The sequence below is a fragment of the Nuphar pumila genome, chromosome 17 (genome assembly GCF_984573655.1).
Source record: "Nuphar pumila chromosome 17, dmNupPumi1.hap1.1, whole genome shotgun sequence".
Taxonomy (NCBI): Eukaryota; Viridiplantae; Streptophyta; class Magnoliopsida; order Nymphaeales; family Nymphaeaceae; genus Nuphar; species Nuphar pumila.
The window spans coordinates 30422193-30494281 of record NC_143265.1 but is presented as its reverse complement, the minus strand read 5'-3'; the positions used below and the strand labels follow the sequence as shown (position 1 = coordinate 30494281).

The window sequence follows — 72089 nt, the reverse complement described above, 5'->3', positions numbered from 1 at the left end:
GATTTTTGTATTCGTTATCTAAAACGTTATTTTATCATTGAAAGCGTTTTAAAAAATCACCAATCAAGTAAAAATAAAAACCGACTTTCCATGAATGTGACGAGTACGGGTCGAATCCTCAGGGAACGGGATACCTTCAAATTAAATCTAAAACTTCAATTCATTAATATCATAAATGTTTACAACTAAGTTAACAATACAATTCTAATTGAATTACAAGCAAAAAAAAAATGAATTGAAATAGATTGCTAAGTCTTCTATGGATCACCAGGGGTAATTTCGTCTTTTCGCCATATATGCATTCACTCTCACATTTTAAATACACCTGTTGATATGTTTGTAACTTATCAATCTAAACAAAAGAAAATCAAAAGTTAGTAATAATTCCAAAAGTAATTCAAAAAAAATAAACTAACAACAATTCTGAACTAATTACTAAACTAAATTACAACTAAACTAGAAATACAACAAAATGTTAAATCAACTAGAATAACTAATCATTAATTCTAACTAGTCTAACTACTGTTAGTATATTAACTACATGCTAAAAAACACTTAAAACTACGAAAAACCAATTAACTAGCAAAATGATTGATTTGCCCCTGAATAGAGCAAAATCGGATTCTGATAGGTTTTCGCAAACAGGGAGTTTGAAGGGGGCAGACAAAATCCAATTTTGCAGATTCTTTTTTCTTCTCTTTCTGACAGATTCAAGAGTCTGTCAGACTTTACGAAATAAAAAAACTCATCCGAAAACTCCGGATATCAGCGTTTCAAGTTCGTAGAAAAGTTGGAAATCGTTTGTCCCGAAATTTTAAATTACAAAAAACCTAATTTTGGAAAACGCTTAAAACACAAAACCAATCAACTCGAAACGAGCTAAATTTTTTGGTTTGTAAACATTTAACACACTAATGAATAGAATAAAACAGTAATTTTAGAAAAACTCAGAATATTACCACAGAATATAACTAGTGTAAGTCAGTGTAAAATTCTGGATTTGCATTCAATACACTATTCATTTGTCAAAATCCAATGTTGCATTAACTAATCAATACACTTGCAAAAACAGACTTGAACTATATCTAAGGTGAAGTCAATACTTACTAAATATTCTATCAAGACACCTAATGAACAATGTGTACTTACCAAAAGCGAAAATGGAGGAATCAAAAGGTAATTGATCTACTTAAGTCAAAACATTATATGGGCATTAAACTAATGTTGATGAAGACACACAAGACTTACCTAAAGGGACACAAGGCACGATTTGAACATCAACACCAATTTAATACTTACTAAAATACTTAATGAAAACATGCAAACATTATACTAAGCTAACTAATTCATTGAAAGAAAGTAAAGTTGATAAGTGACGAAATTGGAATCGAGGGAGACTCATAACCTACGTACCTTGAAGAGGTATGGATTACTCAAAGGCAAACTCGACAACCTAGAGGGGGTCCACTCTTTCCTCAATTACAACTCACGAATTTGGAATCCCCTCACTCACTCAAAATTGCCACTTAGCTTGAAATTCCAAAGAGACTCTTCTTTCAAAATCGGAAATTCTAACCTTATATTAACTTAAACTAATTACCTACACTATATAATATCTAATATAGCTAATATCTAACCTAGATGCATGAACTAAATAGGAATACAACAGAAAAATTGTTATGTGCTATTTTGACTAAAAGCACACATATCAAGTAATTACTAACTCTTAAAAGTCTACCAAAACTAAATGCATTTAATCTAGATCGCAAAATGAACGTTCCTAGCCCTAATAAAGACCTTCTAAAATACCTAGACCACTATTGAAGCACCAATGGTTGTCGTCTTCTATGAGGAAGATGACAACCTATGGGATCCAATCTTCTCATCAAAACTCAAATTCTAACTAAAATGGAATCCAATTTAGAAACATGATTTTATGACTACTAAACTATGAAATGAACTTGATTCTAAGAATGTCATTACAGATTTACCAATGCAAAAACCTGAACAAACAGAAAACTAAACTTAAAAATATATTAGCAAGCTACATTCTACAAACCGATTGGAATTGAAAGATAGAATCAGTTAAGTTAATCCAATCGGTTGGTTAATAAATTACGGAATTAATCTAACTCTTCTCAAATTAACTACAACCCCTTCTTTTTGTTTTGATAACATGTTATAATGAAGGCTGGGATTAAATTTAAACAGACTTTATCGACAAAAAAAAACATGAATAGCTAAAATCGGCTAGGAGAAAAACAAGGCACCTAAAGATTAAAATGCAATCAATATACAAATAGCAAAAGGCAAGATACCTAGACTCACTCTAGGTGTTGTTCAATACACCAGCACATCTATAATATGGTTGTAACAAAATTAAAAATGCAGACACAAATAAAACAGAAAAAAGAACACATGCATATTGGGTTTTACACTAGAAGAAAGGGGAAAAGAAAGACAAACCGCACCTTGGGGTTGTCCGACGAATGAGGAGGTATGGGGTGGGCGGAATTTGCCTTGGATGTGTGCCAAAATGGCCATCGGTAGTGTTGGGCTGGTCTTTTTTGTTGCTGAGTGTTGGAAGTCTTCGAATGGAGGTACCCTGAACATGGCGAGTTGGATGGTGGTGTAGAGGGATGGAGAGGAAGGGCCGACTGGCTGTGGAGGGACAAACAACACCCCTTCCATAACTGGTGTACTCCACGCTTAGCTTCAACCTGCAAAAACTCCATGAACCTTCAGTTGCAGCAACGGGAGAAGAAGGGAAGTTATGGAAGAGGGAAATGGAAGGAAGAGGGTGGCGACTCCAATGGAGGCTGTGGTTTTCAGCAAATCCGAAGGAGCTGGAAGAAGGTGCACGGAAGGTGGCTGGGAGAGAAGAGGGAGGAGCAAGAGCAGGAGTCGGGCTGCATGGGTGCAACTTCCAAGGCAAAGACCTGGAATAGGGTTTTGAAGCTAGTTTTTATAGCTAAAACACACTTTTCTGGAAATTCCAGAAAAGAGATTAAAATAAACTTTTTAGCTGGGCGCCTGGTTTTGAGGCATTTTTTGGCAAATATTTTTAAAAAGCGAGTTTGGGGTTTGAGTGGGTTGGATTGTAGCATTTTGGCTCAGATCCAAAAAGCCCAAATGGGCCTTTTGGATCCGATTTGACCCATTTCGCCTCGAGGTCTGACACATTTCACTAAAAAATCTCTCTCGTTTTAAGTCTGATTTGAACGAAATTTGTATCGTAGCTCAATGACATCTAAATGCATCTAAGTGAGGGCTTGAAAGCTATAAATGATGCGTTTATGTACTAAAAATATATTATCATTATGGGTAATTTACGCATCATCAAATACCCTCATGCTAGAATAATTGCTAGTCCCTAGCAATATACCCTACCCTTGCGATGAAGATATGAACTACCCGACTAAAATGCAACTTTTATTAAACAACTAACTCACTTTCGTAAAAATCATGATTGCATTTAGCACATGCAACAAGCGTTTTAAACCCCTGGGTTATCCCAGTGGACGAGTAAGGTCTCATGAGGGTTTGCAGAGATGCTACCCACAAACATCAAAAATCATGCAGAAATTCAAAATTTGGTTGAACTTTTGGAGTGGTAATTTTAAAACATCATGTTCAATAAAATCATTTGAAAGATCGTCAACCAAAAATAATAAAAACCGACTTTCCACGAATGTGGCGAGTACGAGTCGAATCCTAAGGGAACGACATACATTCACAATTAAATCTAAACCTTCAATTTATTAATATCACAAAAGTCTACAACTATGTTAACGTTACAATTCTAATTGAATTACAGTCTAAAAATGAAAATAAACTGAATTAGATTGCTAGGTCTTCTCCTGATCGTCAGGGGTAGTGTTGTCTATTTGCCACACGTGCAATTGCACTCGCATTTTAAATACACATGTTGATCTGTTTCTAACTTATCAACCTAAAACAACAAAAATAAAGAGTCAGTGTGTCATTATAACTTTGAATTAATTACTGATCTAATACTATGATTAAACTAAAAATAAAATAAATGCAAATCAAACTAGATTAACTAATCACATTAATTCTAACGAGTCTAACTACTATTAGTATATTAACTACATGCTAGAAAACACTAAAAACTATGGAAAATCAATTAACTAGCTAAATGACTGCTTTGCCCCTGAACAAAGCAAAATTGAATTCTGATAGGTTTTCACAAACAAGAAGTTTGAAGGGGGCAGACAAAATCCAATTTTGCAGATTCTTCTTTTGTTCTCTTTTTGACAGATTCAAGAGTCTGTCAGACTTTACAAAATAAAAAAACTCATCCGGAAACTCCGGATATCAGTGTTTCAAGTTCGTAGAAAAGTTGGAAATCGTTTGTCCCAAAATTTTAAATTGTAAAAAACCTAATTTTGAAAAATGCTTAAAAGACAAACCCAATCAACTCGAAATGAGCTAAATTTTGCTATGTAAACATTTAACACACTAACGAATAGAATAGAGCAATAATTTTGGAAAACCCCATAATATTACCATGAAATATAACTAGTGTAAGTCAGTGTAAAATTCTGGATTTGCATTCAATACACTATTCATTTGCCAAAATCCAATGTTGCATTAACTACTCAATACACTTGCAAAAACATACTTGAACTATATCTAAGGTGAAGTTAATACTTACTAAATTATTCTCTCAAGACACCTAATGAACAATGGGTACTTACCAAAAGCGAAAATGGAAGAATCAAAAGGTAATTGATCTACTTAAGTCAAAACATTATATGAACATTAAACTAATGCTGAAGAAGACACACAAGACTTACCTAAAGGGACACAAGGCACAATTTGAACATCAACACCAATTCAATACTTACTAAAATACTTAATGAAAACATGCAAACATTATACTAAGCTAACTAATTCATTGAAAGAAAGTAAAGTTGATAAGTGACAAAATTGGAATCAAGGGAGACTCATAACATATGTACCTTGAAGAGGTATGGATTACTCAAAGGCAAACTCGACAACTCAGAGGGGGTCCACTCTTTCCTCAATTACAACTCATGAATTTGGAATCCTCTCACTCACTCAAAATTGCCACTTAGCTTGAAATTCCAAAGAGACTCTTCTTTCAAAATCAGAAATACTAACCTTATATTAACTTAAACTATTTACCTACACTATATAATATCTAATACAACTAATATCTAACCTAGATGCATGAACTAAATAGGAATACAATAGAAATTTTGTTAGGTGCTATTTTGACTAAAAGCACACATATCAAGTAATTATTAACTCTTAAAAGTCTACCAAAACTAAATGCCTTTAATCTAGACCGCAAAATGAACGTTCCTAGCCCTAATAAAGACCTTCTAAAATACCTAGACCACTGCTGAAGCACCAATGGCTGTCGTCTTCTATGAGGAAGATGACAACCTATGGGATCCAATCTTCTCAACAAAACTCAAATTCTAATTAAAATGGAATCCAATTTAGAAACATGGTTTTATGACTGCTAAACTATGAAATGAACTTGATTCTAAGAATGTCACTACAGATTTACCAATGCAAAAACCTGAACAAACAGAAAACTAAACTTAAAAATATATTAGCAAGCTACATCCTACAAACCGATTGGAATTGAAAGATAGAATCAATTAAGTTAATCCAATCGGTTGGTTAGTAAATTAAGGAATTAATCTAACTCTTTTCAAATTAACTACAACCCCTTTTTTTTGTTCTGATAACATGTTATAATGAAGGCTGGGATTAAATCTAAACAGACTTTACCGACACAAAAAAAAAAACATGAATAGCTAAAATCGGCTAGGAGAAAAACAAGGCACCTAAAGATTAAAATGCAATCAATATACAAATAGCAAAAGGAAAGATACCTAAACTCACTCTAGGTGTTGTTCGATACACCAACACATCTATAATATGGTTGTAACAAAATAAAAAATGCAAACACAAAGAAAACAGAAAAAATAACACATGCATATTGGGTTTTACACTAGAAGAAAGGGGAAAAGAAAGACAAACCGCACCTTGGGGTTGTCCGACGAATGAGGAGGTAGGGGGTGGGCAGAATCTGCCTTGGATGTGTGCCAAAATGGCCATCGGTAGTGCTGGGCTGGTCTTCTTTGCTGCTGAGTGTTGGAAGTCGTCGAATGGAGGTACCCCGAACATGGCGAGTTGGATGGTGGTGTAGAGGGTCGGAGAGGAAAGGACGACTGACTGTGGAGGGGCAGATAACACCCCTTTCACAGCTAGTGTACTCCACGCTTAGCTTTAACCTGCAAAAACTCCATGAACCTTCAGTTGCAGCAACAGGAGAAGAAGGGAAGTTATGGAAGAGGGAAATGGAAGGAAGAGGGCGGCGACTCCAATCTAGGTTGCGGTTTCCAGCAAATTCGAAGGAGTTGGAAGAAGGTGCATGGAGGGCCGCTGGGAGAGAAGAGGGAGGAGCATAAGTCAGGATGCTTGGACGCAACTTCCAAGGCAAAGACCTAGAATAGGGTTTTGAAGCTAGTTTTTATAGCTAAAACACTCTTTTCTGGAAATTTCAGAAAAGCGATTAAAATAAACTTTTTAGCTGGGCACCTGGTTTTGAGGGGGTTTTGGCAAATATTTTTAAAAATTGAGTTTAGGGTTTGAGTGGGTTGAATTGTAGCATTTTGGCCCAGATTCAAGGCCCAAATGGGCCTTTTGGATCCGATTTGACCCATTTCACCCCGAGGTCTGACCCGTTTCACTAAAAATGTGATATCTCTCTCATTTTAAGTCTAATTCGAACGAAATTCAAACTGTAGCTCAATAACATCTAAATTCATCGAATGAGGGTTCTAAACATATAAATAATACATTTATGCACTAAAAATATATTATCATTACGGGTAATTTACGCATCATCAAGAAGCACCAAACTCTAAAAGCTATAATAGCGGAAGAAAGATGTGTGTAGATGAAGAATGATATCATAATATTGCAACGTTTGAATGAACAATTGGTTGAGCAAATGAGAGCACTCAGGATTCTAGTGCTTTCCAACCAAAACATAAACCTTAATACTTTTTAGAAATATTACATGCCATATTAGTAATTTTTAATAAGAGGACCTTGATTTGATAACAAATGAACTTTTCATTCTATTATATTTATTTCTTGTAGGTTTGAAGGAGTTGGGTGTTGTTGAGAACTGATAATATTTATAGATTTATTAGTTAGTCTGGTTGGAAGACTAGTTTTTTCTGTCTTATTTGGATTGACTTTTCATAAAGACTATATTTAATTTGTAGAAATGTCTTTTCCTATTCACATATTTTTTATGTGCACATATTTATATGTTTTTTTTTGTGTGATGATGGTAAATTTGTATAGTGATGGTGATGGTAATTATGTTATTGATGAAAGTCATGATGATGATAATATATGTGATTATGAATAATGGGTGGATGGTGGCGGTGGTATTAGTGTTTTCTAAAATATATCATGGATGTTGATGAAGATAGTGGCATAGTTGATATTAATGTACTTGTTATATTAGATCATTTTAATTTTTATATATGGTGGATGTTCTTTCCACCTGCTTTGATCTCACTGTATAAGCATTAAGTGGGTGTTATGCTTTTTATTTTATTTTATTTGTTGACATTGATTCATCATGTGCATAAGTACCACCTTCAGTATTAAATGGGTATCTTTTTTTTTAATTATAATGGAGTTCATAGTAATGGCAATGGTGTAGTGTGATTTATAATTATGGTGTCAGAATAAGAAATGGGTCATGAGTGGTGGTGTTTTCAAGTAATGAATGACGGATATGGTGGTAATGGTGGACATAGCAATGTTTGCTTTAGTAATGGTGTTAATTTTTATGGTAATTTATATGCAAATTACTAAAAATAAGTGTATGGTTATATCATGATGTAATATTGTTAAAACTATATTATTGTTATTTTGTTTTTTCATAATTATTTGTTACAAATTTCTACTATCAAAATGTTTGATGCATTTTATCAATAGAGCCCACGATAGGTTGTCCTGTAGATTTTTTTTATGACTAGGTATTAGTGACCGCTCAAGTTGTCACTATTGCTTATATGAACATGCTCACATAAGACATATAGTAATGGTTCTAACCATCACTATAAGTGGCTAACAAGGGATTAGAGACGTCGAATAGTGACGGCTCAAGTTGTCACCATTAAATCTTGGGTTACACTCGATTTTATTTTTATTTATTTATTGATATTTTTATTTTTTTTATACTCATATTTTTTAATAAAACATTTAATTAAATATTTAGAAGATTCATCAAGATTCATACCCTATGAAATGGATAATATTATTAAGAGTTTGTGTAAATATCACAATTTTCATTTAAGAGTATATGCTAAGATTTCACAAGTTCATATATTATCAATGAGAGGTCTTTCTACATCAACACATACAAAGAGAAGCTCTTATCAATGTCAAATTCAAAAAAACATTCGGACATAGTTATAGTTTAGTTATGTGTATTAAAAGTTTCTAAATATACTAAGTAAAAATCTTCTCAATTAGATATAGATCTACTATCCTTACTCAAAGGAGATTGTGCTACTAGTTTGATCCAAATATGAGCAATTTGTTCATCAAATGAAACAAGTGATTATCTCAATGGACCTAGTTAAGTTGCACATAGCTGTAAAAATATACTGACCAAAACACAAGTTTAAGTCTAAGATTGTATATTGTTATTCCATACAATTATGGATCTAAATTGGATCCAAAGATGACAATAACAGGTCATGATCAAAATGAGTTGTGATAAAGTCGAATCCACTTTTAAATAAGTATACTATGCACAAACATGCACATGACACTTTAAATATCTCAAGCACAATTGGATCTGATAGGCAAACTCAACCGACATAGGTTCAGATCCAAAAACATGAGTAAGTCAAAATGAAGTGTACCTAATGCAAGAAGTGATAGAGGCCACAAGATAATACAATGCACCGACTTAAGTACCTGACTATAAAATGAAATTAGATTAGCTTCAATGTCAAATGGATCCAAAATCCAAATTGAGAAGAAAAGGGGCATCAATATAATATAAGGTCAAAACAACAAAATTTGGATCCATAAAAAAGTCCAAATAAAAAACCATTTATTTAGTTATTTTCTACCCTTTAATCATGAAAATCACTCATATTATCCATATATATATAATACTGACTTTGAAATATGAGAAACCTTTTCATAGATGCTAATTGATTTTCCTAGATATATTAAGAGAGCATCTATCACCCAACTTAGGCTTCTTAGCCAAGCCTGCCAAACTTAAATAAAGGATTAAAATGTACCTCATTCAGTTTTCCATTGAATTTCCATAATATTCACCATTGCATGTACTTTTTCATTATCTCCTTTTGGTCATGTCTTTTAATTCATCAACCTTCAATGTAGTTGCTTTGATCATTTTAAAATTGTTGGAAATTTAGTGGGTATTGCAACTGAGCTTGTCCAAAGGTAGGCTTAGCACTACAAGAAAACCGTGTATTAGCGACGACCTCTATCCATCGCTAATCCGTTGCTAAACTGTTTAGCGACGGCTTAGCGATGGATAGAGGCCATCACGAATTTTTGCTCGCTAATTAGCGGAAAAAATTATTTGTCGTTAATTCCGTCGCTAATTTGCGACAGATTAGCGACGGACATTATCCGTCGCTAATCTGTCGCTAATCTGTCGCTAAATTTTAAAAAAAAAATAAAAAAAATTGATCATTGTCGGGCGGTATTCCGGCAGCACTAAGCCGGACTTATACCGCACCCGACAGGCATTGCATGCATAGAACGATCGCTCTGCCTCATCGCGAACCGGCGTCGCCGTCCTCCATGAACCGGTGCTCTCCGGCGTCGCCGTCCTCCATGAACTGGCACCGTCATCTTCCGTGAACCGGCGTCGCCGTCATCCTCCGTGGACCGGCGTCATCGTCCTCCGTGAACCGGCGCCGACGTCCTCCAGCGATCGCCGACCGTCCTTCGCCGTCACCGTCCTCCGTGAACCGACGTTGTTGTCCTCCGTGAACCGGCGCCAACATCATCCAGCGATTGCCGACCGTCCTCCGGCGTCGCTGTCCTCCGGCATCGCTGTCCTCCGGCGTCGCCGTCCTCCGTGAATCGGCGTTGTCGTCCTCCGTGAACCGGCGCCGACGTCCTCCAGCGATCGCCGACTGTCCTTCGGCGTCGCCGTCCTCCACTCTCATGTACATGCTCTCCAATAAGCTCTCCGACGTCGCTCGGTTTAAATCGAGCACGATCGATTCAAATTTCAAACGGGGAGAGAGGGAAAATTTCGTGCTCGGTTTAAATCGAAAATTAGCGACGGATTAGCGACGAAAAAATTCCCTTGCTAAAATGTTTTTCTTGTATTGAGAATTAGCGACGAAATAATTGTTGTCGTTAATTCGTCGCTCATTAGCGACGGATTAGCGATGAAACAATTTTCATCGCTAATCCGTCGCTACTTAGCGACGGATTCATTAAGAAAGTTTTCTCTAGCTAATCTGTCGCTAATTTGCGACGGAAAAAATTCGTCGCAAATTTTCGTCGCTAATTAACATTTTTCTTGTAGTGTAGAGGCATACATTGGACGATAATTGCTTCACTTGGGATTAGCTTCTTGGTGTAATAGGATACATTCAACCACACTTCTAAGATATAGTCGAGCTTTCGCCTACTTGCAAAGGTCAGCCCATGACATGGGCTTAGTGAGTCGAGATCACCTTCAATAGCTTTTTGGCTCAAATAGGTATTATTCAGGTTCAACTAAGCACACTAAATCTCAAGAGATCTATAAAGCACTAAGAGAGATGGAAAAAATAAACGAAGCTTAAGAACAATAAAAAATCAATGCCAACGGCTACAAATGGCTTAGATTGATACAATGTTTAACACTAAGTGTTTTAAAATGGGCTTAACAGCAAGTAAGAAAACAATTATAGGTATCAACAAACCAAAAAGGTATTCACGAGATAGATAGGAGCCTATCAGGTCCAAAACATATGGGGACACAATTAACCGTCAAAGTAGGTCAATAGCTAAGAATAAATAGGGGCGGCTAGAGGACAGTTTCGATGCATACTAATACTAAAACTAAAAACCAAAGCCAAATCCAAATCCAAATCCAAATCCAAATCCAAAGGTCTAAAGTTCAATTGTCATGCTAAGTGAGGTTCCCTTGAAATGCTAGCTTAGGTAGATGATAGATAATAGGTGAACAACTCAGGATTAAACCCAACTAAGGGTTCCATACTCATGAGGATAGCAAATATTTTCCCTTATTTGCTTGTATAACATGAAACAAAATAGAAAAGAAAATAAATATTAAAAGGTACTAAGTTTGATGCGGGATCTAAGCTAGATGCCCAGCACATACCGGGTTTGTAAGTTATGAAAATTGGTTCAGGGTTCATCTCGATCCAATTTAACATGTTTTCTCATATTCAACATAAGAATCTTGAAACTTGGATCCGATGCAAGCCTAGCCCATTTTTTTCTAGTCGGTAAGCCTATTTCATGTCCAGTCTGGTCCATCTTATATAACTAGAGACGTAAACGGTTAAGATTCATGAGGGATATCCAATAGAATCTTAATCCATTTAGTCAGATTTAGTAGCCAAAATAAGATCCATTTAATCGGATTAGTCAGATCTTGATTCTGTATCAAGTTTTGCATAAGAATAAAAAAAAAAAACCCCTGTATCTAACTAAAATCTGAATCTGAATACATGTAAATGTCAGATTTTAAGCTAATCAGATCCAGATTAGGTTTAGCTGATTTCTATTCGACTGTAAATCCAAATCTGGATCCCATTATGCCAGATCTGATTATGTCGAACCCAGTAATGCTTGCATCCAACCCAAATCCCATTTGTTTACATCCTTATACGCATGTTCCTAAAAAAAGAAGAAAAAAAATAACTAACAGGAATAGAAAGTGGGGATCTGACAGTAAAAACTATACTCTCTCTCATCCGGTCTGAATACGTCAGCACGGTTTTCTCGTTACACAAACACGATGCAAAATATTTTCAAAATAGGTCAGATCCACTTTTGTAGATCTGGACCTGGACCTGGACCTGGACCTGGACCTGGAGTTGTCCAAGAAACTCTCTCTCTATTGTGTTGTGTTTCTGTCTGTGTGCGTGAGTGCGTCTGTGTGCGTGTCTCCACATAACGGAGATCTCCTCGTTCCCATCTCTCTCTCGATTTTATTTCTGTCTGTGACTGTGTGCGTGTCTCCACATAACAGAGATCTCCTCGTTCCTCCTCTCTCGCCTTGCGTGTTGGTTGATCGATCGTCAAGGAGACGATGTACGGCTTCGAGGCGCTGACGTTCAACATCCACGATGGGTATCTGGAGGCGGTGGTAAGGGGGCACAGGTCCGGTCTGCTCACGGCCGCCGATTACAACAACCTCTGCCAATGCGAGACCCTCGACGACGTCAAGATGCACCTCTCCTCCACCGACTACGGTTCCTACCTCCAGAATGGTCCGCTCCCAATTCCCCCCCTTTTCTTTTTCTTTCCTCTTCGTTTTTTTTCCTTCGAACCTCCCACACTTCTCCCCCCTCTCTCACTCTCTTTCTCTCTTTGAGGAGAAATTTTTGCTTCGTTTTCACCATTTCGTGATGTTGGTGTTCGTTAGAATGGGAAATCTTATGCCATTTTGTTGTATTTTCGTATAACTGTTTCCTCGATAAAATAAATGCGGTTCCCGTTTTAACATTGCGTAGGTGATATGCTTTTCTGAGATATCTTTATCCGATCGAGTTTTCTATTTTTTTTACCTTGTATTATTTTCTTGTTGGGAATGCTTCGAAGGTTCTTGTATCTGATTTTGGTGGGTTTTATTGTGGATGTGTCCTAGAACATTAGTTGGTGCTCTTAATTTGATCAATTGATCGATTAATTGTTTCCATTCTTCGACATTACTGAGTTGGTGCAATTGCAAATTGGCAGTGATGATTGGTTTGGCATTAATATATGATATTTGAACTGGACGGGATGTAAAGGATATGGGGAGGGTTATTTTGGTCAAGTGATTGTGTTAAGCTGGATGGAGGTGGGTTTTGCTTGTTGTAGATTATTTGACAGAGAAGATTATGATATGACTTTATATGGGACACTAACTGTGGGATTTAGGCTAGAGTTAGTTTATCTATTCGTTTTAGCATATGGGTTAGAGTTTGAGGCAGGGTTGTATGGTTTGAATTTGGAGTTTCATTTGTTGCAAGCCTTTTTGGTTTTTGAATTTTTACATTCTGTCATGTTCTTATTTTTCTCTTTTTCTGAAAGAATCTTTTGTGTGTGTGTGTAGGACTATGTTGACAGAAATTTCATGGGAGAATTTCAAAAATTCTTAGAAAATATCACTTAAAAGCTTTAGAGGATTTTTGGGATTTTTTTCTAAAAGTAATTTTTTTAAAAATATAGAGGTAATGTCATGTTCATATCATGATATTATTTTGAAGAAGTAAAATGATTAAATAGATCAGGCCTATGTGGCTCAATGTCTCAAAATAATGTCTGGACCTAGACCAGATAAGGGGTCGGGTTAACATTTTGGACCTGAGCCAGCCCTACAAAGGCTTACTGAATCTGGTATTGGAGTCTAGTCAGTTTGCAAATATACTTTACACCTCTTGTGGAGACTTATTTTTAGCTTGATACCTTCTTTGACTAGAGTTTCATGTCTCTAGGAGGGACTATATACCACTGTTGTAAAAGCATATCTAGGGCTTATCAGTGTTAAATTGTAATTCATAAGACAATGTATTTTCTATCTATCTATCTATCTATCTATATATATATATAATATTTCTTTCTTGTATTAGCTATAGGGGTATTTTAGTCATTTCTACATTTTACGCATATTCATGTTTTTAAATATGATTGTAATTACTCCTTTTTAATTTTTCTTATTTTTGTAATTTTTCATTTCTTATTTTTTGTTCTTTTTATGTAATATTTCTGTACACAGTCAGCTACTGACTGTGTACAGTGTACAACAGTCGGCCACTGACTGTTGTACACAGTTTAAAAAGAGAGACGTTGGGAATCTAAGAACCGTTGGGAATAGCCCAATGACTCTTTAAGTTTGCCTTATAAATAAGGGCTATGTGAGCCCATTGAACATGTGTATTACAGTAAGGAGTTTTGTCTCCTTAAGCTTATAAACACTGTGCATTTATTGCACTTCTTTTGTGGTGTAAAGCTTATAAACACTGTGCATTTATTTTGTGTCTTGAGTATTTGAAGTATCAAGTTATTTGAAAACTTGATTGTTTGCAAGGATTCTTCACAATCAGAAGGGTTTAATAATAAGTGTCTTGTGTTGTATCATATTGTACCGAAAGATATGTGAAAAAAGGTTTTGAAATTGAATAAATTAAGAAAATTGAAATTTAAAACTTAATAAGTCAAAAATTTGTAGAAATTAAAAAGAAATTGGTCACAAAGAGAACCAAAACAGATCTGGGCAATCAAACTACAATATTTAGTAAACCCGATTATGTCTTATGTAGATCATGAATAAAATGTAACAAATAGCAGACAATACATGACACCACAATGAAAGAAAAACATAGTTGCAATGTTGTAAAAGTGTATCTATTACATGTAGCAAAAGGGCCTAAGATAAGGTATTTCAAAATAAATAAATAAAGCAATAAATTGCAGCATATAAATTTGTAGAATAAAGTATCAGCCATCAAATATTTACTTTGAGAGTATAACAAATTTTAGTACTTTTCCCAAAGAAACAAGACCTTGTAAGTACTAAGTATTAAGAAAAGAGATTTTTCAATGTCTTCTATTTATCACTTTACTAGTCACCATAAGCATAAAAACGAAATAGCAGCTCCTTTCCCTTGATAAATGTTTCCTTCTTTTAGTTTTCCTCTTTTTATAAGAAAATAATTCTTTTTTTTCTTTCTTAGCTTATCAATATGATGAAAAGGACCTTAATAGCCTTATTTAAAAGAAAGGTCTCGTTAAAAGTGAAAAAATTATCTGAAAAAAAAACCTAAAAGCTATGTCACATAGGTGCAGGTGCGGATACGACAATGCGACACTTTAAAAAAACTTGGGTGCGGGGGTGCGGAGAGGGTATATATATATAATGTTTTTAACAGTTTTAAGTTAACACTAATAAAATAAAAACAATTATCATATCATCAATTCATCATGCATAATTTCATGCAATAAATCAAATTAACAATCTACAATTATTATTCCTCATCAATAAAAAATAACTTTACAATTAAATCAACCATAAATATATTATGGCTATGCTAAGTAAATTAAGAAAACAAAAAACAATCAAACAAGTCAAGTAGAAAAGAAGTAAATTATACTAATAAAAGAAACAAACAATGTATAATTGCATACCAAAAGTATGTCATACACAATCTATTTGATGATGAGGTAATAATCCTAATAATTTTCTATTTCATCATCAAGTTCATCATAAGGAAGAGTAGGCTCAGTTAAGTCCATGTTTACAGTGTTGAAGTCATATCCCCCCTCCAAGTCGTACTCCTCTGGGTTTACATCCCAAAATTTGGATAGTCCTTATCTGCATTACAATTAAAATTTAAAAATGTTAAATACATGCATTTTTAAATGAAGGAATTAAGAAATAGTCAAATAACTAAGAGAGCAATTAAAAAATAGTACTTGGTGAGTTTGTTTCTCTTGATATTGTGGATTTAAGCATGTGTGCTCGAATTTCTTTCAGAACATGATGTAGCAGGCTGGGATAACAATCTCAATGCAATACTATGGAAAAGAGGTGTTTCTGATCCATACGTTGACCACCATGTGAAGGGATCTATATCCTCCTCCTCTCTCGCTAGTAATGTCTGTCCATATAATCTCCTAGAAGAAAAATTTTCAAACCTTGTGTGGCTTGCTTTATAATATGTTGTTCTCGATAAAGTCTTGTCATACACATGTTCTTATGCTTTGATAGCTCTGAGTCTAGATTTGAAGGGACACGACCAATGTCTTCTTCCTACCACTTCTTTGTGTAATATTTGGGATTGAGATAATGTGCCATGTAATGCAAAAGAGTGTTACTCTTATCCCTTTTTTTCACTAAAATTGAATTCATATATTTAAAAAATTTTGAATCATCAAGTGCAAGATTTTTTTCCTCATGCTTAAAAACTGCAAACTTGAATTTTTTCAATCATATTATCCTATATTTCATAAACTTTATGAAACATGGACTTATCTTTGTCAAGTTCTCTCATCATTTCTCAAATAGATTGCGTAAACTCGAGGAAATATATGACTCTATCCAAAAAATCATCATCAATAATGCATTTCTTGATTTCTTGGGCCTTAACAACATTATCAGCATGCTATAATGTTCAGTAAGAATTCTTGACTTCCTTGATTCTTTTCACCATCACAATGATGGACACAAAACGTGTTTCAACAACCTTTAATAATTTTAGATCTGAACGCCTATTAAATATAGCATTAGAATTATGGTGGTTGACAACAAAATTCCTAATGTTTTGACATTATTTTCTAATTCTTCAATTTATGAACATAGAGCGTATGAAGGCGAATCTTCTTCCTGTTTTAGGTTGCAAATGCTCTTGAGGGTTGTATTCAAGCTGTATGCTACACAGAGAGTCTAAAAAATGTCAGGATACTAACTCTCAAAACTCAATGTTGCACTTTTACAAATTAGAGTATTGTCTATGATGATCTGCACTACTTTTTTTATCACCCATTTCTTTTATGACTTCTATAAACAACCTTTTTAAATACTCAGTATTTTTCTATTGCCCATATGCATCAACTGCTTTCAAGAATATTAGTCCACTAAGCAAAAAAATAATCAATGGATGCCTTTGAATATCTATCCACTCATCTGAAAAAATGAAAACTCCATTTTGTTCCTGTGAAAATTTCTTAATCTTTAACCACCGTTCAACAATTGCCTTTTCTTCTGCAAGAATTGTCGTTTGTAGTTTTTCGGAACTTTGAGATATATAGCCATTCAAATTACAGCTTGCCAATGAAATAATTAAATCCTTTCAATAAAGATTTCTAGTTTCATTAAATGGAAATGAACTAGAATAAATATACCTCCCTACTTTTATATCTATCTCCCTTTCATATATATTGAATGATGTTTGTGTCGTTCTTCTACATCCTATATCCATTTTTTTTAGCATCTTCTTGGTGGCTTGAAAGAAGTACATTGATTGCACAAGAATCAATCATTATCTACCTCTTCTCATGTTCATCTTGTATTTCTTTGTATTGTCTTCGCGCTGCATCATCAATTTTTTATATCCTGAAATGCTATGTCTTGATATCTTTAACAAATGAGCCTTAACTCTTTTGTAAAACCCAAAAAAAATTCTTCACAAAGAGTTCATCGAAATCTCATATTTTCACCACCTCCTCCAGCTTTTTCAAACCTCTCTACATGTGCTCATAGTGGCTCTTCATCACATGATGTAGTCGAAGAACAAGAACCAATACTACTACTACCAGCAACACTAGCACTAACAGCAAAACTTACACGTGGAGATGAGGATGATGCAATTCCTTTTCCTTTGTTCGTGAGTCATTTCTCTTTATCTGCTATTTTCGTCCTTAGAACCTAAAAAATAAAATTCATAACAAAAAATGGTCGAACTCAGAACCTAACCCAAGCTTAGGTTTGGTTCCGGTGAACTAGGGCCTGAGTTCACTAGAGCTGAACCCAGTCGTCCTAGGTTTAGCCTTTGCGCAGGGAGGAGGAAGGAGGAGAAGGAATAAGAAGAAAGAGAGGAGGAGGAGGAAGAAGAAAGAGAAGAGGAAGTAGAGGGAGGTGGAGGAGGAGGAGAAAGAAGAAGAAGAAAGAGAGGAGGAGGAGAAGGAAGAAGAAGATAGGAGAAAGCAACGAACAAGGAGAGAGAGGCTCTGAGGGCTGCAGAGAAAACCCAATGCAGGTCTGCGTGTTTTGCTTCTCATTAAGTAGGCTTCTGTACAGTGATTAGGGTACGAAAATACCCATTACATGTTATACAAATATTATAACATGCCATTAATGAGCATGTGTTAATAAACAAGATAAGTTGGGTCTGGATCCTGAGATCCAGATCTAGTCGTGAATGGTGTCTTTTCACCCTCCCTCAAGGTGTACATGGTTTTGAACCATGAACAACTTGCCTTTTAACATCCAAAATCTATCCTTGATAAGTCCTTTTGTAAACAAGCCAACAACTTGATCAGCAGTCCGAACATATTCTGGTTCAATTTCCTTTTCTTCGACCTTCTGTCTTACAAAATGTTATCAATTTCAATATGTTTGGCACGACTGTGGTAGATGGGATTGAATGCCATGTTGATAGCACTTTGATTGTCACACAAGAGAATGCTTTTGAAAATCGATTCTCCTACTTCTGTCAACAGATGTCTAATCCATGTTACTTCAGTTGTAGCTGCTGCCATTGATCTATACTCTGCTTCTGTGCTCGACCTCGCTATGACTTTTTGCTTCTTACTGCTCCAGGAGACAAGATTTAGGCCAATAAAAATACAGTACCCTGAAACTGATCTACGCTCATCTGGATCTCCCGCCCAATCCGCATCTGTGTAAGTAAGAAGCTCATGCATGTGATGGCCATGCATACTCTTTCTGTATTGAAGACCATCTCCAATAGTTCCCTTCAAATATCGAAGAATGCGTTTAACAACTTCCATATGCCCAATATGTGGTTCATGCATAAACTGAGATACCTGATTGACAAAATAGACAATGTCAGGTCGAGTGAAGCTAAGATACTGAAGCATTCCTACTATCCTGCGATATCTTGTAGGGTCCTCATACAGATCTCCATCTTGGGAACTGAGTTTCTGATGAAGTACACTGGGTGTGCTTATAGGCTTGCAATCAGTCATACCGGCCTTGTTAAGAACATCAACGATATACTTATGTTGAGCGAGTGTCATGCCTTCAGCAGTCCTGTCAACTTCTACTCCAAGAAAGTATCGCAGTTTACCAAGATCCTTCATCTTGAATCTATGATTCAGAAGTTCTTTAACCTGTTCAATATGTTCATTAGAGTTACCTGTAATGATAATGTCATCAACATATATCAATAACAGGGTAATTACATCTTTGCATTTGAATATGAAAAGAGAATGGTCGAGAAGAGACCGAATAAAGCCATATTTTTCTACTTCAAGTGAAAAACTGTCAAACCAAGATCGAGATGCTTGCTTCAGACCATATATAGCTCTATTTAACTTGCACACGTATTCTTTAGAGTTTCCTTCTGCATACCTAGTGGGTTGCTCCATGTATACTTCCTCCTTTAGAGTTCTGTGTAGAAACACATTTTTCACATCCAGTTGATTGAGAGTCCATTGGTGTTCAACAACCAATGATAGTATGATGCGGATAGTGCCCATTTTCACCACCGGACTGAAAGTCTCATCATAATCTTGTCCTTGCTCCTATGTGAAGCCTTTAGCAACCAGCCTAGCCTTGTATCGTTTGATAGTCCCATCCAGCTTATACTTTATCTTATACACCCACTTCGATCCAACCACATTTCGATTGTGGGGTCTGGGAACAATATCCCAAGTCCCACATTCATGAAGGGCCTCCATTTCTTCGTTCATAGCTTCAATCTATCTCTTAGAATTTATTGCTTGATAAAATGTTGTGGGTTGATCCTCCTTGCCCAAAGAGGCTAAGAAGAGTTGGAAATCCAATGTAAAATTCTCATAACTAACCCACCTATCAATAGGATGTCGAGATCGGGTAGACCTTCTGTGAATAGGTGATTGAATGAAAACAGGATGATTCTGCTCCTGATTAGAGTTGAGGGGTATCTCCTTCTCACGTCGAGAGTAAACAATGCCTTTATATCTTTCTGGAGCCGATAGTGACTCAGAAATCACACTTTCCTGAGGTCTTTGCTCAGCAGTAGATACATTTTCCTCATCTCTTTGATGACATTCAGAGGAACAAACATCATCAATACTAGAAAAGAGATCTGAGTTTAACCAAGGATGGTAAACTTCAATTTCAGGAGGAGTGATAGCATTATGACCAAAATTTGATTCGTCAAACACAACATTTCTGGATATTTTGATGCGCTTGTTTACGGGATCATAACATCTGTAGCCTTTGTAATCATCAGCGTATCCAACGAATCTGCACTTTAAGGCCTTATCCTGAAACTTATGCCGCATTGAACTGTCAACATGAACATAACATACACACCCGAATACACGCAAATCATGATAATTTGGATGCACACCATGCAAAGAGAAATAGGGTGATTTGTTTTCCAAGATGTTCATGGGCAATCGATTTATGACATAGACTGCTGTATGAAAGGTTTCTGTCCAGAAGGTAACTGAAAGATTACTATCATGCATCATGCTCATTGTACTCTCGACAATATGGCGATGCTTTCGTTCAGCAATCCCATTCTGTTGAGGTGTATGAGGGCAAGACACCTTCCTACTTATCTCATTTGTCTGGAGGAAACTAATAAAGTCATTTGAAGAGAATTCACCCCCTCCATCACATTGAAAACAAATGATATTCTGAGAGAATTGATTCTGAACAAAGGAATGAAAGTTCCGAAATAACTTAAAGGTTTCAGATTTATTTTTTATAAAGAAAATCCATGTGTATCTAGAATAACTATCAACAAAGATGAGATAATATTTAGTGCCAGACATGGAAGAAACTGGAGCCGGGCCTCAAACATCTGAACATATAATCTCGAATGGTCTTGAAGCTCTTTTATTAATGGAATGAAAAGGAAGAACATGACTCTTACACTGAAGACAACTAGAACATTTTTTATTGTCGACACTTAAACTTAGACTTGACTTGGGAATAAGACTACTTGAAACAAGCTTATCAATAAAACGACTACTACAATGACCCAGACGACCATGCCAAATATTCGGCTCAATATATTCAGAAAGATTAAAAACACTGTCAGGAGCAACTGAGGATGATGGCGTGAGCTTCAAGGTGGAATCAACAGACTGAATACCGGATGAAGGATTCTCTTGGAACACATACATATTCCCTTGTCGTTTTTCTTCAGCGAACGTTTTCCTCGTGTGAAGGTCCTTAACACAAACAAAGAAAGGAGTAAACTCGACTGAAGCATTAATGTCATCTATAAGTTTAGAGACAGAAACAATATTTTTCTTGATGTTAGGAGCATGGATGACATTTGAAAGAGCAAGAGAAGAGTTGGACATAGGAATTACAGAGTTTCCAATGTGCGAAATATGGTAGTGAGACCCATCTCCAGTGACTATACTATTTCTACCAACATAAGGAACAAGATTTAGGAGCTTACCAGCATCACCACTGACATGAGTGGCTGCACCAGAATCAACATACCAAGTGCCTTGATCATTCTGTTTGATATTTAATTCAGCCAAAGCAGACAATAACAGTTCTTTGACTTCTCCACTATTTTTCAATGTATCTGTTCCCTTTCTTGTCTCCAATTGCTTTCCTCTATTTTGCGAGTTAAACCAGCAATTTGCCTTTATGGACACCCTTTTGTTGCAGAGAAAGCAGGTAGGTATGGTCCTTTGCCTTTGCAGATTAGGAAGCATACTGGGAGTAGGTAATATTCCACAAGTTCCTTGTCCATTCCTCTCTTGACTTCCTCTTTCTCTAGATTCATACCTGCCACGTCCACGACCATAGGCGACTCCTGTGACAAGAACGTCGTGGGCTCCAACGGGGTTGTGATTACCTTCAGAGAATCCTTTCAAAGTCATCTCATACTATAAGAGCTTAGCACGAAGATCTTCAAATGTAGGTAAGTCTGGCGAACACAGCAAGGAAGTAACCATCATATGATAATCGGGCCCCAGCCCGCTCAAAGTTTGTTGCACCATATCTTTGTCGTTAACCGCGCATCCCACTATAGCCAACTGATCTGTGATGGTTTTCATTTTGTTTAAGTACTCCATGACAGTCATGGAGTCCTTTCTCAGCATTTGAAATTCTTTCTTTAAAAATAAAACTCTTGCCTGAGAAACTTGAGAGCACGTCTGAACGAGACGATGCCATAACTGCATAGCTGTGCAGTCATCGGGGATTGCCACAAGCACCTCTTGTGACAGGGTGGAAGTGATGTAGGCAACCAAAGCCTGATCTCGCTTCATCCAGGATATATATTCTGGATTTCTGACAAAAGTAATTGAAGTGTCACCCTCCCCAGTCTTGCCATCTTGTGATATGAACTCTGGAGGAACAAAAACAGAGCCATCTAGATGCCCAGAAAGATCCTGACTTCTTATGAATGGGATGATTTGTTTTTTCCAGGTAAAAAAATTGGAGTTCAGTTTTTCTGACACAAGTTGACTAAGAAAGTTGAAAGAAAGTACAGATTGAGAAGAAAAAGAATCCATAGGTAATTGAAGGTGGAAGAAAAAGAATATTGGAGTAGAACAAAAATTAGTCAGAAACAAAGGTCAGAACAAATATGAAATTTCAGAAAGCTCAGACGCCTTTTTTTTTTATAGCAGACCCAAGTCAGAAAACAAATTTATGCAGTAAACTGATCTGAATGAAGATCAGTTAATAAGAAGCAGAACAGAAACACGTTATTTGGATATAACGTGGCCTTTTTTTTTTGAAAGATGCAAAGGGCTGAATTTGATTTTGGATGAAACGATATTCTAAAACGTAAAGAAAAAGAAATCTGAATCTGTCCAACGATATTCTAGATGAGGGACAAAAAATTAATGAAGTCACACAAGAATTTGCTCTTGCGTGACTATATGAAATCACGTCAAACAGCGTGAAAAGTAAATGCAAAAGACTCTGATGACGATTAAAGGAAAGAGGATTGATGAGATGCAAACCGTAGAGATAGGAGAAAGAAGAAACATAATACCTTAGAGATAGGAAGGCAACGAGGAAGGATTACCTTGGAGGAAGACGTTGAAGAGAGAACTTGGAACCAGTCGCTCTGATACCATGTGAGAAAGAAACGAACGAGGAGATAGAGGCTCTGAGGGCTGCAGAGAAAATGCAGGTCTGCGTGTTTTGCTTCTCATTAAGTAGGCTTCTGTACAGTGATTAGGGTACGAAAATACCCATTACATGTTATACAAATATTACAACATGCCATTAATGAGCATGTGTTAATAAACAAGATAAGTTGGGTCCAGTCGTGAATGGTGTCTTTTCAGAAGAAAGATAGGAGGAAAAGAAAGAAGAAAAAGAAAGAGAGGAGGAAGAAGAAGAGGAGAAACAAAGAGAGAGAGAGAGACTTACCGTCGCCGCAGTCGAAATACGAGGAGAGGTTGCCGCTACTGTCAGAATAGGAGGGGGAGAAGGAGAAGGAGGAGGGGTTCATGGGGGAGTCGTGCCCTAAACACCCCGCTGGCCCTGACATACAATTTTTTTTAAAGTGAACCAAAATAGACTCGGTCAAAGTTGACCGAGTCCATTTTGGACCTATGTCACATGGGTGCGGGTGCGGGTGCGACACGGGTGCGGCGCAATTTCAAAAATTTTGGACACGGGGACTCGGCTATATATATATTAAAAAAAAAATTTATATATATATATATATATATAAGACTCGGTCAAAGTTGTGCCCATTAGGGGACAGGTGATGAGTTGTGAAGGCATTCTGTACACTTTCTTCATATAGGAATAATTCACTTTTGGAGACTTTCTTCATACACTGTAATAATTCACTTTCTTCATACAGGAAAAAACCACAAAAACTTGAGTTGTGCCCATTCTGTACTTAAAACTTGAAAGTGTACAGGTTTTTTAGTTGTGATGGGTTTTTTTCCTTACAGCTGTAGCCCAGAAAATTTTAAAAAAAAAAATCAAAAAAAAAAAAATCCAAAAAATGGACCAAAATGACCCTGGGTGCGTTGACCACATCCAGGGTCGGGTTGACCGAGTCCGAGCCGCACCCGTGTCCGCACCCGTGTCGGTGCGTGTCGACGTGGGTGCGGCGACCTTGGAGCCAAGTCCGTGTGACATAGTTTTGGACAAAGATAACCCTAGGTATGGGTTGATTGCACCCAAGTTTTTTTTACCACAGCCGGTGCGGCAAAACATAAATTTTTCCACAACGGGTGCGGCACCCACACACGTGTTGCGTCGCATCGACACGGTTGTGGCGGCATCTTTGGCGAGTCCCTGTGACAGCCTAAAAGTAACCGTATCTTACAACGCTGCATATATAGTATGGTCTATGTCACAGGGACATGCCATCTTGGCTGCATGTCTCTGCTGACATGAGCATACATGCTGACACGGATAACATGTACCATATTATTTTAATATTTTAAATAATATTTTATTATATTTTGATTTTATTTAAAAAAACATTTTTAATGTGAAAATATTCAAAAAATAGTTCTTTATTGATTAAAAAATTAAAATATTTTGTGTCATCATGTCCCAGTTTTGAAAAAAAAATCGAACTTTCAAGTCTAATCTGAATCCTGCATCCTCAAGTCCACAAATCATTGTGACATAGAATATAGTATGGTACCATTTTCTCTTATATGATCCAATACAAGACGGCACACCCCTTTTCCAATTAGGAGGTGCCATACTGTGTGGATATGCATTACTACAATTTACATGCAATTTTTAAGACATTTTCATGTGCATTGTTACACTGATTGGGAGTCGTTCAATTTGCTTACAACCCAAATTACCTGGAGATGACACTTCTGGAGACTAATTTTTGAGATTATTTGGCAGTAGTTGTGATGTCACCCTGTTATGTTTTTGTTTATCCAATAAAATAAATTCATCAAAATGGTGAAGAATACCCTTTGTTTAAAACTAACCAAGACTTATTCTGAATATTGTGAACTCTATGACAGTCATTTTCAACTTTATTTTAAATTTTCTTTCCTTAGTTTCATGTTCAGTTTATGTTATTGATGTTTCAATGCATAAACTTTTTGAGATGCTAAAAGCTAAGGAAATCTTTTGAATGTTTTCCCAACAATTTAAGAGAAATGTGTGGAATTACTTGGTGCCAGATGAATCCTTTCTTCGAAGCCTTTGATCATTTCTAAAGTGCAGCTTAAGGCTGAAATTGATCCAGTGAACTGTTTCTTGCTGTGGAATCCACGGTTGACAAAGATTTTAGGCAACAAGTGAGTTGAAATGTAATCCGTGAACCTGCTGAAAATCAAAGCCAGAGAATGTGGAAGTGTGAAGTTGGAATTTATAGATGGCATTGTTGGCCAATTGTGATTAAGACTTATCATTAGCCACATGGACTATAGTCTATGTCATAGGGATACTCCAACTCACTCTCGTGTCTTGTCCTGTCATATGCTATTCTGAATAAAAAGTTACACAAAAATGACATATCCTGTGTCCTTTTTGTCGTGTCCATGTTGCATAGACCATAACTGTAAACTTTGTCTATGAAATTAGTAATATGATCTGCTTGCACATCTGACTATTCTGTAAGCAAACTGGCAGTCAATATAGCCGAACCCTTTATTCTATTGTTTGTTTATACTTCGTAGTGAGGTTCTACTTTGGGTTAGTACAACATCAGTTCTATTAAATCATGGCATTTGCTTTACTTAGAAATCTGTTCAAAACAGTTGGAGAATCAGAAGAAAAAGGATTTTATCAGGTATGTTTGCTGATACAATATCCACCTACCTATACATGAAGTTGCTTGTCTACATTACCATGGAAGTTCCACAACTTTTCATCATGTATGGTAAGCAAGATTAAAAGCCTGGGTCCATGTTAAGTACAAAAAAATGAATTTTGTTTTACAGGGCCCTTAATTTATTTCATTTCTAATAAAAGATTTTCTGGTGTCTACTCCTCACTTGTCAGTAATGCTGTATATATATATATATATATATATATATATATATATCATGGAAAGTTGCGTTTCCTATTGGTGTCGTTTCCTATTGGTATCTACATCGTGATGTCTGTATTTGTCACTGTTTTCTTTTCGTGGATTCTTGCAGAGCCATCTCCATTGCATACTGCCACTATTGTGGAGAAATGCACACTGAAGCTGGTGGATGAATACAAACACATGTTGTGCCAAGCCACAGAACCACTGTCAACCTTCCTTGAGTATATCACGTACGTTCTGCCAAACTAATAATATAGAGATCCAACTTGATGCATTGAGGTGTCAAGACAAGTTGAACTGGTGCAAGTTGGTATCAGCTGCTTCCCAGGTTTCCTGAAACTCAAGCCCACCAGGTTTCATCAAGTTGCTTGAGTTCGTGACCTTGGTTTTGTACTTGGACTAAGTTCATTTCTCATATTCTTCTAAAGTATGGCCATCTAGTCAGTTGCTTTATTGTCAGTCTGCTGCTCAACTGAAAAAAAAATGCAAAGAGAATTAAGACTTGTATCAAAAGATGTTCTTTTTTGGTAGGTTTGTAAATTTTTTTCTGATGTAAGGGTTTAAGAGGAAGCAAAATTGACAATCATTTCAGGTATGGTCACATGATTGATAACGTGGTCCTTATTGTTACCGGCACCTTGCATGAGAGAGATGTCCAGGAATTGCTGGAAAAATGCCACCCTCTTGGCATGTTTGACAGGTGCTATTCATATTCTACGGTAGTATCAAAATTTAAAGATCACCAGTATTTGTTCTCTTTTCTTTTTACCATTACTTTGTGTGTTCTAATTGCAGTGTGTATTTCTTTCAGTATTGCCAGCCTTGCAGTTGCTCAGAATATGCGTGACCTTTACAGATTGGTTCTTGTTGATACACCATTGGCTCCATATTTTTCTGAATGCATTACATCAGAGGTACTGAATTGAGTGTTTCCTGATGCTTAAAAAACTGTTTTTTTTTCAATGTGTTGTAAAAACAAGCACTCTGTTCTTACACATGCCAAACTACTAAAAGGAGAAATGTTTCTCATATTACAGATATATTCATTAATGTGTCAGACATTGCAAATTTGCTATCGTGCACATGCTTGGAAGGACCTACATAGTACATAGTATCTTATGGGATATTGATTCTGTAGTCCATAGGAGACAAATCTGGATGTTGAAGACATGTGATGTTGCAAAACACCTGTTTCAAACAGAACTAATTTATTTGTCGCCTTGATTTCTCTAAGATGGTTCATTGGCAAATGTGACGTGACTTCTTTTTCGATATTCCAGTAGTTGTATGTATATATCTTATCAGGGTCTCAGATCTTTTTCCCTCCATGTTGCTAATTGATACTCTTGTTTGATTGGCTGTGGCCTTTTTAAATAATAAATTCAAGCTGATGAGTTTCGGTTGAGTAGATAAAGAAAGGATCACTCACTATTGCCTTGTAGATGGAATCTACCATTTGGTCTTTTTCGAAGTTTGAATTGGATTTCTCTTGTCAATCATATGCTAAACACTTTTATTTTATAGGACTTGGATGATATGAATATTGAAATAATGAGAAATACACTTTACAAAGCTTATCTTGAGGATTTCTACAGGTTTTGTAAGGTCTCTCTCTCTCTCTCTCTCTTGCTAAATATGTCTATTTATTTATTTATTTATTTATTTATTTATTTGTACATGTCTGTGTGTGACGTCTTCCATGCATGACTTCTTTGATTGTCAAATAAAAGGAAATTTTATGAACAGAAATTAGGTGGAGCTACAGCTGAGATCATGTCTGACCTGCTAGCATTTGAGGCTGATAGAAGGGCCATCAACATCACAATAAACAGGTGACTTGGTTATGCAAATATAAATCATTTTCATCTATATTTTAAGTTGCGAGAAATTTTTAAATAAAGTTAGGAAGTTCTTGTCAGCTTCTCTTCATGACCTCTTTCAGGTTTTATAGGCCTGGCTAATGGCCTTCTGCTAAAATTATTGGAATACAGTATTAGTTATCATGATTTCTTTTCTGTTACCTGTCTTTGCGCAGTATTGGCACTGAATTGACAAGAGATGACCGCCGTAAACTTTATTCCAGTTTTGGTTTACTGTAAGATTCACCTCTTGTTTATAAATTTTACTTTCACTTGGATCTGTGCTTCTATGTCTAAACAGGGATTTTTCTTCTTTAAAAGGTATCCTTATGGCCATGAGGAGCTTGCTGTTTGTGAGGATATCGACCAGGTAAAAAGCTTCAGTAAATTTTACTATGGAAAGTGCAAATTTGATTGTACCCAATCATTTCTTTATCAGGTCAATAGGAAGGCCCTGCTTTTTTGCATCCAGATGAGGATCTGAAACAATGTTTTGCCTGATCCAACTCTATCTCAATCCTCTTCTCCAATAAATTAAAATGTAGAGCTGAATCCTGTTAGATAAGCGCAATCATGACCAAGGTCCAAGTGTTCAACCACACTTCAAACGGCTAAGTGGAACCCAATACAGGACCCAGTCCAATCCAATTGAAGTGTCACCGAGTTGGATACCTGATCCATGAAGGATTAATTTCTCATTTAACAGAACACTTCCTTTTTGTCCATGTTTTTGCAGTATCTTTAGCACACCTAATGTTGTGCTATGTTGTTTGTTGCAGGTTCGTGCTGTATTGGAGAAATATCCACCATATCAATCCATCTTTGCAAAGATCTCATATGGAGAGAGCCAATTGCTTGATAAAGCCTTTTACGAGGAAGAGGTGAAGAGGCTCTGCTTGGCATTTGAGCAACAGGTAAACTTTCTGCATTGATATCTTTATAGCTAACTGATAATTTAGTATTGTTGTTGAAAAGTAGCAGACTTGACATGTTGGAGTAGGCTTCAGTCAAAGGTTGCCAAGTGTACAGAAAACTTGTTAAATTGACCATAATCAACTTGGTGTGTATAAATGGTCTGATCATTCATGAATCATCAGCTGTTTTCCAAGATGGGGATGTCCTTGGTAACTCAATGTGATTCTAGTTGATCACTTCTTGACTTTTGAGATCTTGTCCATGTCCTTTGGGTCTTATCTGACTCCTAAGCTACATCTCATTAGCCCAATTACACTTCATATGTTGTCACATGGACATGCCTAGGAGGACATGGGACATGCCATTTTATGTAGTTTTCCATTACAACTACAATATAAGGGGTCATGACACGGGCATAAATTGATGTGTCCTTGCGAAAATTTATATGTTATCTCCATTTACGTTTGAAACGATGAAGATTTAGACCTGATACTTTAGTGTTGAGACCTTGCACTCTTCAACCCACCCCACAGTTTAGTAGAGACTTGACAACTTCTGAAGTTGGTTGACTCCATGTGAAAATTTGACCTGGTTATGAACTTAGCCAACTTGTTCCAACATTCATCGTGGTGAGTTATCCTGGTCTAGTGGTGAGTAAACCTGAATGCTTATCTTTTTTTCTTTCAGTAGTGACTTGAATCTTAGACTGCTTAGAAAATGAAAATACTAACACAGGCCTGGTTGGCTCCCATAACTTGTGCTGAATCAGTTGGATCATAAGTTTTCATTTACTCAACTTGTACGTGTGCACACACGCACAGAGAGAGAGAGAGAGAGAGAGAGAGAGAGAGAGAGAGAGAGAGAGACTGGTCTGATATTCATTGTTATATTTTGCAGTTCCACTATGGGGTTTTCTTTGCATACATGAGGCTGAGTGAGCAAGAGATCAGGAACTTGATGTGGATCTCAGAGTGTGTTGCACAGAACCAGAAATCTAGAGTTCATGACAGTGTTGTCTTCATATTCTAGGCAGAACTTAAATCTGCAGTGTTTGATACACTTTCTTGTCACGTAACTTGTACCGTTGTGAGTTGCTGGGAAACACCTCTTCTTACTGAATATTTGTAACTGTAAATTAATTTCTTCCAAAAATTTTCCTCTTGGGAATTCAATGTTTTGATGTTAGTGAAACCTGTATCCAATTATTCACGTGGAGTACTTTTGCTTTTGCATCCTAACCTGAATCCATATTAACTTGGATCCAACAAAATTCCAAACTGCTGAGCCTATCAGGCTTGACTAACTTGATCTAGGTGCAAACAATCTGGCTAGCTTGGTATGAACTGGTGTTCATTATGACCAATCATATATTCGACTGGTCTCAGGTTGTGACTGAACAAGCATACTTGAATACCAGGTCCAAGTCTGATCTGATTATCGACCAGATCAGGCTTCGACTAGGTAGAACTCTAAATTCTTATTTACCATCAATATTTATAGTCTAAAAGCCAAAACCCCTAATCTAATTTAGATTTAAGATAGATCCAAATCCTAACTGAAATCCAAAACATCAAACAAATCCATAAATCTATCCTTGATCCGATTACATTACAGCTCTGTCCTGCATCACATAGTCTCTAACAATCCTAAACGTGCCTAACACCATTTGTTTGTACATAACTTGTATAATCTTTCATAAGTAGCTTGTGGCTTATCTTGCCGAACTTATTTTACGAGCCTAAATGAGCTTTTAACAAGTCAAACGAAGCTGAGTCATACGCTGCTAGTCATCATCATCATGGATAAACTTGAGAGTTTTCAAAGGACTGTTTGATCAATAACATGTTTCAAAAGGAGTTAGATTTTTTTTTTATTATTATTATTTTCATGGAGAATCTATCTGAAGAAAATGTCAGGCCCTGTATGGTCTGACATTGTGGTGAGAAAACTTGTCTAAAATGACACTTTTATCCAGTCTAATTTTATCAAAGCGTTTGAGAGGACTTGGTGAGTAGTTTGAACTCCGTTGTTTTAATTAATTGATGTAGAGTGTTTTTCCATAATCATCTGTTCCTGATAAGGGAGGGACTATTATTGGAAAACCTCTTTAATTTTCCCCAATTTATCATGGGGCATATTAACCGCGTATTTCAAGCATAATTGTCATCATTATCTTTGTGTTTTGGCTAATTAAAATTTATTCTGGGTGGGTGGTGTTCTTTGTAGGTTGCATTTAATACAGAATCTTGATCCAATTAGCTAAGATATATATTATATATAATCTATATATGATCGGTTCAGATTATCTGTTAGTTTCAGATTTGGTCCAGATTCGAATTAAGATTCAGATGCAAAATTGCAACTCTTGCTTCACCAAATTCAACTACTCGGACTCATTTGATCAAATATATGTCTGATCCAAACCCGATTTGTTGACACCTCTAGTCCCAACAAAGTTGATAACCGACCAACCACTGTCTTTTGGGGGTGCCAAAGGGTCAGATCTGGTTTAGATCCAGGTAGGTCCAAACCCGAATCTGACTTTGACGTGCTAATGCGGGATCCGGACCCGACTCCAATCGGGTCTGCCATAAGAAAAACCATACCCGAGTCCTATAAGGATTACATACATGAACCAAACCCGGTCCAGATCTGATAAAATAATATTTTGCTGATTTAGCCTATGACATGATAATTGTTAGGTTTTGGGGTCCACGGGATTAGATTGGATCTAAAATAAAATTAGAATAGATCCAATTAAGGAAGGAAAACCACGATTTCTCTCAATTAGCTAAACAAAAATAGTTGATTTTTTAGGTATAGCTTCTACACATTGGGAATGACTTGTTAAAATTTGAGGGTCTAACTCCTTAGGATTTGAGATTTATGAGGCCGAAAACATAAAAACGAAAACCAGGTCTATACTGAGATTCATGTTTGGTAGGCTTTGGTAAAACGGTTGCTTATCTTAATTGGTTTTGGAGTTTGGGGTTGTTTTTTGAAATGTAAGTTGGAAATACTTTGGAGCACCTAGGGTTAAAATTGAAAGGTTAGATAAGGCGAATAAGAGATATAACCTAGGAAAGTTGGGTTAAATTCTGCAAATCATAGAACACAGAATTAGGTTGGTTAACTACGTTCAAATAGGGTCAAAGAGGCGCAGAAGTGAGTTTGAGCTTAGGCGAAGGTGATTTTGACTTATTGAGTCTTAAGAGAGTTTCTTAAGAAGGTCTGCTATGACTTGACACAATTGAAACTTGGTTTGGTTTAGTTTAGTAGGAAGGTCATTGCACTATGGAAGGTCGAGTTCACTGAGTCGGCTTGAGCACTTGGATGAAGATTGTCTTTGTTGCGGCCTTGGTGCTTTTGGAATGAACGGATCTACCGAGCCACTCACTTGAGTAAGGTTTGTACCTTACTAAAAAAGAGAGACGAGTCAAGGGAAGAGACTCACAACAAGGTCAAAGAAAGGACCCGAATGGATGAAAGCCAAGAGACCAAGGGAAGAGAAGAGAAGAAGAGTTACGCCCAAAAAAAAAAAAAAGAGATCGACGATTTTGTAAGGAGAGAACTCAACTCTTGTTCATTATATTTTTCATCTCTTCTCAAACACACGGAGGTTGGGCTTTTATATAAGCCAAGGCCCACACGACTCACAAAACCAAAATTGCAAAAAACCAAAGCAAAGCTACTACTTCCTAAACATTGGTCCTCTTTCGAGATTGGCGAGTCTTCAGTTTGAAGATAGGGCTAGTCATCAACTTTGGCGAGGGACGGGTCCCCTGACTCCCTGAGTGATCGACGCTAGCCAGACAACTCGGACTCACATTGAATCGTGTGGGCTTAAGGCTCGGGAGAGTTCAGATCACATGTACCAGCAATGAGCTCAAGCTCACATAATTAGCATGGCTAATGGATCGAGATGGCTTATCACGTGGATCTTCGTTCTTCTCTATTTTGTTAGTTGTAGACTGCCAGTTTTGCTACTTGCTCAGTTTTTCCGTTTTTTTTTTTTGACGATGTTACTACCAAGTCGCATTCTCGCGTTAGAGATAGTCCGAAATTATGTATTAGAAATAAATAGCATATGAATTGTCATCAATAAGCCCTTATAGCTCAGTGGTAGAGCGTCAGTCTTGTAAACTGAAGGTCCGTAGTTCGATCCTGCGTGAGGGCATTGATTTTTTTTTTTTTGCTGTGAGGCCTATATTTTATCAATAAAAAGACGAAAACGGCCTCCAAGCTCAGCCTCATGAGATGGTCCAATTATTTATGTATTTGAGATCTGGTGTTATGATGGCAAATGATCCCACTTGACTTGGCATTATCCAAGGGTGGACGTTATGCCATGACTGCCAAAGGAATTGGATCACCGTTCTTTTCGTGCTATCTGTTGCATCCTATGAGAACAATCTCTCTGTCACACGCCAACTGAATATACAGGATGTTCGGATGCTGAACTTTGAAGAGAAGAGGATATATAGATTGGAGTATTTGGAAAAAAAAAAATCTCTACCAATTCGTTTTCCTGACTCATCCTGCTTAGCAAGGCAGATTGATACTTATGTAAGAGTTCCTTGCAAGCTCTTTGAATCCATGTTGGCAGAATCTTATCGAGCTTTGAATCGATTTTCAAAACGATTCAGACTCTGAACCGAATTGAGCTGAATCGGCAAAAATAGCTTTCCAAAAGTACTTAAAATTACCGTTCATGGGAGTGTAAACTGATTTAAGAAGATTGAGACCCACGACACCTTTCAATTCTCATGTCCAGATTTGTTTTTTTTATGACCTTGCTGAAGCGAGGAAAACCCTGGGTGGGGCCTCATGACCACCCTGCCTTCTAAAAGCTATGGACACACCCGTGCGCCAGCAGGGCTTGATCTGTTGCCTTCATTTCAGCACCCTCATAAACATCGGGCGATCCCAGGTGGTTCATGTCCAGATTTGTTGAAAAACTCGATAAATAATATCCACTTTTACCACAATTTGACTCCCAACCAACAACAACAACTAGGCCTTCATCCCAAAACAATTGGGGTCAGCGATATGAACCAAAAAAGAAAATCATTCTGGGTCTTCCACATGAATCCTTCTCCTCCAATCATTTCTATCCAATGCCATGTTGGGATTGGGGCAGACTTTTATTTAAGTCATGTTGGGGGCACTTTGGGCAGAATGAGCCCTCTCTTTTTCCTTTTTATCATTTTTTTGCTTTGGTTAGGTCAAAATAAAAGCTCTTACTCACCTACCACACATTGACAAGCTTCTGGTTGGTAAAACCCTTGAAGTGGCCCAAACCGCCGCTAAGGAGTTGGCCCAGCTTAGATCTTGCAGTAAATGGCAACTGACATGTTGGATACATATTTGCTGCAGTCAATTTTTCTTACAATCTTGTTGGATTCTCACCATGAAAGTTGTTTGAGTTCAATCTACCCTCATACATGTATTCAGCATAGTTGATTTGGTGAGAATTTAATCCTTTGATCAATTTTTCCAATGAAAGCATGTTTTTTAGAGTCAGAAGAAAATGAAGCATTCCTGGACTATGACTTTTGCATTGCCTAAAAAAAAAACTGTATACAAGTTGGATTCTGGCAATCTAAAAGCTGATTCCTAAGTAAAAGAACATGTCGATCACATCTATACTATTAGATGTAACCAAAAAAAAAATTGAGTTTTGCTAAGTCAATTGTAAATACCATCAAATGTAGCAAACATTGACCCTTATTTGTATTAAGCACAGTTCTAGTGATTAGAGCTACATTTTAAACCCATTCCCCCAGCATGTCTGAGAAAGTGACCACCAACTTTTATCTTGCATAACAGGAAGTTTCTCCCTTTCTAGATATGTCTGTTAGGCCTTTCTCTAGCATATTAATGATCCCAGCTGGTGCAATTGCTGGCATCCTTCTTGTAACGTCATTCCAGCCAATTCCAAGTATCCAAACACCTATCAAATAAATCAAATAAGAAGAACTAGAGGACCAGATATATTTTGTTGTTTCTGAAAGTATTCCTTTATTTAGTCCTTGAACAAAAAATAAAAAATATTTTAGAAAACTTGCTGCCCTCAAGTTACAAAAGCAATAGGATCCTCATCCGAATAAGTCTTAGACTGGAACTATACGAATTGATACTTTTTTACATGATTAAACTGATCTAAGAAAAAAGGTGATTGTAGAATACAGAGCCAACAGGGCAGTAACAGAAGTGGGGGAAGAAAACAAAAATTTAATTTACAGAATCCCTGGTTCCTTTCCTAAAAATAATTCATTTCAAAGTATTACCTGTATGTGATGGGAAGAACCAACCTTTCTAAAATCCAATTAGCACCAACCCATCAAGAGAAATCCAACATTTCAATCACTTCCATGCTCAGTTGTTCAGCCAACTCTCCATGTCAGATTTGAAAGAAACTCACCCACCTTCATGACATGATCACAATCCCCGTCCAGCATTATGGACCACCTACATTTACAGAATGACATCAATACAGCAAGAGAAGATTTTACCATTCTGGTCTTCTTTTCTGTTTTTGTTCAATATGCAGATCCAAGAATTACCATTTTAGCATCCTTTTCTTACGTGAAAAGTACCAAAGACCTAGAGATACCACCAACTACCATTATTCCAAACTCCTTTTTACATGAAATTTGAACCAAACATCTCAGACAAGTTAAACCAAAATCGCCCATTATGTTTCTCTTGCACTCTGAACTCCAGTATGTCAAAATACCACCAACCACCATCCTGCTCTTTAACAGTGTCCCTAGACCAATTCTCCATATCAATAAAAGAACGCAAGACCACAACTAGAAAAGGAAACAATTTCAACAGAGATTGTAGCAAAATCCAATATCGATAACTAAAAAGCATGAGTTCTCTACAGCACTCCTTGCATTGCAAACTCCCCTGACTTCCCTTGTTTCTCCTCTGCTCTGTTTGATCTTCCTTTGTCAAAAATTATGCTGCAAGAAGATCTCTTGTTGAGGTGAAGCAGGTGCAATCTCCTCCTCCAACCTACTCAATCCATCCCCTCCCACAACAGTCTTTGCCTCACTACCACCAAAATTCCTCCCCTCAGTGTCTCCTTCTGAAGCCGAAGACTTCCTCCTCTGAGACGAAGTCACGCTTGGAAACGTTATCCATGATGGTGCTCGGAACTCGAACCTCTGATCATCACCATCAACCATATCAATTTCTGAACCGGATCGATTTGAAGATCGCTGTGAAGCTTTCTTATGCATCCTGCTGCTGCCCAGAACCACCTCAGTTGGCAAGATAAGTTGATCATTCGAAGGACTACCCATTAGCACAGCTAGAGCTCTCTCTAATGCTGTAGTTACCTTGTCCATTGAAGGCCTCTCCTTCCCCCTCATCCTCACACATTTGCAAGCCACATTTGCGATCTTCCTCAATGCTTCAAGTTCCACAGGAAGCTTCAATCTTGCATCAAGAATTGCTTCCACATTACCATTTTTTATCAAAGGAACCGCCCATTCGACAATGTTTCCTTCTTCGAATTGCATATCAATCGCTTTTCGCCCGCTTAAGATCTCCAGAAGTAGAACTCCAAAACTATAGACATCACTCTTGGTTGTGAGATAATGCAGCCTGTAATACTCAGGATCAAGGTAGCCCAATGTGCCTGCAGGCAGCTCTGACAATGGGCAGCTGCTATCCGCTGGACCCAACAAGGATAAACCGAAATCTGCGACTCGGGCATTCCATTCTTCATCGATCAAAATGTTTGATGACTTGATATCGCGATGAATTACAGGAGGGCAAGCATAGCCATGGAGGTATTCGATCCCCCGAGCTGCTTGAACTGCAATAGTAACCCTCCTGATCCAATCCAGAGGGTCCTTCTTCTTCCCATGGAGGAGTTCATGCAATGAACCGTGTGCCATGAATTCGTAAACCAGAAGCCTTTCGCTTCCTTCTTCGCAATAACCAAGCAAATTAAGCAAATGGGCATGGTTTAATCTCGACAAAAGATCGAGTTCAGTGTGGAATTCCTTTGAGTTTTTCTTCAAATCAGACGCCATTATTGCCCGTTTAACTGCGACAACAGTTCCATCTTTCGAGACCCCTTTGAAGACGCATGAAAAACTACCCTTGCCTACTTGTGATTCCTCACCGAACCCCCCAGTGGCCTTCTCCAGCTCTTGGTAACTAAACAGCCGAGCTCTCCTAATCTTCCACTCTTCTAAATCAGACTTGACTTTCACAGCCTCCTTGTGAAAAGAACTAGTTCCAGAGTTCTTAGGGGTCTTTGATTGAGGAATTCTACAATTGCACTTCTGCAATTTGAACCTAACATAAAGTATGGCAGCTAAAGAGACGGTACTTACCATGAAAACAGCAATGGCAAGCTCTGCTAAGAAAACCGGCATGTGGAACGACGACCACCCTCCATTCTTCTCGCCACCGTCATCGTGAGAAGATCGAACCGGAGTTGCAGCGATAGGAAAAGTTGTTGGAAAATTAGAGCCCCAGCAGACAGGTTTCATGGAAATTGAACTAAGAGCACTGCAAGTGAAATAGTCACCAGCAGCAACAGCAAATGCCCTCAAGTTATCAGGAACAAGGGTGCTATTTTCAAGCCTAAAACCCCAACATACCACACCATGGTCATAGACCCTGATCCCACATGCATGAAACCTCCCACCCACAACAGAGAGGAAAGGACACTCAGGCGCAAGATCAACATTACCCCCATTGCTGCTGCTGTCATGACCTTCCTCCAAGCTCAGACTCCTCCCCCAGCAGAGGACCCTGGACCCCCCACCACTCAGAACCCCACAAACATGGAATCCACCAGCTGAAACGGCAAGGAAGCTTGTGTTCCTAGGGATCAAACTGATGACACCACTCCCTGTTTCATCCCCCCAGCACACTGCATTCCTGTTCCTCACAAGCAACCCACAATTGAAACCTCCCCCTCCTGTGATGGACATGATCCCACCTTCAAAACTGAAAGAGCCCGTCATGTTATAGCCCCAGCAATCAACAAATGAGGAGTTTCTTGGGGTGGGCTTTCTCAGGGCACACAAATGGTGGTCACCAGCACTGATCTCTGAATAGGCAGTATCTGGCATCATGGGTTGGGGCACGCCCATTTGGATGTAGATGTTGTTGCCCCAGCAGTAAGGCTGGTTTTGGTGCAGGAGAAGCCCACAGACAAAGCCATCACCAGCGGTTAGACCCCAGAAGGAGAGCCTCATTGGTGTGCCATAAACAACAGCTGAATCAGCACCTTGGCACCACACTGAGTGAGACCCATCCGGGTGAAGGCCGCAGAAGCTTGGCCCATTCTCACCATATGAAACAGCAATTGTGGACATGGAACCAAGGGAAGAAACCTCAAGATTTCCACGTGAGAGCAGCACCAAGATGGCAACTTGAAGGCAGAATATTGGTTTCTTGGTAATCATGGTGAGAATGAACTGAAAAAGGTGGCTCCTTCGGCGGATGCAGGCGAGGGAAAGACATGGTGCTGATGAGTCTTCCGAGGTATAACTAAAGGAAAGAGTGTTGATGGTGGGGGTGCATTAAATGGCAGTAAACTGTTGGGTTCAGCAGTGGGGACGTTTAGGTGAGGGCAATAAATGCGGGTCTCATGTTTTAATGCTTTTGGGGGTTCAATTCAATTCTTTCACTCACCCCCAAAGAACAGACTGCCATCCTCCAAAGAACAGGAGTTGCGTCTTCACATTTTCCACCGAGAAAGAAATCACATAGTCACGGCCTTTAGTAGTGTTTTTAGTAAATTACAACTTCACTTCCCCCATTCCTACTAAAGATGTCACATCCTGATAAAGTTAATCAGCATGATAAACAAAATAAGTGATGTATAATACAGTCTTCAAAAACTAATTTAAATAAGGGAAACAATATTGGAGCAATTTTTTGAGCCAGGACAAGAGAAGAACCCATCACTCACCGCAAATTAGCAGGCTTCGGGTTGGTAATTAAAACCCTTTAGATCCTCTTTACTCACCGAAAAAGTATGCCCAGCTTCCAACTTGCAACAAGAAATGATTTCTATGGGTTTTGAACTCATGAAGTCTTGTCAACTTGATGAAGTTTGCAAGTATTCCTCACCAAACGAGTGGATCCCCCCAGAAAATATTAGAGTAAACTTGACGAATCATTAAAGCAAATACATACCTGACAAATAAATGACCACAGGGCATTTTTCATGTTCCAGCAATATCTAGAAAAGATATTGGGGATCAGTGCAGTAGACCACAACCGCCCTTAGTTCATCCATGAAAAAAAAAACCTAGACTTTTTTTTATCTGAAGGATATCCTTCATAGGATTCGAAGCAAAGTAGTTACCACAGTGTGACCCAACAAATTATAACTATTTAACTTCATATAATGATAGAAATCAACTATTAAGTATTACTAATCTGATGTGACTTCCTTTGTGGAATATGTCTAAACAGGTTCAAGTTCGGTAGATCCAAATCCGGAGAGTTGATATCCCTACTCCAAAAGGCTGCCATCCAGGCTGAACACTTTATTTACCTCTCTGTAAAGTTGACAACAATCTCCATATTGTTTATGGATTTGAAAAAGAATTTGTACATTTAGGAGGGGGTGGTCAGATTTTGGGATATTATGAGGGTGCAATAAAACTTACTTATTGCCTTTTTGATTCCCTGAATTTCTGCACACACGTTTAGCCCAGAATACAAAATAGATGTGGAACTTTTCTCATCTTATTAATTTTAAGACCGTTGGTCAATCCAGACAACCTTGTCCTAGACTTTGAAAGTTGGCAAACTTAGCTCTTTAGGATGGCATGCATGAAAATATATATATTTTTAATTACAGCATGGACTTTTTTTTTAAAGGCAAGTTGGGGTTAGGCAGACCCTCACCAGTTATTATTCAAAGTACCACTGGGGTTTTGAACCTGCAACGTCCCACCACAAGGAGAGGTTCACTGACAGCTCCTACCAACAGCGCTGAGCCACAGTTGGGCAGCATGGACATTTTCTCCGGTAACCTCTGATGAAATATTTTTTGAGGTTACGTGCAAGTTTGCTATATATTTATTTAAGAATGGAAAAAATTCTGCCAGAAAAAAAAATAAGATAGAGAAGAAGAAAGCATTGTTTCAACCTTTTGCCTTATTTATTAATTTTTGATATTAACATATTGAAATTCATCTTGTTGCTGTGAGATTTTTTGGTTTACAGTGCTTTTAAAAATTAAGGTTTCATGGCACTGGCAAAAAATGTATGCATCATATTTGTGTCCTCTTTTATTTTGTTATTTATTAAATTTATTTCCAACAACTTTGATATACCATCCTAGGGACGTATTTACACCATTATGAGAAATTTTCTTTGCACCCCACTACCTACATAACAGCAATATTTATAAAAATCAATAATATTAATAATTCATTTGTTAAGGCCTTGTTTGAATCTATTTTTTCTTATCGTTAAAGCACATTTTATAAAGAAGAATGTTGCCTGTATTTTTAATTAGATGAATTGTTTGGATCATCAATTATTTAAATTAAAAATAAAAATAAAATGAAAAAGATATGTATGAGTACTGGTGATAGTGATGGTGGTGGTGATGATGATGATGGAAGCAGTGGTTGTGGTGGTAATAGTAGTGATGATGATGAAGGTTTTAATGGTGGTGGTAATGGTGGTGAAAGTATTGGTGATAGTGATGGTAACGTCAATAGTGGTAATAGTGAGGCAGCAACTGCAGTGGTGGTGATGTGATGGTGATGGTGGAGAAGTAGTGGTGACAATGTTAGCGATGGTGGTGGGAAGAAAATAAGTTGTGGTAAAATAAAAAAAAAAGGTAGTTCCCTCATTGTTTTTTAAAACAGAGATGATTACTCATCAAAATTATAAAATGCTCATTAAAAAATAAAATATCCAAACAATAAAACTTGCTATTTAAAATAAGTACAAATGACATCAAGTTACTTATAAAGCGATCCAAGCGAAGGGTAAACAACGTTTGGCTTGCTTACATATTTAGGGCAAAGGCAAAGTTATCTGTTTTCTCCTAGATATTTCATGATCTCCTATAAGCACCCAAGTTAAAGCTCCAGGAGCATCTTTCTAGTGGGTGAGGAGGTGATCCCACCTAAGGTTTTACTGTCCGAGCAAAAGGCCGGTTCACAAGGGTTTAGCAGCCACTTGGAACAGTCTTAACACCCACAAATTCCATTATTACCAAATAAGTTGTTCTCACTGATATGAGAGATTAGATGTATGTTTTCATAATATTTAAACCAAACCAATTAGAAGTTTTTTATTTTTTGGCTTTTTGCTATTTATGTATTTTATTTATATTTTTCTTTTTTAATTGGTGAAATGTAATGAACCACAAGATGAATTCCTAGTATACTCACACCCAATTAAATACTTGGCCTGAGTTCTTAAGGTTGTCCAACCACATGTTCTTTCATTAATGATATCATGTATCCAATATATGAAAATTCATTGTTCATGCCAAGCCATTAATTAATCATTCTGAGTTCCTTTTCACAAAATTCTTAGGCCAAGTCATGGTAAAGGCTACACATTTACAAAATCTAGCATGCATTATCGTTTCTTTCCTTAGGCCTACAGGACTCGGGTCAGATCAAGGCATGACTGAATCTGATTTTATTGGATTGGATTAGGATTCAGATTAAGAGTCGAATGGGAAAAGGTAATACCGAATCCGAATCTAATTAGCTAATCGGTTATATTTTGTATTTAATCAGGTCGGATACTCCGTTAGATTTGAATTAGGTTGACTCAGATCTGGATTTGGATTCGAATTCAAATATACACACCAAATGCAATTCTGATTATTAATCAGGTCTGATTTTCTTTACCGACAACTTACTCCTTGCGTTCACATGTTATGCTCACATCTGTCGTGTCCCCTAGACCCTAAGTGGTGTCCCTGTGACATAGATCCCCATCATGGGAGACAAGCAAACAAGGAGGCAAAAGGTTCCAAGTCGAGTCAACAGATAAGTTTTAGATCCGATATCTGACCAAATCCAATTTGGACTAGTCCGTATTGGTAAATAATAATTAGCATAGATTTGAAGTCATTTTCCCGTAATTATGTATTCACTTTGTTTTTCTAGACATTCTCATTTCAGTGAGAAAGGAGGAGATAAACGTCAATGAATGCTCTTTTTGTTCGTTTATTTTTATTTTTTCAGCTACCTTATATTCTTATGTTTCAATATTAAACTTTTGTCTATGGATTGTATGTGTACTTTTTTTCATTAGTGCCCATCCTTGGATGGCATAGTGACAAAAGTTAAAAACTGCAAAATATAGTTTTTCAAAAACTCTCAAGAATTTGAAATTTTTTCATAAATCTTGCATGTTTTTGGCAAAATCTCGGCAATAAAAAATAAATTTTAAAAAATATAAAAATTAATTTTTATAAGAAAATATTAATAACATTTAGTTAAAAATAAAAACACACGGTTTTTTAATGATAAATAGCCGTTGAAAACATAAATATTGCATTTAAATCGCTGTGTTTATGTTTTTTCATAAATCTCGCAAGAAATTGTAGTCTTAAACTTTCACACAATTTTTAGCTATATTTGTCACTATGGGTCTTACTAGTGTACCACGATTGCTAAAACCCTAAACTGGCGGATCAGGCTGGCCCCAAAATTTGGATTTGGGCCTTAGAAGTTTGAATTCTCTATAATAATTCTTTTGGAAGGATGGGTTTGTTAATCATGGGCCCCACCAAAATCTTTGAATAATATTTTGTAGCCAACCGTCTAAATGGTGATGCATTTGAGGTTGCCATGATACCACGCGCATATATTACATCTTATATTATTGCCCATGTAGGCTCCATCCTCCTGATTATGGGCGACCGTGATTTATCACCTGACATGGTAGTTCAAGAATCTATAAAAGGCTCCAAGGGTGGTTGGCGTGGTAAGGGGTGGGGGCCTTGGCTGCTAGACGGGCAGTCAAGGTTCTATTCTCGCCCCTCTGTGCAAGCCAATGCATAGCGTAGGCCCTAGAGGCAGGAACCTAGTCTTAGAGTTCTTCACTGCCGGCACAACGAACATAGGTATGGCAGGTTGAGCCAGTGCGATCAGGTCTTTGTGCTGGGTGCGGTTTCTTCGTGTTCTAAATCCAAAAAAAAAAACCTATGAGAGATATTTCTTGCCCTAAGGTCGAAGCAGAGGCTGCTCTATGATAGGCAGGGAACATCAAGGTTTTTACCAACAAGAAGAAAAAGAAAAAAAAAGTAGAAGTCCTATATTATCATATAAGGGAATCTGTTCAATGTCAAATTCTAAAAGCATACCTCAATTAGCTTATCGGGATCCCACATTAAGTCGCCTCTTTCACTTTCTTTCATGTGTAAGCATTTTTAGAGGAAAACTATTTGCAACACTCAGGTATTTTTCTTTTACATTTTACTGATTTTTGTGTGGACCAAGCCCTATGGATATGATCTTATATAGTTTGTTTAGTCAAAAACATGTTTTTAGGTCATCCTATCACATATAAGTACAAATTTTGAGGGTTACAAATCAGCCTTTCAAATGGAGAGGGCCTTAAAGCAAGGTGCTGGATTTAAAAATTCACCGAAACCGAAAAAAGGATCAAATACATGTTCTAGTTAAACCGTTGAGATCAAAACAGAATAGAACTAAATGTGAAAGCGATACCTGAATCCATAACGCTTCGGTTAATCGTTGATGGTATGATCTTTCAAAACCTGTATATTTGGTCATTTTCCTTTCTCTAAACCTAATGAGAGAGGGACTGAATTTTCTTTCTGACTTATGGGGAGCCTGGAAAGATGGCCATTATATAAGGTTTGGAGACCATAACCTAATGTGTTTAGGAGTCTATCTCCAATTCAACCCATTGCAGAATTATAGATAGGGCAGGTCTCTCCACATAGTGTCTCATACCATATGAGATACCACAAGGTCCATCCGGATTAGATCATATGAATCGGGCCTAAACCTAAGACAGTTTTACAACGTGTGGTTCAACGTATGCAGGCCCACACAATTTTCTAACAATCTTTCACTTGGGCCACATACGTAACCTTATAATCACACATTATAACCTTATGAGCTCAAAAATAATGTTTTATTAATTGATATCTCTACCAATCCGGTCCATTGATCATGTCAATATAGAACTAAAGTGGTCTTCATTACAAATAACGTAATTGGACCCATCAATGATCACGTATATTGACACAACCAAATGACATGAATCAAGTATGAATGTGAAGCATGTAAATTACATGCAATGTGATCAAACATGCCTATTTTCAACTGGTCATACTAAAAACTTTAGTAAGATCACAACATAATGAGTACAAAATAAAACTGAAACTTTAACTTTATACCAAAGTGGTAAAAAATAACTTTATTATATCATAGAACGTCCAAATACAAACTCCCACTAAACGAGCATATCATAAAATGATAAAACACACATGCGAGCAGTATGCTCGTGAAAGACATTGGGTGGCAAACCTTTGGTAAGCGGATTTGCAATCATGAAGTTTGTGCCAATAAGTTTTATCGATATCTAACCATTTTGCACTATTTCTTTAACAACAAGGAACTTAATGTCAATATGCTTTGACTTCGACGAGCTCCTGTTGTTATTGGAATACAACACTGCTGAATTATTGTCACAAAATAACTTTAGTGGTCTTTCAATATTATCCAAAATACACAACCCTATGACAAAATTACATAGTCATATCCCATGGTTGGATGTCTCATAACAAGCCACAAAATCTGCTGCCATGGTGGAAGAAGCAATGAGTGTCTTCTTGGCACTCCTCCAGGAAATAGCTCCCCCGACAAACAGAAAAACATAGCCTAACGTAGATCTGCGACTATCTTGGCATCTTGCAAAGTCAGAATCAGAATACCCAATGATCTTCAACTGATCTGACTTCTTGTATGTGAGCATGTAACCTTTTGTTCTTTGCAAATACCGCATAACCCGTTTGGTTGCTTTCCAATGATCCATACCTGGGTTACTAAGATATCTGCCTAACATTCCAACAATGTACGCTAAATTCGAACGCATGCATACTTGAGCATACATAAGACTCCCCACAACAGATGCATATGAAATCTGTTCCATAGCCTTAATTTTAGACTGGTGTTTGGGGCACTGAGGGAGACTAAACTTGTCTCCTTTACTAACAGGAGTATCTCTTGGTTTGCAATTCTTCATGCCATACCTTTTCAGAATCCTTTCGATATACCTCTTTTGTGATAATCCAAGAATACCCTGAGAACGGTCTCGATGTATCTGGATCCCTAATACAAAAGTGACATTCTCAAGATCTTTTATTTCAAATTTCTTTATCAGAAATCTCTTGGTTTCGTGCAGTATCTCTATATCATTACTGGCAAGTAATATGTCATCCATATACAAAACTAGGAAAATGAATTTACTCCCACTAAACTTATGGTATATGCATTCATCAACCACATCTCAAAACCAAACGAGATAACCACTGATGGGAAGCTTGCTTAAGTCCATAGATGGATTTTTTTAGTTTTCAAACTATTTTCTTGGCATCGCCTGAGACAAAATATTTTGGTTGAACCATGTATATTATCTCATCGATGTCCCCATTAAAAAATGGGGTCTTAACATCCATCTAATGTAGCTCTAAGTCATAATGAGCCACAAGTGCCATCATAATTCTGAAAGAGTCTTTCGTAGAAACCGAAGAGAAAGTCTATGTGTAGTCAATGTCTTCCCTTTGAATAAACCCTTTTGCAACAAGACAATCCTTACATCTTTCCACATTACCCTTTGAATCTCTTTTGGTTTTAAATATCCATTTGAAACCAATGGGTTTCACCCCTTTAGGTAATGAGACAAGTTCCCACACGTCATTGTTCCTCATGGATTTAATCTCCTCATGCATTGCTTTAATCCACTTTTGAGAGTTAGAACTTTGTGTGGCTTGATGGAGGTGGATTAAATCATCTTCCATTAGGCCAATATCACCCTCATGTTCTTGTAGAAAGATAATATAATCATTTAAAATTGCCCTTCTCTCTCAAATGGATTTCCTTAGTGGCACTGGTTCTTGAGTTGTTTTTTGAGGTTGTTGTGTTTGAACTCCAGGAGTAAAAGTTTGGTTTTAGATAGGGAGATCTAAAGCATTACCTTGATCTGAATTTGTGGGAATAATATCAGGAATGAAAATCTAATCATTGTTGTTTATAACTATAGGAAGAGAAAGCGACTCTTCTTTAAAAGCAATATTTTTTACTTTATCAGTCCCCCCAAACTCAGCACCCTCAAAGAAACAAGTATTTCCCATTTTGAAAAAGGACTTATTTGTAGGGTCATAAAACTTATAGCCCTTGGATCTTTCAGAACATCCAACAAAATAGTAACTAACCGTTCTGGAATACAGTTTCTTTTCATATGGCCTAGCCTCAACTGGACATCCCTAAATGTGAAAATGTTTCAAACTAGGCTTTCAGCATGTCCATAATTCATATGAGGTCTTGGTTACTGCTTTATAGGGTACCATATTTAAAACATAAGCTCAGTCTTTAATGTTTCTCCTTAAAGGGACTCTGGTAAGGTAGAATGAGAAATCATACTCTTTACTATATCCTTAAGAGTCTTGTTTCATCTTTTAGCAATGTCATTTATGCTAGGAGTGCCTGACATGGTATATTGAGGGATGATCCCACATTCCTCTAGGAATTTAGCAAAAGGTCCTAGACGTTGTTCACCTAATCCATCATATCTGCCATAATACTCACCACCACGATCAGATCTGACGACCTTAATTCTTTTGCCAAGTTAGTTTTCAACTTCGGCCTTAAACGATTTGAACACATCCAGGAACTGAGACTTTTCATGAATTAAATATAGGTATCCATAACGAGAATAGTCGTCTATGAACGTGATAAAATATTATTGACAATTTCAAGAAGCTGTAGGAAAGGATCCATAAATATTTATATGGATTAGTTCTAAGATGTCTGTTCTCCTTTCGGCACCTAATTTTCTTATGTTTGTTTATTTTCCTTTTATACACTCAATACAAACCTGAAGGTTAGTGAATTCAAGAGAATCAAGAATCACATTTGACACAAGCCTTTTAGTTCTTTGTTTAGAAATATGACCTAAGCGCTTATGCCATAACAAAGTAGAATTCTCATTCGTCAATTTTTGTTTTGTACCATGAGAACTTAATTGCAAGGTTTCATTAAATGAGACAATAATATCAAGCAAATAAAGACTATCAACCATAGATAAAGAACAAGTCCCAATAAGATTTAAATAAAAAAACAATTTAAATTCATTATTTTTAAATAAATAAGAATAATCATATTTGTCCAAAATAAAAACCAAATTCTACCTAAAAGACGACACAATAAATGTTTCTTTCAAATCTAAATAATTTTCAGTCTTTAATAACAACCTAAATGTCTCTATTGTCTCAACTTCAACTGTTTTGCCATCGCCCACATAGATGAATCTTTCAGCATCAATTGGCGCTCGACAACTTAGGCAATCCTGTATAAACACACTTATGTGAGTGGTAGCATCAGAATCCATCCACCAAGTGTGTTCGGTCATAGAAGTTAAATTAACTTCAGAATAAACTAAAGTAAGGAGCATACCTTTCTTCTCACGTCAGGCATGATACTTGGTACAGTCCTTCTTCATGTGATTCTCTTCTTTGCAAAAGAAACAACTAGACTTTGGGTCCTGATGTCTTTTCTATTTCTTCTGCGATTGAGGGTCAACTGCAGCTTCCTTAGTCATTTTTTTTTTCTTAAATCTGTCCTTAAAGGTTACTGCCAAATGAGCACTCTCAGTTTTTTCTTGCTTCATCTTATCCTCTTTTTGCATACAATGAAAAACAAACTCATTAAGAGTTTATTTTTCCTTCTAGCAGTTATAACTGACCTTAAACTAGTTGTACTATGCAGGAAGGGATATCAAAACCCAATGTACGAGTAAATCCTCAGACAACTCTAACCTTAGTGCCTTGAGTTTTGAAGCAAGATGAGACATCTCTATGATGTACTCTTGAATGTTTCATTTGCCCTTGAACCTCATTAAGACAAGACTCAAAATAAGAGTACTTGTCACAACCTTTTCATTTTTTGCAAAAAAAAAATTAATTTATTCAAAGAAACGTTTGACATTTGCCTCTTCAGACATGGTGCCCCTGAAAGATTCAGGAATTGCACGTTTCAGAATCATGAGACTCATGTGATTAGATCGATCTCATCGCTTGGAGTTCTTTTTATCCTCAATAGAACTCTTATTCATAAGAGCATGTGGTTGATCTTCTCGTAGTTCAAGATCTAGATGAAATTCCACTAGAGGGGGGGGTGAATAGTGAAATACGATAAAGATCGATAAAATAAAATAATCAGGCAATAAGGCACAACACATAAAACACAGAATTTATACTGGTTCGGTCAGTACCCAGACCTACATCCAGTCCCCAAGCAAACCACTTGAGCTTTCCACTATAACATCCGAGTCACCGGATAAATAGTACAACACCCTCTTCCTCAGAGGTCTTCTTCTCTCAACAGAGAAGGACAACACCCTCTTTCACAGAGGTCTTCTTCCCTCAACAGAGAAGGACAACACCCTCTTTCACAGAGGTTTTCTTCTCTCAACAGAGAAGGGCAACACCCTCTTTCACAGAGGTCTACTTCTTTCAACAAAGAAGGAAAACAGTGAATAACAGAGTTACAATACTTCCTATAGAACCTTCAGAATGATATGAATGCACGAATGAAGGATTCTCAGAATGTTCTGTTTGTCACTCAGAGGATGCTCTTTGTCAAAGAGATGGACTTGACTTTTTCTCTTTTCTTTCTTTTCTTTTTCTCTTTCTTTTTCAAGGCTCTCTTTTTCAAATATCGAATAGGGATTTTTCTCGTTGTAAGCTCACACGTCTATTCCATTCCATATTGAATAGTTTATTTGAGTGTGTTTATATAGCTTTAAAAAAGTAGTCGTTACATTTTGAAATCATAGCTTTTTTGAAATGTGAAATGTTATGTCATTTCAAAAAATATCTTTAGAGAAATTCGAGAATGCCTTTTTCTATAAAAGGAAAATATAGGGTACACTAGTCGTTGTAATCTTTTTAGGTAATACATATTTTATGTAAAAAGTCTATTTCTTACAATAGTACATTGAACGTTGGGTTGTAGTTTTGTCTTTATTCTAATTAATGATTTGAGGTACATAAGTACTTCTTTACTTTAAATGAGTGTAAGTACAATGAGTGCTTTGAGATATTTATTTGTACATAGTCATGTCAAGTGTTTTCTTTATGTTGTGTTTTTCAAAGTCTTCAGAGAGAATGAGGACTTAAAGAAGGTCGACATTCTTTGAGAAGGATATCAACAAGGATTTGTTACAGGAGGTATTTAATGCTTTGTACAAAAGAGAATGATGACTTCAAGTAAGTCGACATTCTATGGTTTTGTAAAAAGGTAACTAGAGTCCTTTCAAAAACATATTATATTTATTTTTCTTTTGTGTAGCCGATTTTATGTTTTTGTATTCTTCTTATATTAAAACCATTTCTTTAAAGAAGGTAACTAACATATTATATTTGTTTTTCTATGTAGTCGATTTTATGTTTTTGTCTTTTTCATATATTAAAAACATTTCTTTAAAGAAGGTAACTAGAGTCTTTTCAAAAACATATTATATTTGTTTTTTCCTATGTAGCCGATTTTATGTTTTTGTCTTTTTCCTACATTTCTTTTTCATGTTGTCTTGTATATAGTGTAAGGTACAATTATTACATGACAAAATATTTTTTTCATAAAGGGTTGTAAGAAGGTACAATTATTGTTTTTCAAAAAGGAGCTTTTTGAAACTATCGTATACTTTTATGATATAGTTTTTATGAATGAGTATGTAATATGCAATATGCATGTTCTTGAAGGTTCTGTTACATATGACTCTAAAGAAGAAAAAAAGTCTTCATCTTGAGGTAGCCGATCTCTTCATTTGAACTTTAGGAATGCATGGCTCATCAAGCTTTTTCTTCAAGGAGTATGATTGCACCATAGTTGTACTTGAACAGGAAGTCTCCATCCTTATTGGGTGAGATATCCTTGCATCAAATACTCGTTAGATTTTATGGCAAAACATATTCAGTCATAATATAACATTTTTCAAGAGGACATATTATCATATCATATAAAATCAAATACGACAGTGTATCATATTATGTGACATCAAAACAGAGTTTCTCAACATTCTCCTCCTTTTTGATGATGACAAAATATGCTCCCCCTGTCAAAAAGACATTATGCATAGAAATAATAATATGATAGAATATTTGAAAAATGTTTAAAGAGAGTATTTCTCCAATAATGGAGACAGGTTTTCTCCCCCTTTGTCATGGACAAAAAGGAAGGGATCAAAGTAAGAGAGTTATTACAGACCAAAAGGAATTAAAAATTATTACAGACCGAAAAAAAAAACAAGTTTATCCCAAAGGTGGAGGAGGTTGATGTGTTTGGTCGGCACGATTCCGCTTGCGAGTCTGCTGCAACAGGGCTTGATTGCGAAGGATATGATCCTGAGAGCGTTCGATATCCATCAGAGCAGGGAAGTAATTGAAGGTGGATGTTGGATCTTCTTTATCAGAGCCGGGCATGTGCAGGGACCTTAGATTGAAGGTGGTATCATCGAGGACCTGAGAGGGACGGAGGATGACTTCGTTGTGAAGGGGTACTTTGAAGTATTTGAGAATGGCAGTTATGAAACACCCAAAAAGAAGAGGCTCAAATTTTTGATAACGAATAAAAAGGTCGAAAAGAATGGAGGACCAGTTTATCGGAATAGAGGAAAAAATTGCGTAGATAAGGAGAGAGATTTTTCGTGGGACTAATCCCTTGCGGGGAAGCTTGGGATAGATGTTGTGGAGAAGAATCTGGGCAAGTAATTGAGCATGAGGTTGGAGATTCCTCATGTGCCATGGAAGTTGGTAGCAGTTGGTACAGATAAGAATTTTTCGAAGTACCGATCGTTCGATAGGTACTATGGTGTTGAGGTCGGTGCCGGTGGAAGGCAGATTTAGAATTCTACCTAGGTCGGAAGCATCGAAAAACATCAGCTTGCCTCGAACTTTGGTGGTGATTGTGGTTTGTTCATGATCAGTAGAGAAGTTGGTATAGAATAGTCGAACTAGTTTGGGATAATAGGCAGCTTGGGATGAAGATCCTAGTAGAGGTTTGAGTTCAGGGAGATAGTTGTCTAAGTCAAATAGCATGAAGTCGTCGAAGTTAACCAATTTACCTTCATGAATGGGGCGAGAGCATAGTAAGTTGTAGTTGTGAAACAGATCTGGATACCTTAGATCTGCTGCAGTAATCACATTGTTGGAGGAGGAAGAGGCCATTGCAAGAGTTTGAAAGGAAAAAGGAGGACTAAGAAGGGCGAGTTTGAAGTGGGTAATAGTTTGTAGGATGATAGAGAGATACGAGTGAAATTGGTGTGTGATGAACCAATCCATTAAATAGAGGAATGAAAATAATTTTGATAGGTTTTGAATGACATTGGAAGTGAGTGATTTTTAGAATTTAGTCAAATAAGGAAATCCGTGAGTAGTAAGTTAAGAGACTTGTGAATGACAAATCAAATCAATGTTTGAAGATAGTGTATTATATTAGGTTGAGAAGGACATAGTTTTGAAATATATAGATTTTACTATGGGTGAGTTTATCGACTAGTGAGAGAAGTCATTAATAGAGTATGGGGTGTCATGTTGAATTATAAAGAGTGAATGAAAAAAAATAATGGCCTAATAAAACAAGCAACTTTTTACTTTATGTGGAAGTATTCTTAATTCGTGAATGGAGAGTTTAGAATAGGACAACCCATGGGGTATGAGTGAGAGACAATAATTTGTAATTTAATAAGTATATATTTTGATATGTGTGGAAAAAGAATGAATAGACATAAAGAAGGGTGATACGAATATGTGGTTTGAAAGATATGACATTTTGGAAAGAAAAGAATGCCTTAAAAAAATGTGTCATGATTAATGTGTTTTCATATTTGTAATTTTTATGAGTATACGTAAATATGAGAAGGACACACTTTGACTTTGAATAGTGGTAAGAGAGATGATGAGACAAAAAGATATTCATGAGTGAAGAGTAATAATTCTTTATATAAGAAGTATTATAATAAGTGTGATTAATTTATAAGTCACTTAGTTTGCATATTCCTAGTTCTCTTCTAATACGTGTAAAGTCTTCATGTTTCAATGGTTTAGTGAATATGTCTGCTAACTGTTGATTAGTGGGTATGAATTCTAGTTTAATTATATTGTTTAAGACTTGTTCTCTTAAGAAGTGGTGTCTTATTTGAATGTGCTTAGTTCGTGAGTGTAAAATAGGATTCTTAGATAAGTTTATAGCACTCGTATTATCACAGAAAATAGTTGTATTTTCAAAATTTAAACCAAAATCTTTTAAGGTTTGTTTCATCCAGATAACTTGTGTACAGGCTAGGCTAGCAACAATGTATTCGGCTTCAGTAGTTGATAAGGATACGCAGTTTTGTTTCTTACTGAACCATGATACTAGTGAGTGCCCTAGTATATGACATGTTCCACTTGTGCTTTTTCTGTCAGATTTACTTCCAGTAAAGTCAGCATCGCGGTATGAGATTAGATCAAATGTAGAGGATTTTGAATAGAATAATCCAAAATCAACTGTGTCTTTTAAATATCTCATTATTCTTTTTACAACTTTAAGATGCGATTCTTTTGGATTTGACTGAAATCTAGCACACAAGCAAACACTGAACATAATATCTGGACGGCTAGCAGTTAAATAAAGAAGTGATCCTATCATACCTCGGTATACCTTTGTATCAACAGACTTACCATCTTCATCTTTGTCCAAAACAGTAGTAGTGCTCATAGGAGTAGATTTTGAAGCAGTTGAGTTCATGTTGAACCTCTTCAGAAGTTCACGAGCATACTTAGATTGATTGATGAAGACTCCATCCTTGGTTTGCTTAATATGCAGTCCAAGAAAGTAGGTGAGTTCTCCCATCATACTCATTTCAAATTCTTTCTGCATGGACTTAGAAAATTCTTCACAAAGAGTGCTGTTAGAAGATCCAAAGATGATATCGTCTACATATATTTGAACAATTAGGGTATGATTATTCACTATTTTCACAAATAATGTCGAGTTTGCTTTGCCTACAGAAAAACCAGTTTTTTAATAAAAATGTTTTAAGTCTATCATACCAAGCACGAGGTGCTTGTTTTAGACCATATAAAGCACGTTTTAGTTTAAAAACATGATCTGGATATTGTTCATTTTCAAATCCTGGAGGTGGTTTTACATAAACTTCTTCATTTATAAAACCATTTAAAAAGGCACTTTTAACATCCATTTGATATAATTTGAAATCCATATAGCTTGCATATGATAAAAACATTCTAATAGATTCAAGTCTAGCAACAGGAGCAAATGTTTCATCAAAATCAATACCTTCTTCCTGGTTGTATCCTTGAGCTACTAGTCTAGCTTTGTTCCTTATAACATTACCTGTTTCATCTAGCTTGTTTCTGAAGATCCATCTTGTTCCAATGATCTGATGGTCCTTTGGTCTTGGTACAATATCCCAAACATCATTTCTTTGGAATTGATTCAGTTCTTCAGTCATGGCTAGCATCCAGAACTCATCAATGATGGCTTCATCAATCTTCTTTGGTTCAAGTTGAGAAATGAATGCCATGTTTGCAATCCGTTCTAGCTGAGCTCTAGTTTGAACCCCTTTTGTCAGGTCTCTCAAAATCTGCTTTTGAGGATGATCTTTGATATCGACAAATGTTCTTTGATGATCATCTTCATTAGACTTAGCTGTGTTATCTATGATTAAATCTGTACTTTCAATATCATCATCATTAGTTTGCTTATGAACAGATTGATCAATAGATTCACAAAAACTAACATGCATAGATTCTTCAATAGTATTATAACTCTTATTGAAAACTCTGTATGCTTTACTATGACTTGAATATCCTAAGAATATGCCTTCAACGGATTTTGCATCAAATTTATCCATGCTATCTTTTGTGTTTAGGATAAAGCATTTACATCCAAAGACTTTGAAATAGTCTATTCTTGGAGTTCTGTCATAGAATAGTTCATAGGGAGTTTTATTTAATAAGGGTCTAATGAGAACTCTATTTGTTATGTAGCATGCAGTATTAACAGCTTCTGCCCAAAAAGATTTAGCAAGATTATTGTGTTGGAGCATAGTTCTAGCAGATTCCTGAAGGGTTCTATTCTTTCTTTCTACTACACCATTTTGAGGTGCAGCTCTAGGAAAGGCAAAGTTATGAGAAATACCATGCAAGTTACAAAAATTTTCTAAAAGTTCATTTTCAAATTCTCCTCCATGGTCACTACGGATTTTAACAATAGAACATGATTTTTCGTTTTGTAATTTTTTACATAAGATTTCAAATTGACAAAACGTGTCACTTTTGTTTTTCAAAAATATTACCCAAGTAAATCTTGAGTAGTCATCTACAATAACAAAAACGTATTTATTGTGATTATGACTAGCTACTCTAGAAGGACCAAAAAGATCCAGGTGGAGAAGCTCTAAAGGTCTTTTACTTGAAATGATATTTTTTGATTTGAAAGATGATTTTTATAATTTTCCTAATTGACATGCATCACAAAAGTAATCTTTTTTAAAAGAAATTTTGGGTAACCCACGTACTAACTTATTTTTAGCTAATTTAGACATGTACTTAGAATTTACATGACCCATTCTCATGTGCCATAAATGTTGAGAGTCATTATTAGCTATAAGGCAATGTTTTGTGATGTTTTCTAGGTATAGTTCATATATATTATTCTTTCTTATACCTTTTAAGATGATGTTTTCATTGGTGTCTGCTATGAGGCATGCATCATGATTAAAGCTAACATTATAACCTGTGTCACACATTTGACTGATACTTAGTAGGTTATGTTTTAAGCCTTTAACAAGGAGAACGTCTTTGATAAGAGGTTTATCTATGTTACCAATATTACCAATACCAATTATCAAACCTTTGTTGTTATCTCCAAAGGTGACGGTTCCTCCTTCTTTATGATGAAGAACAACAAAAAGGTCTAGATGTCCTGTCATGTGCTTTGAACATCCACTATCTAGTATCCATCTGTTCTTCTTCTTTGGAGCCTGCAAAACATTAAGTAAATCTTTTTTTTGGTACCCAATCGGATCCTTTTTTGTTAGACTTTGGAACCCATATCCATTTGGATTTGGGTTTGTCTATATCTTTAGAGGAGTTAAAAAGATTATCATTATAATACTCCTTATTTGGTTCAGATGAACTTTTCACAAATGTGGTCTTTTGATTCATACAAGAAGGCTTTTTGAAATGAGAGTAGCCAATACCATTCTTTTAAAAAGAGACTTTCTGAGAGGATAGGAGTTTATCCAAGTTCTCTTTACCTTTAGTAAACTTGAAAACCGTTTTCATGAGGTTCTCAGTTTTACTTTTTAGCTCTGAAATTTCTACTTGCAGATTTTTAGTTTTGGAGCTAGTAGAAGAAATTTCAGACATAAGCATAAGATTTTTCTTTTTCAACTCAGAATTTTCACTGCTGAGTTTTTCATTCTTTTGGGAAAGCTTTAGATTTTTAGATTTTAAATCTTTATTTTTGAAACTCAATTTTCTAGATTCTTCAAATAGTTCTTGAAAAGCATCTAGAAGTTCTTCAAAGGAAAAATCAGAGATTTCACTTACCGAACTTTCGTTTGCCATGAAGCACATATTTGCAGTTTCGTCTTCATCATCACTTGACTCTTCACTAGTGGATGGTTCTGAATCATCCCATTGAGCATGCAGAGCCTTTTTCTTGAAGAACCTCTTCTTTGGTTCCTCAGTCTTGGACTTTCTTTTGAGAAGGGGACAGTCACGTCTTAAGTGGCCTAGCTTATTACACTGAAAGCACATGGGATCTTCTTTAGGATCTTTTCTTTCCTTGTGCCTGTTTGGAAGCCGGTTCCTTCTCATGAAGCGCTGGAATTTTCTGGTAAGTAGCGCAATTTCTGATTCTTTATATGAGTCTTCATTCTCAGATAGGGCTGGGAAAGCTAGAGTTTTCTTTACTGGTTGCTCTTCTTCCCTTCTTTCTTTCATGTGGACTTCATAGGCCATAAGATTGCCTATTAAGTCATCCAAAGTAAGCTTAGATAAATCTTGAGCTTCTTTAATAGCTGTAGTCTTCTTCTCCCAATCAGTTGTGAGAGATCTCAAGATTTTCTTCACCTTTTCTGTCTGGGAATATGTTACACCCAGAGATTTCAGATCGTTGGTGATGTTGGTGAATCTGGTAAACATCTCTGTGATGGGTTCATCTTTGTTCATTTTGAACAACTCATATTTTCTAACAAAAGATGAGATTTTGGCTTCTTTTACTTTGTTGGTTTCTTCATGAATAACCTCCAAAGAATGCCAAATGTCATATGCAGATTCACATATAGATATTCTGTTGAATTCATTCTGATCAATGGCACAATATAAGGCATTCATAGCCTTTGCATTTAGGTTTGCCATTTTCTTTTCTTCATCAGACCATAAGTTATAGTCTGCGGATGGAGATGTGTATGGATGCTCAACAATTTTTCATACAGCAAAGTCTATGGATTTGAGAAAGATAGCCATTCTGCACTTCCAGTATCCATAGTTGGAGCCATTGAAGAAAGGAGGACGAGATGCATGTTGACCTTCAATATCACGAGCATAAGAGGTAGGTGCCATTTGTGCTGGAAGACTTGTTATGTCGAAACCAGCAAACCTGCTTTGATACCAAATGAAATTCCACTAGAGGGGGGTGAATAGTGAAATACGATAAAGATCGATAAAATAAAATAATCAGGCAATAAGGCACAACACATAAAACACAGAATTTATACTGGTTCGGTCAGTACCCAGACCTACATCCAGTCCCCAAGCAAACCACTTGAGCTTTCCACTATAACATCCGAGTCACCGGATAAATAGTACAACACCCTCTTCCTCAGAGGTCTTCTTCTCTCAACAGAGAAGGACAACACTCTCTTTCACAGAGGTCTTCTTCCCTCAACAGAGAAGGACAACACCCTCTTTCACAGAGGTCTTCTTCTCTCAATAGAGAAGGGCAACACCCTCTTTCACAGAGGTCTACTTCTTTCAACAAAGAAGGAAAACAGTGAATAACAGAGTTACAATACTTCCTATAGAACCTTCAGAATGATATGAATGCACGAATGAAGGATTCTCAGAATGTTCTGTTTGTCACTCAGAGGATGCTCTTTGTCAAAGAGCTGGACTTGACTTTTTCTCTTTTCTTTCTTTTCTTTTGCTCTTTCTTTTTCAAGGCTCTCTTTTTCAAATATCGAATAGGGATTTTTCTTGTTGTAAGCTCACACGTCTATTCCATTCCATATTGAATAGTTTATTTGAGTGTGTTTATATAGCTTTAAAAAAGTAGTCGTTACATTTTGAAATCGTAGCCTTTTTGAAATGTGAAATGTTATGTCATTTCAAAAAATATCTTTAGAGAAATTCGAGAATGCCTTTTTCTATAAAAGAAAAATATAGGGTACACTAGTCGTTGTAATCTTTTTAGGTAATACATATTTTATGTAAAAAGTCTATTTCTTACAATAGTACATTGAACGTTGGGTTGTAGTTTTGTCTTTATTCTAATTAATGATTTGAGGTACATAAGTACTTTTTTACTTTAAATGAGTGTAAGTACAATGAGTGCTTTGAGATATTTATTTGTACATAGTCATGTCAAGTGTTTTCTTTATGTTGTGTTTTTCAAAGTCTTCAGAGAGAATGAGGACTTAAAGAAGGTCGACATTCTTTGAGAAGGATATTAACAAGGATTTGTTACAGGAGGTATTTAATGCTTTGTACAAAAGAGAATAATGACTTCAAGTAAGTCGACATTCTATGGTTTTGTAAAAAGGTAACTAGAGTCCTTTCAAAAACATATTATATTTGTTTTTCTTTTGTGTAGCCGATTTTATGTTTTTGTATTCTTCTTATATTAAAACCATTTCTTTAAAGAAGGTAACTAACATATTATATTTGTTTTTCTATGTAGTCGATTTTATGTTTTTGTCTTTTTCTTATATTAAAAACATTTCTTTAAAGAAGGTAACTAGAGTCTTTTCAAAAACATATTATATTTGTTTTTCCCTATGTAGCCGATTTTATGTTTTTGTCTTTTTCCTACATTTCTTTTTCATGTTGTCTTGTATATAGTGTAAGGTACAATTATTACATGACAAAATATTTTTTTCATAAAGGGTTGTAAGAAGGTACAATTATTGTTTTTCAAAAAGGAGCTTTTTGAAACTATCGTATACTTTTATGATATAGTTTTTATGAATGAGTATGTAATATGCAATATGCTTGTTCCTGAAGGTTCTGTTACATATGACTCTAAAGAAGAAAAAAAGTCTTCATCTTGAGGTAGCTGATCTCTTCATTTGAACTTTAGGAATGCATGGCTCATCAAGCTTTTTCTTCAAGGAGTATGATTGCACCATAGTTGTACTTGAACAGGAAGTCTCCATCCTTATTGGGTTAGATATCCTTTGCATCAAATACTCGTTAGATTTTATGGCAAAACATATTCAGTCATAATATAACATTTTTCAAGAGGACATATTATCATATCATATAAAATCAAATACGACAGTGTATCATATTATGTGACATCAAAACAGAGTTTCTCAACACTAGATCCATACATCCAAGCACAATCATAACATTTTCTTTCCAGTTCTTGAAATTGGAACTACTCAAAACAGTGATAAAATTAATGTTTGTAGATATCATAGAAGCACGGGTATTAACTGAATAAATAATAGACAAACTCACGATTAACATTCATATTCACATGCAATAATGTAAAATATCATATTTGAACAATGGTAAAACCTATTATAAGATACCTAGCACAACATTGACATTTAGTCTTTGAACAAAAGTATCAACTTGTAAGTGGTACTCTTAATACAATAATCAAAACATGGACAACCAGTCTTGTCAAATAACAAGACTTTCTTTAGACCGACTCATTTTTTCACATGGAAAGCCGAATGATTGCCCCATATTTATTACTGAAAGAATACATTTGGGTTCGGCCAAATAGTAATCTTTCTTTGGGCCGATTACTATTCGTATAAACCGCAAACATATGAACATCACAATATTTCAAAATCAACTAACCTATACAGTAGAGGTTACTTTGGCAACATGTTGATTTAATTAATTCAATTTAAAATATTAAACCAAAAATAAAAAATTAATACCAACGTTCAAACATGTTAAGTATGCATATGAACATAAAGAAAGGGTAATAATGTACATGCACCAAAAATAACCAAAATGTGGCCCATAACAAACTGACCCATAACGTGCACGCCGAATAGCTTAAAATGTCTCCTTTTTTTTTAAGCATAATGCAGGGGGCCAACCAGTTGGACCTAGCCGAACCCACCTGTGGGTCCCAAAACAAAAACAAGCCTTATCCGATCGGGTCTAACTCAGCAAACCCAAAAACGGGTGTGGACCGAAGATGGTCTGACCTGGTGATCTGAAACAAGACGCCAACCTGCGTAGGGATCGGGTCCGGACCATGCTTAACAAACATGGTGCCCGTGTCCAATACGGTTCAGCCCCTCGACTGAATGGGGTTGAACAAGGTCAACCGACCTCAACCTCACAATACACGTACACTGATTCGGTCCACCATCAAGCACCAACCGACTGGTGCACACAGGACCAAACTCATCCTGAGTACAAAGGCAAAATCAGCCTGAGCCTAACGATTAAAACCGATTCTGGTTTGATCATCAAAAAACAAATTGGAACTGGGCCTGAAACTGACCTGGTTCTGTCTCCTTTACTTGATAGGGACTAAACCCGTCTTATCCCACCTATTGTCCCGGTTTGATCGAAAAGAACACCACGGTCTGGTGCCCCTAAATGGTCTAAACCAGCTTGACATTCTCTGATGGCCGAAGTGGCTTGACGCCATGGACGTGAGGCCGATCTCACTCCAGCACCGTTCGTAACAACCAAACAATGGCATGACACCATTCGATGGTATCCTACATCGATTTAGTGCCAACAACGGGTTGAACAATGCGTGGTCAGACGGTAGAGGCCAAAACCCTTCCTGGTGACCAGACGGCGTATGGGCTAACCATATGCCTAGACTGTAGATGTCGAGAGCCGGTGAGGGTCAAACGGCAGTCAATGGCTGTCGAGAAAATGAGAAGGGCCAAAACAACTATTCCCCTTTAGTTTGACAGTCATCATCAGGTGCGGTCCAGGCATCACCAGCTTTGAACCACCCGATGATGGTGGTGTGGCAAATCGGATGCCCACCACACAAATACTAGACATGGTAGACCTCAGACACAAACCAGCGGTGGTTGGAACAAACCAAATGCCCCTGACCACTGTCGATTTCTTGCTAGCTGGCCGCGACATTCTGTTCGAAAAAACTGTCATTCGACGAGGCCAAAGAGAATCAAGGGAAGGCCCCGATGGCCCTTCTGTCTGAATCCAAAAAAAAAAATGATCTCCTTACCAGTTCGACAACTAAAAAAAAAAAGAAAGAAAGTGGGTAAACTCCTTTGTCGTTCAGCGACGATTCAAAGAATCTTATGGATTATCACAAAAAAAAAATCATATATACAAGAAAAAACGTACTTTCAACGATTCAACGGGAACAAGATGACTCTGATACCAATTGTTGGATTTAAAAATCTACCGAAACCAAAATAAGGATCAAATACATGTTCTCGTCAAACCGTTGATATCAAAACAAAATATAACTAAATACAAAAGCAATACTTGGATCCATAGCGCTTCAGTTGATCGTTGAAGGTATGATCTTCCAGGACCTGCATATCTGCCTTTTCCCTTTCTCTAGACCTAATAAGAGAGAGCATGAATTCTCTTTTGACTTATAAAGAGCCTGGAGAGAGGGCCATTATATAAGGTTTGGGGACCATAACCTAATGTGTTTAGGAGTCTGTCTCCAATTCAGCCCATTACAGAATTGTAGACAGGGCATGTCTCTCCACATAGTGCACCATACCATATGAGATACCATAGACAGGGCCCATCCAAATTAGATCACATGAATCAAGCCTGAACCTAAGACAATTTTACAATGTATGGTTCAACGTATGCAGACCCACATGATTTTCTAACACAAGGATGTCCTCTCTCCCCTCTTTTGTTTAATGTGGCGGGGGGAGGTCATAATGCTCTATTAAAAAAAGCAGTGCAAAGTGGATTTATTGAAGCAGTAAACCTTTTTGAAATTGAAAATCAATTTGTGATACGATATGCTGATGATATTTTGAGTTTTGGATCAATATCAATGCAACAAATGGAGCAAATCTGGCTGATTATCAAAGCAAATGCAATCTTATTATGATAAATTCTTCTGCACAAAATTCATCTTTTGCAGAAACATTATTTAGATGCCGCCAAGCTGGTCTACTTATAGACTATCTTGGACTCAAAATCGTGAATGCCAGGCAGCAAGAATCAAGCTGGATCAAATTGGAAGAGAAAATTCAAGTCAAAACACAATCATGGAATAACCAACAAGAGCAACCCTCATCAAGCATGTTCTTAATAACCTCCCACTCTACCAGCTTGCAATTTTTCACCTGCCAAAGAAAATGAAAGTCATTTCTCAAAACTTGGTGAGCTGGCCAAGGTTCTTCAAAATCGTTGGTTTCATGGGAACAAGTTAATGCTCTATCGAGCATGGTGAGCTGGGGGTTCACAACATGAATCTGACCTTATGTTATTCTTACTATCAGAAAATGGCATGTTCGGTTGCATCCTTTAGAATCAGGCTCTCAAGACTTGAGAGAGTTGATTCTAAAAGAAGCCTGAAATCTCATGTTCAACCTGAGATTTCAGGCAGCCATGATTTTCTAATCATTCTGATTTGAAATCTCACAACAACACATTAGATTTCAAATCTCACGAGTTGCCCAAATCAGAGTGCGAGTTGAGGGGCCGAACGTGCATGTAACTAATGATTTCCCTTTAGAAGATAGTCAAGGGACTCATTTCATTTTTATGTTTATCTTTGTCTGTTAGTAATTAATACAATTTTAACTTTTCCTTATTTTTTCATTTTTTTTGTTGTTCGTAAATGTTTTTAAATATTCTCAAAAAACTTTTCCTATTTCATACAATCATAAATATATTTCTAATGATATTATTCCTTTAAGTATTTAGGATAAGTCACAATATCTTTATTATTGTCATTATGAAAAAATACACAGAGAATCACCAAAATTGTCATATACATGCTGGGCATCATAGGTTTGGTTAGTTTGACTGAGCTAAGTTAGGCTGATGATTAGCACTTGTATAAATTAATTCATGCAAGTTAGCAGTGGAAAATTGGACCCTGGCTACATCAATCATGATCATGTTAGACCAAACAAAACCTACTGAGTTCATCTGATCAACAGTCATCAGCAATGCATCTCAAACAAAGATTTTGAATCCATGGATGAGAAGCTGAGCTAGCACTTGGTTGGTCTTATGGGATCAAATTGGTATCACCTGGTTTTGATCCAAATGTTGATTGTACAATGAGAGAGTGTACGTTTTTGCAGCCAAGATTCAGTCCACCCGTACCTGGTCGGGATCGTCGAGTGGTGCACCCAGAGCAATAGTATGCAGAACATAAGTGGGTCTGCATAGGTCCCAACTGATTCATGAAATTCAAAGCTGATACTGAGCTAAATTCTTTATTGACCATCAGGGGGGCATTGGTTTGAAGAATTTGTCTTTGACGAGTTGTCTTGGGCAAATTGACTAACCCAATATTGCAATCTCTCACTAAAAAGTACATTCACATGATGATTTTGTGGATCTCACGAAGTTTGCATAACCAAATTTGTGAATTTCTTATAACTGAAATTTACGTACCTTTTACAAAATACCATACAAAATCCGCATATATAGACATATAGATGACATTTACGAGCTACCATGCAAATCTCCTTTAAGTAATTAATCCTCAAGGAGGTCTGCAAATGTGTGGTGATATTCGCATATTAATGTTTGTGAATCTCCTCGACCTTTGCACTTAATTTGGCTGATCTCCGCAAATAAAGTACTACCTTTACATATATAGTACGAAATTCATGAGCTACCATACAAATCTCCCTTAAGTATATGATCTTCAATAAGGTCCACAAACGTCTGGTGACATTCACATATAATTTTTGTGAATGTCTCTGACTTTCACATTTTGCCATTGTGAATTTGCTCTATATATGTGAAAGTTCTGATTCATTTGCGAAGTTCTCAAACATTCATAAATTTGAGGAATGACAGTGTGTGTGAAGCAAGTTTTTAGGATAACTAGTTTAATTGTTGCAATTAAATGTTTAAAATGTTACATATATATGTGTATTTGAAGCATATTTGTAAGATAATTGTGTTGAATATTGCAACTCATTGATTAAATTATCATATATATGTTTGAAGCATATTTTTGAGATAACTAGTTTGAATATATACATTCATTAAATTATCATAAATATGTATGTATATGAAGTACGTTTTTAGGATAATTAGTTTTATTGTTGCAATTTAATATTTAAAATATGCATCGGTGGAGAGATTTCAAACACATGTAATGTTTATTTAAGAGCAAAAGAGGATATGTTTGAAGGTAAAAGACTGAAGTTATCATGACTGAGAAATCACTATCACCCCAACAAAGCAAGGAGAATGAGGAAGAAACTATCATGTGTAGGAAATGATGATGTTAAGGTGGACAAAGAATGGTTCAACAGTTTGGGCTTGTTCAGCAACCACTCTATCGCCCTCGTGTATTTAGCAAAAATGTCTCATTTTATGTGAAGGATGAAACTAAGGATTACCCCACAATGTTTGAAACCGAACTTGAAGACTAACACGATGACATCAGTTTGTTATCTGTGGTACATGCCTTTGAAAATGATGGCTTAGTTGCTGACAACCTGAAGTTTACAAGAAATCTCTCCATAAAGAGGGGCATTGAGGAGGAGGAGCAGGAAGATGGGGCAAGGAATTTGAAGCACAGAAGGACTATAAATTGAGCAGATGCAAAGTTGGCTCTTATAAGAGTTGAAATCCGCATGTTAAAAGATTTGTGTCAAGCAAAAAAGTTCATTATATGGATTCAAGCTAACCTGATCACATAAAAGGATCGGGTTATTGAAGAGCTACATGATAGGGAGGTTTGCATGATGTTTATGCGAATGTACTCTATTATTTGTGAACTTGAGAAAACTTGCATAATGTATATATGAATGTACTTTATTGTTTGCAGATATCGTTATTGTATTTAAGTTCCTATGTGATACGCATGTGAACTGTAACATGTATTTATGAATTTTTTCTTAAATAAGTGAATTTCTTATGTTTATAGAATACAATCTTGTTACTATAGACAATTCATAGGACATCCAAAATTTATAAAACATTCAAAATTTATAAAACGACCAAAGTTTATAGAACATCCAAAATTTACAAAATATCAAAGATTTAAGGAACATCCAACCTGAACTGAAGTTCAACATCCAAAATTTATAAAACATCGAACATTTAATGAACATCCAACCCAAACTGAAGTTAAACATCCAAAATTTGCAAAAAAATAATTTTTTTTATCAAATTTACATCTAATATGTCAAATTTATATTCCAAAAAATAAAGTAAAATATTTATTAATGAATCATTTTGTTTTACAATTCTCTCAAATTCACAATAGTAATCAACAATGATGACCCAAAATTGTCCACAACTCAGCTTTCTTAGTAGGGTCATCCGACATCTCAGCGTTTGATGTCTCCTCGTCTTCTTCTTTCAGCTTGGCCTTTAGACTTTTATTTTTTGTTGCAGTCTTTTTTTATTCTTTGCCTCCCCCTAAACCATCTTTTTGGTAGCCTCCTCTTATTTTTATTGTTTCCTCATAGAAAAAATTGAAAAAGAAAATATTTTTTTTGCATTTATTAAATTTGACCATATGCTTCCTGTAGTCTATTGTATCATCCTGAAAAAGGTTACTGGCCATTAACTAACTATAGCTTACATCTCAAAATTTATAGCAAAACAATACATATAAACACGAAATTGCATGAAATTAATTCTCATGTTTTTATCCAAGTATTGCATGTACAATAGAACAAATATACTATAATCAAACCTGTAACAATCATATACAAAGTCAAGAATATATACATATACAGATTGAGTTAACAAACATATGCACAATAATTTCTTGTTTTCTTGTTGAAGAATACCATTCACGGCATATGTCATCCAATCAGTGTAAGTGTCATAGTCAAACCATGCTGCAAAAAAACTAACCGGTAAACCAACATTAGACATACTTAGCTGCATGAGAAAAAAATGATATTATTGGATAACCAATCAGTGTAAGTGTCATAGTCAAACCACGTTATAAAAAAACTAACCAGTAACCCAACATTGGACATACTTAGTTGCATGAGAAAAAAATTATATTATTTAATAACTAATGGTATTGTACTAGACGATTGATGTTCTTATCTCCATGAGTAGTGGAGATAATAGAGTTATACCGCCTGAACTCCCTTACATTCATATCCATTTCTCAAAGAACCCAGTGTTGGTTCCCCTAATTTAAAGGAATTAAGATCTACAACATAAATTGAGTTAAAGATATAAGCACGTGAAATTTTCAATGTATTATAAATGTTCTAGTTCTAAGTTGGTTGATCGATGCCTGGGGAAGGCCCGGTGAGGGGCCGTTCCCTGTCTGTCCTCTGGCCAGCACACAACGACCCGTTCTCACCATAGGAGCAGCTCGAACAGTTCGTTGACAGTCGATGGGTTCAAGGCAGAGACCCCGTGCCTAGCCCTCAGATCCAATCCTTTTCCCAAAGTACGGATCCATTTTGTCGACGTCCCTTGCCTACATTATTCCATTTGGCAGAGGTTGTTCACCTTGGAGACTTGATGTGGTTATGAGTACAATCGAGAGTGGGCGACACTCGGTCCTCCGAATTTTCAAGGGTCACCAGGGGTGCATCGGACACCATGTGACGTGTGGTGCTCTTCCAGCCACTGGACCCTACCTCCGACTGAACCAGTTCTAGGGTGGGCAGGCTATTAAACAAAAAAGATAACTCTTCTCGAGGCCCCTGCCAACGTGTTCAAACTTCCAAACATTGTCATCAACCGTCACATCCCGGTTCAAAAATTTTAACTTGATTCCCTTTCGATATTCGTGTGATCCACTCTATCCAACGAGCTTCCCTTGTCTTTTAGGATCAACTAACCCATGTGCAAGTGTCGTTAACATGGAACCTTTCCCCTCTTCAGCCCTCAAAGTTCTCATTTGAATATTTACTACTACCACCAAGATCTGCATCGACGATCATTTTGCTCAGCCTCGTGGCCTGAGTTTTGCAACGATCATTGTGCCCTCCTACTCATTGAGGCTTGACAATCGCCTTGACGGTCGGGTGTGGGTCACACACTTAAGCACCATTCATTTTTGGGGCTAGTTGATTTGACAGGTGAGTTGTTACACACTTTTTAGCGGATTTTGACTTTCATTGCTGGTATAAACATCGCAAACTACCTAAGATATACATAGAAGACATAAGATAGTTGAGTAGTTCATTAGAAAACTCTAAATAAATACATAGAAGTAATTCATTCAATAACTCTTAATAAATACATATTTTGCAACAAGAAGTACTTAAATATATTGTTATTTGTGTTTTCGCCTGTTGTGGCCAATATCACCACATACACTGCACTAATATGGCACAACATCCTTGTGCTATGTTCATCGTCGCTTCACCTTAGGTCCCTGTAGTTTACGAGCCACTTTTATTGGATAGACAAGAATAAGAGTCGATAGAACATTATGTTGGACATTATCCGCTATCGAAAAGAATGAAAATATATTATATGCAGCTTGATACGATTGAACTTTGAAGAACTTATCACAGTAATCCTCTAGTAGCTTGCCCTCATAAAAAATGCATGTGATCACATGTTTGTATGTAATCTCACTAACTTGTCACTCTTTACAAGAGCATAACTACTTCTTAAGATTAACATTATAATTGTGAGATCAGTCGCAGGCTTCATATCGACATCGGTAGAAATGCATTACTCACACACATAGTTGTTATGCATTTCTCTTAAGTGCTTCTATATTTTCTTTTACCTCGAACACCATAACGCCTGGCATTTTATATTTGATATTCTTTTTTTTCTTAAAAAAATTTATTAGCATGAGATGAAGCCTTTCAATAAGAGGCAATAGGGGCTTGTCATGTATGGAGAGAATTCATGAATTGAAGTTCTCTAAATATGTATCTTCTTACTAGAAAGTGATTGTTAGCCTAATGTTCCAGATCCACAACAATGACAATATAATGGTATGCAACTTCTTCTTGATCCTGAGCTTTCAAAAGAAAATAATTGCATTGTTGTTTTGTAGTTGCTCAAGTTGTGCTCTACCAAAGTGCACTAAGTGATGAACCAAATTTCCTACTAAAGTTTTATGTCAAGTGTTTTATATAATATCCAACATAATATTTAGGTCATGTGTGGGGGACATTATAACCCTATATGACTATCTGATATAGTTGTCAATACTCTTTTCTCTTTCTCTAAACTCATCAAAACGTATGAGTTCTTTCTTTAAATGTTTCAAAAATCATGCTCATGAATTCTTTGACTCCTTATCTTCAACTACAAATGCTACTAGAAATATCTCGCTGTAAGGATCAATACTATTGACTAACAACAATACACTCATGCAATTTTTCTTTTAAGAATGTGTCATCTACCACAAAAATTGGAAGGCATCATTTTAAAAACTTATTGATGAATGGATGAAATGATAAAGAACAAATGCTTATATCGATCTTTCTTATTGGTTTGAATGTACCGCAACATTTTCAGGGCTAACCTTCATTAAATAATCTAAATAGGTGAGAAGCATCCTAAAAGACTCTTTGAATGAACCATGTACCTCATTCCTCGTATGTTCATGGATACAGTTGACTTAGCAGTCCAATCCCATGACCTTACAATGAAAAGAACCAAGTCTAAGCAGCTGAAAATCAACAAAAGTAGGGCACACAAAAGCACATACATTTGACAAACCAGATCCATAGGCAGAGAAAGTTTAGCAAGAGATGTCATCACACTACCAAATTAACTACCACATGCAATGCAGAATCCTCAAACTCTTCCATCATATGCTATGGGGGAATCTTAGGCAATTATTGTATGGAGGTGATTTTTCTCTCGCTTCTCCCGAACAGTGCCCAAATCAAGGGACACGTTACTCAAGTACAACTCTTTTATGGTGGTGAATGGAACTTCCTCTGCCACACTCAACTCTCGAAATGAACAGTATTTGAAGGCTTGACAAGGCTCCCTCCTACAAGACCATACTTTGTAAGTTTGGACGATACCAAATCTCAAGATGCTTGAGCTTACGAAAACTGTTTGCTTAGGACCTTAGTTCTCTCCCATCATAAACATGATAGAGTCTAAGCAGTAGCAAGTTTGGCAATGACTGGAGGGAGAAGAAATGATTTTGACTTAATTTAGAAAAGAGTAAACACAATGTCTTCAGGTTTTCGAGGCACAAAGTTTCAAGATATGGTGGGGGAGTGGTTAGCGATTCTAGCTGTAGAGGATCATCATCATCTATAGAATATATGCCAAGTGCAACAAGGCTCCTCATCTTGCCGAAGCAGGTTATATGTTACCCCCCCAAATAGGGCATCTCATGCTCGGGGGTCCCAAAAAGCACCATGTATTTAAGCATTTGCATCTCGTATCCCCATGTTTGTCAGCATTAATTAGCATTGGAGTTGATGAGATTGCAAAGACTTAAGTACCCTCTCCTCCATTGGTGCAAAAAAAAATGACGATTCTAGAAAAGGAGTGGTTGTAAAGACTTAAGTGCCCCGAAGATGATTATTTAAGACCCAGTCTCTGCACTGCAGGATTATCCGAGAAAGAAATCTCCCATGGAGGAGGCCATGAACATCAACCCTCTCACTCTCTCTCTCCCTTCTCTTTCTGCTTCTGTGAACATCCAAAAGAAGATCTTACATTGCTCCATCAAGCACCGACTGACCTGCACATTGACTGTTGTGGAGCCTGATTCAGAGTTTTTACCCTTACATGAGGAGGGTTTGGGGGCTCCTCCCAGCGTGGGTAGCATCATTCAACTAAATGAGTTATGGATCCTGATTCAGAGTTTTACCCTTACAGAAGAGGGGTCTGGGGGCTCCTCTCAGCGTGGGTAACATCATTCAACTTGAAGAGTTGTGGAGCTTGATTCAGAGTTTTTACCCTTACAGAAGAGGGGTCTGAGGGCTCCTCCCAGCGTGGGTAGCATCATTCAACTTGATGAGTTATGGAGCTTGATTCAGAGTTTTTGCCCTTACAGGAGGAGGGTTTGGGGGCTCCTCCCAATGTGGATAGCATCATTCAACTTGATGAGTTATGGAGTCTGATTCAGAGTTTTTGCCCTTACAGGAGAAGGGTTTGGGGGCTCCTCCCAGCGTGGATAGCATCATTCAACTTGATGAGTTGTGGAGCCTGATTCAGAGTTTTTGCTCTTACAGGAGGGGGGTTTGGGGGCTCCTCCCAACGTGGGTAGCATCGAAACGAACCTTAATCGTTTCGCCGATGATGATCCGGCGATTCGATGGTGAGCCGACGATCCGATGGTCATCCGACGAAACGAACCTGAGCCATAAAAAATGTTTGTTTAAACTTTTCATCATCATCTTCTTCTTCTTCCTTCTCTGTAAAACACTGTAAAACCCTCTCTCTCTCTTTAGAGAAGAAATCAAGGGAGGCAAAGAGTTCCCCCTGAAGAAGGCCATGAACATCAACCCTCTCAGTCTCTCTCCCTTCTCTTTCTACTTCTGTGCATATCCAGCGATTTGAAATATGACCTCCGGTTAGGGAGATATGGCCCTAACAAGTTGGTCCTAATTTGGGTAGCAATTTGCTTACTGAATAACACTATAAATCGCTATAGTGATTTGCGAAAGACACTACAAATTGCTATAGTGAGATCCAACAATATTATAAATTGTTGTGGGGCTCGATGGAGACCCCAAAATACTATAAATCGCTATAGTGATTTGCGGAAGACACTACAAATCGTTGTTGGAAGATCGGATAACACTATAAATCGCTGTGGGGCTTGTTGGAGACCCGAAAACACTACAAATTGTTGTAGGAAGGCCCGATAATACTACAAATCGTTGTTGGGTTCGTTGGAGATCTGAAAACACTATAAATCGTTGTAGGAAGGCCCGACAATACAATAAATTGCTGTTGGAAGACCAGACAGCACTATAAATCGTTGTGGAGCTCGTTGGAGACCCGATAACACTAAAAATCATTGTAGGGAAGTCATTGAAAAAATCGTGGGAAAGAAACAGAAAAAGAACCCCCCTCTTGTAAGACAAAAACTCTAAATCAGACTCCACAACTCATCAAGTTGAATGATGCTACCCACGCTGGGAGGAGCCCCCAAACCCTCTCCTGTAAGGGCAAAAACTATGAATCAGGCTCCACAACTCATCAAGTTGAATGATGCTACAGTCAGTGTGCAGGTCAGTTGGTGTTTGATGGAGCAATGTAGGATCATCTGCTGGATGTGCACAGAAGTAGAGAGAGAAGGGAGAGAGAGTGAGAGGGTTGATGTTCATGGCCTTCTCCAAGGAGAACTCTTTGCCTTCCTTGATTTCTTCTCTAGAGAGAGAGAGAGGGTTTTACAGTGTTTTATGGAGAAGAAAGAAGAAGAAGATGACGATGAAAAGTTCAAACATACATTTTTTATGACTCAGGTTCGTTTCGCTGTGTAGACTTTGAAGAGTCAACATCATCCTCGACTTTCTGGATGGAGGACATGTTTGTCCTTTTTTTGAACCATTTATTTTTTCTTTTTTGAATGAAGGGCATTTTTGTCATTTTTTCAAACCATCGTTTTATAAGAAGAATAGCAAGAAAGGGTACTTAAGTCTTTGAAACCACACCAGACTCCAATGCTAAGTGATGTCAACATACACAGGAATACGAGCCCCATGTGCTTGTATACGTGGTGCTCATTCAGACCCCCGAACACAGACGTGGGATTCAGTGAATCATTGGGGGAGAACATACACCACCCTCTCTCATCTTGCTGATGGAGGCACAATTTTTTTTTTTTACCTTGCATATTCCAAGATTTTTGAGTTGGGTCAAGTGACTGATTGCTTCCACAATCTTGTTGGTAGCGTTTATGCCTGACAGCTTTTGTAGGCATCTAAGGCTAGAAATTTGACTTGGGAGTTCACATCCTGATAAATCATTGATGGTGAAAGGAACGTCGACATGAGAATATGCACACATATAACGCAATCTTTTCATTGTTGAAATGTTTAGCAGCCTTTCAATTTGATTGTCTCTGATATATATCGAATACCTGTAGGTTTTGAAGCTTGTTAAGTGAACTCGGGAGCTTTTTGAGATTGGTGTCTCTCAAATTCAAGTACCTCAAATAATATAAATCACCCACTGCATCAGGCAGTTCCCGAATGAAGATGCCCTCTAGATCCAACACTCTCATTAACGTGAAATCCTTAACCATGCTAGAGATGTCAAGAGCGCCAAACATGAAAAAAGAGCGAACTTGTTGAGTTGTACTTGGGTTACTTGAGTAGATTGATCTTAGAGAGTCGTCATCAGCCTCATGGAGGGACAAATGTCTGCTTCTTCTATCAGTTGTTGAACTATCGCTGAATCTCTGGTTTTCTTGTAATATTTTCAGAATCCCCTGCTCGGCAGATCAATTCATATTAGCTGCTCTAAATATGTGTTATAAAAATATTGTTAACTGTATGCTTATCCTCATCGTTATTTGTTGTTAACGATATGCTGATTTGTTACCTACATTTTGGGGACAAGATCGACCAAGATAAGTCGTTATCTGTTGTTAACGATCTGCTGATTTGTTACGTTCATTTTAGGAAAAAAGATTGACCAAGATAGGTCGACATTTGTATTTAGGTATTTTACCTTTTGTAAAAGATATTCATTTTGATCAGAAATTCAATTTCGAACTTCTTTCATGGTAAGCAGGGACATCTTTGACTGGTGACTCTCGCTTTCCATCGTGGTAGATGGTCTATTGTGTTGGCCGAAGATCCCCAA

The 72089-nt window shown here is 36.8% G+C and overlaps 2 protein-coding genes and 1 non-coding gene across 3 annotated transcripts; 2 read left to right on the top strand and 1 right to left on the bottom strand.

Annotated features, from left to right (window-relative positions):
- The first annotated feature begins 12162 nt into the window (after positions 1-12162).
- LOC149811861 (V-type proton ATPase subunit d1-like) lies at positions 12163-29920 on the top strand. Its single transcript, XM_089993910.1, has 10 exons — positions 12163-12542; positions 26050-26170; positions 26533-26640; positions 26752-26854; positions 27465-27545; positions 27687-27772; positions 27976-28035; positions 28121-28169; positions 28579-28713; positions 29612-29920. The coding sequence occupies exons 1-10, from the start codon at positions 12362-12364 to the stop codon at positions 29741-29743; spliced, it is 1056 nt and encodes a 351-aa protein (XP_089850036.1). The 5' UTR covers positions 12163-12361; the 3' UTR covers positions 29744-29920.
- Positions 29921-32819: 2899 nt separating this feature from the next.
- On the top strand, positions 32820-32891 carry TRNAT-UGU (transfer RNA threonine (anticodon UGU)). The gene has a single exon. It is a non-coding gene; the product is annotated as a tRNA-Thr (tRNA).
- A 2782-nt stretch (positions 32892-35673) lies between these two features.
- LOC149811859 (serine/threonine-protein kinase-like protein CR4) lies at positions 35674-38154 on the bottom strand. The gene has a single exon (XM_089992936.1). It carries the CDS (start codon positions 38152-38154, stop codon positions 35674-35676), a length of 2481 nt encoding a protein of 826 aa, XP_089849062.1.
- Positions 38155-72089: the final 33935 nt, after the last annotated feature.

Coding starts and splice junctions, on each gene's coding strand:
- LOC149811861 (XM_089993910.1), top strand. CDS start 12,362: ATGTACGGCTTCGAGGCGCTGACGTTCAACATCCACGATGGGTATCTG. Junction 28,170..28,578: donor TTTGTGAGGATATCGACCAG/GTAAAAAGCTTC, acceptor TGTTTGTTGCAG/GTTCGTGCTGTATTGGAGAA. Junction 28,714..29,611: donor GCTTGGCATTTGAGCAACAG/GTAAACTTTCTG, acceptor TATATTTTGCAG/TTCCACTATGGGGTTTTCTT.
- LOC149811859 (XM_089992936.1), bottom strand. CDS start 38,154: ATGATTACCAAGAAACCAATATTCTGCCTTCAAGTTGCCATCTTGGTG.